At 41.6% G+C, this 60,948-nt stretch overlaps 5 protein-coding genes across 5 annotated transcripts; 2 read left to right on the top strand and 3 right to left on the bottom strand.

Moving 5' to 3' along the window:
* Positions 1-14,766: 14,766 nt before the first annotated feature.
* Positions 14,767-15,693, bottom strand: LOC146371123 (olfactory receptor 6N2-like). Its single transcript, XM_084908019.1, has one exon. It carries the CDS (start codon positions 15,664-15,666, stop codon positions 14,767-14,769), a length of 900 nt encoding a protein of 299 aa, XP_084764145.1. The 5' UTR covers positions 15,667-15,693.
* A 3,661-nt stretch (positions 15,694-19,354) lies between these two features.
* Positions 19,355-20,278, top strand: LOC146371122 (olfactory receptor 6N2-like). Its single transcript, XM_084908031.1, has one exon. It carries the CDS (start codon positions 19,358-19,360, stop codon positions 20,276-20,278), a length of 921 nt encoding a protein of 306 aa, XP_084764157.1. The 5' UTR covers positions 19,355-19,357.
* Positions 20,279-29,433: 9,155 nt separating this feature from the next.
* LOC146371121 (olfactory receptor 6N2-like) lies at positions 29,434-30,429 on the top strand. Its single transcript, XM_084955047.1, has one exon. The coding sequence runs from the start codon at positions 29,443-29,445 to the stop codon at positions 30,427-30,429; it is 987 nt and encodes a 328-aa protein (XP_084811173.1). The 5' UTR covers positions 29,434-29,442.
* An 8,253-nt stretch (positions 30,430-38,682) lies between these two features.
* On the bottom strand, positions 38,683-39,642 carry LOC146371120 (olfactory receptor 13C2-like). Its single transcript, XM_084955046.1, has one exon. It carries the CDS (start codon positions 39,631-39,633, stop codon positions 38,683-38,685), a length of 951 nt encoding a protein of 316 aa, XP_084811172.1. The 5' UTR covers positions 39,634-39,642.
* An 18,154-nt stretch (positions 39,643-57,796) lies between these two features.
* Positions 57,797-59,012, bottom strand: LOC146371119 (olfactory receptor 6N2-like). The gene is made up of 2 exons (XM_084908253.1): positions 58,945-59,012; positions 57,797-58,637 (listed from the first exon to the last, which is right to left on the bottom strand). Exons 1-2 carry the CDS (start codon positions 58,995-58,997, stop codon positions 57,797-57,799), a joined length of 894 nt encoding a protein of 297 aa, XP_084764379.1. The 5' UTR covers positions 58,998-59,012.
* Positions 59,013-60,948: the final 1,936 nt, after the last annotated feature.

Genomic DNA, 60,948 nt, shown 5'->3' with positions numbered 1-60,948 from the left:
ACATTTAGACCATATACACTTACAATACATAGCTTTTTATCACGTATAGATAGTTTAATGATTAAGAATCTGCCCTCTGGATCTATAACTGTATCGAGTACTGTGAAATTTATATTTTTATGTATTAAAATTGCTACTCCCCTTTGTCTAGAATTATAAGCTGAGAACACATTAGGAAACTCAGGTGTTTTACAGTTTTTCTCAAATGCTAAAACACATGTCACAAACGTTACCACCAGGTCCCCCAATGTCCAAACACAACACCCTTCTCTAAAGCTACATAAACACAACCACACCTTCCCACTGCAAAACTCAAACTCCCACACCAAGAGAGCAGCTCGAAGCTGTCAAAACTGTAAACACTATACACAGCATTACACACTACAGCAAAACAATTGAAAACACAATGCTCAATTTGTGAGAAGGTTCTTTGGTTCATAACTGCCAATGCATATTTTTATAAACTGTACAGTAACGGATCGTCATAGAACCCTGCAGAGGATTAGGCATTTAGATTTGTGAGTTTCACATGAAGACTATAAATCTATAAAAACATCCTGCATGTACGTACACTACTGTAACACAACTCAATGCAAAAACAGAATCTATCGCACACAACAGTACTCTCGGAAACATGATCAGGGTGTGAAGTCTTTTTTATTGTCTACACGGTCTTTTTACAGTATTACACACAGTCACTGTGCGGCATCATGTCGCCGAGCTGCATTGGGCCACATCACCTCATCCACATCACAGGCTATATTGTCCCTTGCTAGGCACCGCGGGAAAAACGCCCTGGAATGGCGAATCCATCCCTGGAAGGCCTCCACTGGGATGTCAGCACAGGCCAGCTCCATTGCCCGTACGAGGTTCTCTCTTGTGTATGGCTGTCTGTCATACACCTTCCATCTCCATGATGAGAAGAACTCCTCTATAGGGTTCAGGAAAGGGGAGTAGGGTGGCAGACAGACGTTTAAAAAGTGGTCACTGTTGGTGGTGAACCACTCTCTGATTTGGTGTGTTTTGTGGAAGCGGACGTTGTCCCAAATGATCACATACATGTGATGTGCTAGCCTAGGATGGTGTTGTTGACGGTCCAGGAGGATGTCTTTTAGCTCCTCTAGGAAGGTGAGGAGACGTTGGGTGTTGTAAGACCCAAGGACAGCATGCCGGTGGACAAGCCCCTCCGTACCCATAGCTGCACAAAGAGTAATATTACCCCCCCGTTGGCCAGGAACCTCAGTGATGGCTCTTTGGCCAATGATGTTACGGCCTCTTCGCCTTCGTTTCTGGAGGTTGAAGCCAGCCTCATCCAGGAAGAGGTACTCATGGGGTCTGGCCATCGCGTCCAACTGCATTATCCTCTGTGAACATGGAAAAGCGTACAGGTGTTCAGAACGGTCAATCAGGTAGCACAGTATTGTCCAGAAGTAATGTAGGCCACTAAGCAACACAGTATGTCCACTAACTGTACTGTGGACATGGATGTATACGTACTTGCACATACTCGTAACGTTGTTCTATGTGTCGCGCAGAGTTGCGCTCAAAGGGAACCCTGTAGACCTGTTTCATCCTCATCTGTTGGCGCCGGAGAACTCGGTCTATTGTGGACACGCTGACAGCATCAATGTTCTCAAAGTTTACATTATCTGCAATGACTTTGTCTCTGATCTCTCGGAGTCTAATGCAGTTGTTCTCACGGACCATATCTGCAATGAGGGTTTCTTGTGCCGCTGTGAATATGGCAACCCTCCCACCTCTATGTGGCATCCTTTCAGCTCTAAAGAAAGAAACATGTGTTGTCAATTGACTGATTTATATGTAAAACTACATGTAAAGTAACAGACCACTTTCACAGGCCTGTAAAACTAGTATGACAAAGAAAGCAATAGCGTACTATACCTGTTGTGTTGTCTAAATGCCTTGATAATGGTGGCCACGGTGAACCTACTCAGGTTTGGATGTACTCTTCGTCCCGCTTCAGCCATTGTCATGCCATGGCCAATGACATGATCAATTACTGTTGCTCGCATATCATCTGTTATGATGGTGCGAGGTTGTCTTCTTCTCCCACCTGGACCTTCTCCTCTCTCTTGTTGGCCTCCTTCTCTTCCTCCTCTACTCCGAACTCCTCTTCTTCTTAGGCCTTCACCTCTTCCTCCTCTGATCTCAACCCCTCCTCCTCTGATCTCAACCCCTCCTCCTCTGATCTCAACCCCTCTTCGGCCTGCAGCTCTTCTCCTTCCGCACGCTCGAATGCCTTCATCCATTGTGATTGTTTGGCATCTTCACCAAACTATGCTTTTATAGGTGGGGTCACATCATTAGCAACAGGTGTCTTCAATTTTGAGTCGTTGTGTGTAGTGACTGACGCCAGGTGTGTTCCCTGTGTTCAAAGATTGGTGACTGTGGCAAGCATTTTGCATCACATGGGCTTTCATTTGAGAATATGAGCAGAGTTGTTTTGCAACATGTGTTTTAGCAAGGAAAAATGTGTTTAGATTTATGAGTACAGAGGGTTGTGTTTTGTGAATTGTGTCTTCATGTGACATGTGTTTATGGTACTGGAATATGGTGGCTACATTTAGTAAATGTGTTTAGACTACTGGTCATTTGGGTTACAGGATTGGCTTTTGTGTTTTAACATTTGAGAAAAACTGTAAGTTCATTCGAACCTCTAAGAGGTCTGTGGGTCTCTTGTAAAATGACAACATCTGCCTGTAGTTTTTTGAGTTGGTTAAATATTTTTAACCCCTTTTCTCTGGAGCCAGCTCCATTTATATTCCATGTAACAAACCTTAGTGCACCCATAGATGTCTGTGTATAACTAGGGGTGTACGCTGTGTGTGTCGCTTAGACAGGTGGAGAGAATACATCACTTGTTCGTAAATAAAGAGAGGGAGAGAGAGAAAAAATGTGTGGCGAGATGCTCCCTGAGTCTGACTATGTGTGTGCATATTTACTAATATGAGTACGCTTGGCTTAAGTGTGTGTATCCTATAGGTCTGTGTGCGCTGTCTGACTGATGTAAATGTGCTGCCGTTGAGCGCATGATTGTGCATGATCGTGCTGTGCATATGTGTCGAAATAAAGGATGTTGTTTGTGGATGAGTGTGGAAGCAGGTGATCAAAGCAGTGAAAGAAAATTAAAAAAAAGAAAGAAACCAACGACAAGGGTGAGCAGCATAAAAACAAGAGGTGGAAAAAGAGAGAAAAAAAACAGGAAGAAAAAAAACCCGGAAACATTCCAATCAAACCGTTGACGGAGAGTGACGGTGTAAATTTTGCTATGATATTACACTTAAGATGCGATATGATACTGGTAAGTTAAACAGATGTTAATGCAAGTTAGTGTGAGTGGATATGAAAAGGGTGTAGCGGATTCTTATCTGATGTGAAGTTAATACAGCCAGGGAGTGATGTCGGGGTCGCGGTAAAGCTGTCCGTCCACGTACAGCCGGTCCACAGCAATGACAGCGTGTGAGCCCTTCTGGATGAAGCCGCATCGGTTTGGGAAGAGAACCCTACGTTGTTCCAGGATCTCTTTGGGGAACTGGTCGTTCACGCTGAAGTCCGTTCCTTTTAATTCCCTGCCGCGACTTTTCACCTGTTCCTTTTGTTTGAAGTGGCCGAATTTGGCCACGATAGGACGTGTCGCAGCCCGCATGGGACCGATGCGATGTACCCTATCAAAGGCGATGTTCTTCACCGTGTCCTCCGGCAGCTTCAGGTGGGTTTTGATGAAGCTTTTTACCGTAGTCTCCGCGTCATCTCCAGCGGCTTCTGGAATACCAGAAAATACGAGATTATCAGGCATGCCACGAGCTTGTAGATCAATAACTGTTTCTTTTATTTTTTTATTTTCTCTATTTAGCTTGGTAACATTGTCTGTGAGACATTTCACCAACTCCCTTAGCGTGGCATTTTCAGCAGCGAGCGTTCCCACCTGCTGCTGGCTGAACTCCAGGGATTCTCGCAAGGATTTAAATTCCCGGTGAAGAATCTCCACCAAGGACAGCCTTGCATCGAAACTGGACAATCGTTGGTCGATTGACTCCAGTATGTCGACAATATCTTTGCCAGCTGGCGATGTTGTGCCGAGGGAATCTGCTGGGCGAAGTCTTTTCGACGACGGCGTGTCAGGTTTGGCCGGGGAAGCTGCACTCTGGGCCTTCTTCATCACGGGATCCTGGAAGCACTGATCAATGTAATCTTGGAGAGCCTCTAAACTCTCCCCGTTGTTCTCCAGGGTGTTGGAGATGATTTAGACAAATGTTGTTAGTTATAAGACAATTGATAAGTGTATTTGGTAATACTGAAGCTTAAAGGAATTTGTTCAAATGTAAACTGTAAACTACCATTCGCTTTAATTTTCCGCCAAAATCTCCGGCGTCTGACGTCAGTTACAACATTAGTCGCTTACCTTGTCCGTCACTTCCGTCACTTACCTCTTCCGTCACTTACCTCTTCCGTCACTTACCTCCTACCCTGCCTACACACATTTTTAATCTGTAGCTCTGCTCTAAAATAACGTACGTACCTGGGCCCGCCTACTACGCTGGCAAAGGTAAAATGATTGGCTAGAATCCAAAGTGTATGACATTTCAGGAAAAAAAAGCACCGAAATAAAGCAATGTGCGCTGCTTTTCGGTCTGGTTACTACCGTTTATGTCAGAACCGGTACCTATCCCTAGTTCTAGGGTGGTCTTACTAGTGCTTTGATGAGTGTCTGTCCCACTATGGTTCAAATAAGCCTGTTATATATGTGTTATTGTCAGAACAGGTGATCAATACACTAAGGAAAAATATATTTTCATTATCTCTCTCTACACATTAAAATATCAAATGAATCTCTAAGATAATTATGGTAAGGTAATCAGTCTGATAAAATAACAGCCATGATGACCAGTTTTGGGACTAACGCGTTATTAAGTAACGCGTTACAGTAAATACGTTATTATTGTGGTAACGAGCACGGTAACTAGTTATTATGCCAAAATCAGGAACGCGTTAGTCGTTACTGGGATTTACATATGGTCGTTATTCGTTACTTCTTGTGGTGGCATCGCAGAGCTTCCACAGATTCAGTAACATTAGCAAGTGGTGGAGGCCAGCAGGTGGATGAGGGAAAGGGGAGGCAGGAGGAGGAGAGACCCGAAGCGGCCGCTGGTCCGAGTGTCAGGTGAACTGAACTTCAGGTAAGAAGTTATGACCTGCAGTCTATCTGGGTCAAATATAAACCAAGTTTAGGTGGAGTTTATTTTCGTTATGCTGACTTTTTCGTACTGGGTACTAGCTAGCATGATTTTCTATACAGCTGGGTGGGTGCTATGATCTTACTGATGTTAAACTTTATTTTGTTCATAAGGTTAATTATTAGAGTTGCCAACCAACCCGTAAAAAAACGGAATCGTTCCGTATTCAGAGAAAATATTTCGCGTTTCGTATTGAGCTGAAAAAAAAAAACACAGTTTGTCCTATACTTCAGCTACAATGAAAAAGAATTATTCTGCGTCTTTACGCTGTCAGCTGCCTCTTCTTCTCTCTTCTGCCCCTCCCTCTCCTGTTTCTACTTTAATCATGAAACTGATCAATGATCAGCTGATCAATGATCAGCTGATCGGCTTTTCTCTCTTGTTTGTTTATCGCCCACTTTGCGCCAAAAAGGAGAAATCAGCGGATGTGGCGCTAAACAACAGCAGCACGTTTAAGCTTGATGAGCTGTTGTTAGAATTTATTTAATATTACTTTCTAGTATCAACTGATGTTTGCTGGAGCCACAGCTGTAAAAGCTGCTGGTCATGATATCAGTTTGGATATGTGGTGAGAGGGAAACATGAAGATGAAACCAGGAGATGTCCTTACTGAATCATCAGAGTTGAACAAGTGATGGAGAAACAGGTTTACCTTTTAGGTGACATGAATGAGTTAAAGGTAAGTTATGAACTGTTTCTGAGAGACAAATAACACCAGGATCCTTTTCTATGTAGCTGACAGCTGGTAACTGTGCAGGGACAGGTCTAGCAAAGTGTTGCCAGGGGGCCAGGTAGGGCATTAACAGGGAGAGGGGGGCACAAAGAAATACTTTTCTTTCTTATTCTCATTTAAAATATCTAGCTTTTAAAAAATAATTATCTGAATCTTACAACAAACGATAGATAGATTGATACATATATACCATCAATACAGTGTACATCACTGTCACAACAGCGTTTGTTTTCATTCAAAGGCTTTATGATTTTTCCTATAATGGCGGCCGGTCTCTAGTCAAAACGCCCGGGCCGATTTTTGTCCCAGTCCAGCCCTGTATGCAGCTCATCTGCCTATTCAGAAGAAAGAATTTCCGAGTTCTGAGTACAATCGAAAGCACCATGACTGCAGTTTTCGTGTTGGATGTAAAAAGCACACATGATGCTGTGACGTAGGCTAGAATCATGGCGGCGGTCAACGACAGTCCAGGCGTGGGATTTCTCTTATAAATCTTATAAAGTTCGTATCTGTTGTGTGAAACTTGTATGAAAAGCATACAAGAGTGAAAACAGATATAAGATCCCTTGAAAAATTATATAAATGAAACTTGTATGTTTTGGATACTTACTAAAACAATATATGAAAGTAATGAGAAAGTGGCCACTTTCATGAGTAAATCATATAAGATTTTACTATTTCTTTTCCATATGGGTGGTGTGATAGACCCCAGCCTCTATCAATCTTGTGCTCAGAGCTTGTTCCTGTGCTGCCATGATTAGTGCCTCTGTGCTGTCTTTTAGTCCAGCTTTGTCCAGCCACTGGTAGGATTTCTGGATGTCAGCCACTTCCTCTATCCTCATGTCCTTCTATGATGGTGCCTCCTCTTTTTCGGGTTTCTGCTGCCTGAGGTATTCACTGAGCATGTGGTTGGTTGGGGCCATCTTCCTGATGTATTCATGGATGTTTGCTGCCTCATCCTGAACTGTTGTGCTGACACACCAGTCCACAGCCTCCTTCCTTTCGCTTAGCATACAGCCTCAGGGTGCTCGATTTGGGGTAAAACCCTCCATGCATGGTCAGAGTGTCCTGGTCATGATGTCACTGGCTTCTATCTCCACCATTGGCCAACTTATTATGCCAGGTACCTGATCAAGGGCAGGGCGTAGGTGTTGATAGCCCAGATCTTGTTCTTACCATTCAACTGACTCCTCAGGACTTGCCTGACCCTCTGCAGGTACTTGGTGGTTGCAGCTTTTCTAGCAGCGTCTTCGTGGTTCCCATTTGCCTGTGGGATCTCCAGGTACTTGTAGCTGTCTTCAGTGTTTGCAATGTTCTCTTCAGAGATTAAAGAAGGTCACATGAATGCATGTTGTGGTGGAGGGTTTGCTGAAATCCGTGGAGGGTGAAGTAGTGTGATTAAAAACACACTGCATGGTCAGAGCAGGCCGCATTAGAACTGTGGATAGGATCTCGTAAATACAATTCCCAGCCAGGTAACTCAATGGACAATAAACTAAATTTAACTTACATAACACTTAATGGGTATGTAGAGGTGGAAAAGTACAGATATGTCTATTTTCTGATTATTTTTACAATATATGCTGCAGTAATTTTCTCTAATTCCACCATTATTTGTCTTATTTTGTTTCATCAAAGCCTTCATGAGCCCATGTATATTTTTATTGCAGCTTTATTATTGCAAAGGTGTAGAGAAGTCAGGAAAAAAAGCTGCACAGACCTGCTTACCTCACCTGCTGGTTTTATTCAACTATTCATTCTTCTGTACATGTGAAGTTATTATACTTCGACTGGAATCTGATATTTCACAGACTGTACGTTTAATAATGACTTTGCAAGTGGTTTTATATCATCCACTATTTAATAAGATAAGATAAGATAAGATAACCTTTATTAGTCCCACACGTGGGAAATTTGTTTTGTCACAGCAGGAAGTGGACAGTGCAAAAGTTATGAGGCAAAAATTAGGATACAATAAGAATAAATACAGTACACAACTGTACAGAATAGAATAAAATAAAATACTATATACAGTAGAATAAAATAAAATAAATATACAATAAGATAAAAATAGAATACAAATGCTATATACAACTGAGTAAAAATACAACGATGACAGAAAAGATTATTGCACTTAGTGTTATTGCACATGTGTGGATGTGTGTGTTTGATCAGTTAAAGTCTTTATTGTGGAGTCTGACAGCAGTGGGGAGGAAAGACCTGCGAAATCTCTCCGTCCCACACCGTGGGTGCCGCAGTCTCCCACTGAAGGAGCTGCTCAGTGCTGTCACAGTCTGCTGCATGGGGTGGGAGATGTTGTCCAACAGTGATGACAGCTTAGCCGCCATTCTCCTGTCACTCACCACCTCCACTGGGTCCAGAGGGCATCCTAGAACAGAGCTGGCCCTTCGGATCAGCCTGTTCAGTCTCTTCCTGTCCCCGGCAGAGATGCTGCCGCCCCAGCAGACCACACCATAAAAGATAGCAGAAGCCACCACAGAGTCATAGAAGGTCTTCAGGAGTGGGCCCTCCACTCCAAACGACCTGAGTCTCCGCAGCAGGTACAGCCTGCTCTGCCCTTTCCTGTAGAGGGCATCTGAGTTATGAGTCCAGTCCAGTCTGTTGTTCAGATGAACACCAAGGTACCTGTAGCTGTCCACAGCCTCAATGTCCATACCTTGGATGTTCAATGGTTGCAGTGGAGAATGCTTGTGCCTGCGGAAGTCTACCACCAGCTCCTTGGTTTTACTGGCGTTGATCTGGAGGTAGTTCAGCTGGCACCAGTCCACAAAGTCTTGGGTCAGTCCTCTGTACTCCTTGTCGTCCCCATCAGTGATGAGGCCGACTATTGCAGAGTCATCAGAGAACTTCTGCAGGAAGCACTGGGTGGAATTGTGGGAGAAGTCTGCAGTGTAGATGGTGAAGAGGACGGAGCCAGAACCGTTCCCTGTGGGGCCCCCGTACTGCAGACGACCCTGTCCGACACACAGCCCTGAGTCCTCACATACTGTGGTCGGTCGGTGAGGTAGTCCAAAATCCAGGTAGTGAGGTGATGGTCCACTCCAGAGTTCACCAGCTTGTCCTTTAGAACCGAGGGAAGAATAGTGTTGAAGGCACTGGAGAAATCAAAGAACATGATTCTCACAGTGCTTCCAGCGGTCTCCAGGTGAGCGAGGGAACGATGTAGGAGGTGAATGACGGCATCATCCGCTCCAATGCCAGGCTGGTAGGCAAACTGAAGTGGGTCCAGTGATGAGCTCACCAGGCGCCGAAGCTGAGCCAGGACCAGCCGCTCCAGGGTCTTCATCAGGTGGGATGTCAGAGCCACCGGCCTGTAGCTGTTAAGGTCCTTGGGGCGTGAAGTCTTTGGCACTGGTACAACACAGGAGGTTTTCCAGAGCTGTGGGACTCTTCCCAGCCTCAGGCTCAGGTTGAAGAGGTGCTCCATCACCCCACACAGTTGGTTCGCGCAGGACCTGACGACCCTCGAGCTGATGCCATCTGGGCCCGCTGCCTTCTTGCCATTAATCCTCCTCAGTTCCCTCCTAACCTGGGTGGTTGAGAGAGACAGGCTGGAGCCTTGTGTTGAGTGTGTATTGGATGCTGTTGTCGGGGGTGGGGAGGAGTGAGCAGGGTGAATAGAGGAGGTGTGAAGTGTCTGAGGTGTCAGAGGTGGAACAGCAGCAGTGGGGGTGGGTGAGTCTGCAGCCGATGTTGCAGACTGCCTCATGGCTGAATCAAATCGGTTGAAGAAATGATTCAGTTCATTTGCCCATCTCACATCCCTCCCAGGCAGAGAGTTCTGCTGTTTGTGGCCCGAGATGGTTCTGAGGCCTCTCCAGACTTCACCAACGTTGTTTTGTTGAAGCTGGTTCTCCATCTTCTGCCTGTAGCTGTCCTTCCCATTCCTTATCAGTCCCCTCAGCTCTCTCTGCACCCTTTTCAACTCCTCTTTGTCTCTGGATTTGAAGGCCCTCCTCTTCTGCTTGAGGACGGTTTTAATTTCTGGGGTAATCCAAGGTTTGTTGTTGGAGAAACACCGTACAGTCCTGGTAGGTACGGTGTTATCCACACAGAAATTTATATAGTCAGTAATGCATGTAGTAAGGCTGTCGATGTCCTCTCCGTGGTCATCACAAATCACCTCCCACACAGTCGACTCAAAACAATCCTTAAGAGCCTCCTCGCTCTCCTCCGACCATCTCTGTACTGTGCGGGTGGCTGGTGGCTCCCTGCGCACTAAGGGCTCATACACAGGGACAAGGTGCACCAGGTTGTGATCAGATCTGCCCAGGGGAGGGAGAGGTGATGAACTGTATGCCTCTTCTGCATTGGCATACAGTAAGTCCAGTGTTTTATTGTCTCTGGTTGGGCAGGTCACATACTGGGTGAAGGTGGGCAGTGTGGAGTCCAGTGAGGCATGATTGAAGTCCCCTGATATTATGAGAAGGGCTCTCGGTGATTGTGTTTGCAGTCTGCTGACCACAGAGTGGAGAGAGTCACAGGCTGCATCCGCGTTGGCCGAGGGGGGGACATACGCTGTTATCGCGATAACATGCGAGAACTCCCGGGGCAGGTAGTACGGACGCATGCTAACGGCTAACAGCTCAATGTCTCTGCTGCAGAGTTGCTCTTTTACAGTGATGTGCCCAGGGTTACACCATCTGTCGTTCACAAAAACTGCCAGTCCCCCTCCTTTCCCTTTACCGCTGTCTCTGGTCCTGTCCGCTCGCAGCAGCTGGAATCCCGGTAGTGTCACGCTCGTGTCCGGAGTTAGCGATGTTAGCCACGACGCCGTTAGCATCATGATGCTACATTGCCGGTACTCCCTCTGTGACCAGGTTAGCGACGTGAGCTCATCCATCTTATTGGACAAAGATCTTACGTTTCCAATAATTACAGAAGGAAGAGATGGTCGATAACGTCTCCTTCTCGGGCGACGGCGCTCCTTCCCAGCACGACACCCCCGTCTTTTCCTCCTCAGCTCGCTGGGAATGTCGGGTCTGTCCGCCGGCAGTACCGCTGCAGGACGCAGCGCTAACAGCTGATCCTTACTGTAAACAAAGGATTGCTGCTCTGGGTCCCCAGACACGGGTGAAAAAAGTAGAAATAAACTGAGAAAAACGACCAGGACTAGCACAAAACGGTAGAACATGGTTGCAGAGTCTAATTACTAATACGTTAGTTATAAAAAAAATTACGAGAAAAAAGATAAGAAAGAAAGAAACTCAGAATGAGCAGAGCTGCTGTAACAGGCTGCCGCACACGGGGGGCGCCGGAAGTGAATCCAATCATATATGGACTAAAACTGAAAGAAATTTCTAAACACCTAAAGAGATTGTTCTGCTAAGAAAAGTGATGTACAACAAAGTATAGTGAGATGTTTGATGTTGATCCCTGAAACAAATTTATTGTTTATTTCATCAGATATTCTTTATATTGATATATCTCCTATATAAATATTGATTAATATCTCTTTGTACTTAACAATTTTACTTTTACTTATTTATTTAACAATCTCTCACTTTGTGTGAGAATCAACATTTTATTGATGTGATGAAGTCTTCTTTTATAAATTGGTGAGGACTTCTATACTAACAGTCACATTTATAGCTACATATTGACAGACTTCTTGAAATCATATGCAATAGAAAAAAGTAAAGACAAAAAGAAAATTAATTATGAAAGCAGCTCTTCACGTGGGCACTGATAGGAAAAGAAACATAGCTGTTGATAATAATGCAGATTTGGGTCCTGCTGTTAAATGAAACCTTCCCCTTGTATATGTAAGTATTCTTTTGCCATGTTATCAGACTGAAGAGTGACAAATTACTCAAACATAATAAGAAATATAAGAGTAGCACATGGGTGTAGAATTGCTAGGTAACAACAAGCTTGTAATACAGTGTGTTTTCACCATTGTTTTTTCCTGAAATTGGCTTTATTTTGGTATTAAAACAGTTTTTTCTAGAAGTAATTTAGTGTTACCTTAAAACTTCACACATAATCTACAGCAGATTGCAAAAGCAACCCAAGAGTTTCTTGTGGCAAAGGAATGATGTTTATGTTAAGATGTGCTGCTGGTGAGATTGTTGAACCTTTGTATCCTTAAAAGAAATATATTCAGAGCACTGGAAAATGACGACAAACGAAGTTTGTTGTGGTTTTTTCTTTTCTTTTGTGTGTGTGTGTGTGTGTTTTTTCCCCGTCATCTGGTCCTCTTCATGGCTGCCAGTATATCATCCTATCTGAGGGTTTGTAAACAACAGACCACTATACCTACATTATTAGTAGTTAAGTTAACCGAAGTCAAAGTTCTCTGGTGTCCAATATATTTACTAATATAATCTTGAGAAGCTTAAGGGTCCTGTGCAGCATCTTTGCTGTTATTTGGACTGCACTTTTCTGGACAGAGATCTGGGATGTCCTTCACTACCCCAAGTCCTAAAATTACTATGTGAAACACTGTTTCTTTCACCCTCCTCTTCTCAAGTTCCTCTCTCAGCCCTTGGTACTTCTAAAGCTTCTCATGTTCCTTCTTCCTGGAGTTGCTATCACTTGGTAACAGCACAGTACATCTATCACTACAGCTAGTAGACCCCATTCCAATAAGACTGCTCAAAGAGGTCCTACCTTAAATTATACCTCAGTCTTAAATATGGGCTACATACCACAGGCCTTTAAAGTGGACATAAAACACTTCATTTATAGAGGCTAATTTACATGATGGAGCCCAGCTCTCACAAACTGACACAGTGTGTGTTGCTGGATTTAGGAAAATAGTGCTTAAAACGCTAAAGAAGCTGACTAGAGTCCATGAGCGTCTGGCAGCACAAATGAACAGGTCACCACCATGAGGGAGAGGTCACCACACCACATGACCCTGCTAAGATGAACAGACATATGGCTCAATACACAGAAGGGAATAAGCAGGAATTCCAGAGAAACAACACACCAGCTACTGGTACAAGGTACCCAATACTGCAAGACCAGGCTCAGCAACTTATGCATCACCTGGATTGACAAGAAAGCCTATGACTCGATGCCCCACACCCAGATCTTGGAACGCATAGATTTGTACAAGATAAAAAGGACACTAAGAGCCTGAATCATAAAATTTGATGGGGATGTGGCGAACTTCAAGCCTATAGCACAAGTCGCCATCAAGTGCGGGATTTACCAAGGAGATGCGCTGTCCCCACTCGTGTTCTACATATGCCTGAAACCCCTGAGTCATTGACTAACAACATCGGAATGTAATTTGTACTGGAAAAATGTAGTTGGATGTACCTGGGAATCCCACAAACAAATAACCATGAAGAAACTGCTAGGAAAGCCAGACTCCAGCAGTGTTGACTGCCTGTTGCCTCTGGTCCTCTGGGACTCACCCTTTGGCAATGGGCAACCCATCTGGGCCTTCCTGATAAAAATATCTAATATAGTAGAATAGAATAGAATAGAATAAACCTTTATTATCCCATGGATAACAGATTTTTACATAGATTGTTACATAACTGTACACACAGTAGCTTTTTCACATTTTAGTTCAAAAACCAGAACCTCAGAGATACAGACTTCATCAATCTTAAAAAATGAACATTTGATAAATGCTACAGCCGAAACTTCACCCTGGCCACTTCACCCTCTCTGGGCCAATTAAAACAATCATAAAGGGAGGGCATAGTTCACCAACTAGGCAGTCCTCTCCAGAGTTTATTCACATTTCTGTTAAAAATATAAAACTGTAAAATCATTTAAAAATAAGTCTTATTATCAAGGGCTCTAACATTAAAAAGACTAAACTTAGCAAGGTGAATGGAGGTAGCAAAGAAACTGTAGGTTGTAGATGAACAACAGTTAAAAAACTGGATGAGACAAGAGATTCCCTACGCCTTGCAAAAACTGTCCTATTAGTTATTAAGGCCAGAATACCAAAAACGTCACTTGAGGGTTCAAGTCCAGCTGTATTGTATATCAGTCTATTATAATCAACAGGTATGGTTGTTCACGTCTGAGGTTTTTGTTTGTTTGTTTGTTTTTGTTTTGTGTTTTGATACCACATTCTGTGTCAGTGAAGGGCCTGTACTATTTCTTCAATTGGTTAATACTCTGCGTGGAAGCCTGGCTGGTCCTGAAGGCCTCTATAGATTGAAATCATCTCAACAGAGACTTCAGTTTACACCCATGCCTTCCAGAACAAAAATAGTAAAGCTGACCAAATAAAGGATCCTTTCCAGAAAAAGAAAGTCATAAATACTAGTTAAACTACATTTTCTTGCACTCCAAAAGAAAACAAACTGGAAAAAAAATCAAGATATATAGTTTTCAAATGTAAAATAAAATGTATTTTGAGGTGTCTGAACTGTATGTAACACAAGATTGTAATGTAATTTCATTTACACAGAGCCACAAGATAAAACGTGACTGGCATGATAACTGTCTCATTTTTTTAAGTACTCGACCTTATGTTACTCTACTTCATCCCTTTTTCATTTCTCTTGATGATGTGTTAGTATCCATTAAGAAGGATATTCACGTTTGATTTCATTGTGAAAATCAATAGGGGCAATAACATTAGATGAAGCTATTAACAAATGTATTATTAATGAGGAGAGTGATATCAAACATTCATTTTAATATTTGTTTACGTTTCATTTTGGTTTTTATATATTGATCAATTCTCAGTTGTAGGAGGAAAACATTAAGCCAGTTTTCATAAAATTCATAAAAAATGAGTAATAAAAAAGACTATAAATTAATAAATTGGTTTTCTTGCAATTAACTGAACAGTATTTTAAGGTGTTTAGAAATTTCTTTCATCTTTAGTCCATATATAATTGGATTGCAGAGAGGGTTATATGTTACAAACTGTAATGTCATTATAAAACGTGCAGTTTTAGGAAACTCTGATTCCAGTCTAACTATAACCATATCATACGTAAGCAAACAAGAATAGTTAATTAGAACTAGCACATGAGGCAAACAGGTTTGTGCAGCTTTTTTTCTGACATTTCCACAACTCTGATAGGCAACTATAATTATCTTTATGTATGTAAAAAGTATAAAAAACATAGGAGAAAGTGCAACATTAAATAGAACAATCATACCATATATAGATAATTCTCTTGAATTGACACAACAAAGATGGTTGACCGAATTGTTACAAAAAATACCTTTCAGAGTAAAGTTACAGAGTGGTGTATTTGCATTTCCTGCTATTGGCACTGCAACCTGAATAGCAGGTAAAAACCAGCACAAAAGCAGGAAAATATTGACTCTTGTTCTTCTCATTATAGAAGGATATTGCAAAGGTTTACATATAGACACATATCTGTCATAAGCCATAGCTGACAGCAGTAAGAATTCTGAGCAACTTAAGGCATAAAACATGAATACTTGAAAGAGACAGGCTTGATACAAAATAATCTGTTTTTCAGATAAGAAGTCAATCAAAAGCTTCGGGTAGATGACAGTGCTCAAAATAACAGAGTTCACTAACAAAGCAGCAATGAAAATGTACATAGGCTCATGAAGGCTTTTTTGAACTACGATAAGCCACACAATAGTGGAATTGCTGCAAATTATTAGAACATACACCATAAACATGATCACAAAATAAAGATAACGGTATTTCTCCACTTCCACGTGACCACCGAAGGTTATATATGTTAGATTCATTTCAGCATTCGTAAATATCAGAAACTGAACTAAAATTTATAACAGGTAGAACGAGTAACAAGCAGTGTATATAAAATATTTGTTTTATGTAGATTGTCTTAATCACAGATACTTGGTGTGTGTTCGTATTTTGAAAGTGAACAGTCACTCAAGTCACATCAACTATATAATGAAACTTCAGTCTCTATGGATCTCATTAAGCCGTCCACATGGACTTGCTACTATGTTGACCACTTTAAGAGAGTGTTAGCTGTTAGACCTTACCTACATGGGTGCACATTCTCTTTTTTATCTTCCTAACCACACTTTGCACTTTGAAAAAAAAAAATTCAGCGTTAGGTGCACTAAACTACGGAGCCCCGCAGGGGACATGGGAGAAAAAAAATTAAGACGGACTTTTGCGAGATCTCGCAAAAGTTTTGCGAGATCTCGCAAAACAAACTCGGGATCTCGCAAAAGTTTTGCGAGATCTCGCAAAAGTTGAATTCCAAAAATGGCGGCAGCTGCTTAGTTGTAATATTACTCTTTCTGGGTCACAAAATACACTTTTAAGATATTTTGAGGCGTGAATGTAGTTGTGTAAACGTCAGATACCTGCTCGGTTTACAAGACATCACATATTTGCAAAAGTGCTCCGACGTTTTCGGAGATCTGACACCCACTAGCTCGAAGCTAATGGGAGGTCGAGACCTACTACAGCTGGGAGGAACACCGCTTTCCCAGCACATCGTGCCTCGACCTCCCGGTCGGCTTCGAGCTGGCGGCCTCCGAAGTATGCGGCTTAAACTTTTGCGAGATCTCGCAAAACTTTTGTCATGAAAATATGAATATTTTGATTTCCTAAATGTCACAGTTGTACAGTAATAACTCCGATAGTGTTAACAGTTCATCAGTGGCAAACGGGGAAAGGAGAAGAAAGTTGCGAAACAAATACATCAAAAGAGTATTGATTATTAATCGCGAAGCTCTGAGAGCTTGGTAATATTCTACTTTGCTATGCATGTGTTTGAGGAGATTTTACAGGCAGAGATCCTTAACATCACTGTATCTGTCGTGGTCCTGGGTCGGTGACCCAGCGCTTTAAGTTTATTATTATCATTTTCTAGTTTATTATTATGATGATTATTTTGTTTGAGTTCTCTTCGGTCTGCCTCTGAGTCTGCGTCTGTATCTCTGTCTGTCTATGGTGTCACCCCGTCTGTTTGTGAATCTGTCTGTTCAGTTCAGCGTCTTGTCTGGTTCCCTGTGTCTGAGTTTCCTGTTTTATTGTGAAGGTCTGTGTCTTATGTGAGTGTACTCAGTTTACGTTTCCCCTATCTCGTCAGCTGTGATTTCTCCCAGGTGTGGTCCCCTCCTGTCTCTCATCCCTTGATTACTATCGTCTGTGTATTTAAGCCCTGTGTTTCTCTGTGTCACTGTCGCGTCGTACCCTCAACTAGCTGTGGCTTTTGCTTCTATGTTCCTAGTGTGTAGTCTCCTGCTCCAGTTTAGTATTTCTTTTCCAGTGTTTCAGTCCTTGGTTCCTCTGTTCAGACTTTTGTTTTTCTTTTGGTGAGTTTAGTTTGTACGAGGTTTTTCCCAGCAATAAAGCTGCGCTTTAAGTTTCACTTCTGTGTCTGAGTTCTGCATTTTGGGTCCACCACTCCTGCTTGCCTGCCACACAGCGATTCATGACAGTATCCACAGAATGGCCTACAGGTAAGACTTAATCACACAAGGAGAAAAATGAAAGCCGTTGACTCAATGACCCACTCGTGGATCGTGGAATGCATAGAATGCTAAGAGCCTTCAATTCAGTGGGGATGTGGCGAACATGTCATGGTCCTGAGTCTGAGGACTCAGTGTTTTGTGTCACACTGCCGCCACCGGATCCGTGGCCGCCCGCCGGAGCTGCAGCGCCGCCGCCATTGCACCCGTGGCAGGCCGCCTGGAGTATTCTGTTGCTGACACGACCCGAGGTAGGCCACCTGAACTCTTGTATTATAGTTACTGGCCGCCTGAACTGTTTTATGGGGACTGGTTCCTCGCCGTTACTGGGTGTGAGGTCGAACTTTTTGGACTGTGGCCCTGGTGTGGGTTTTGGGGTTTTGTTTATTTAGGGATTGGGTCTGACCCACCGTCCTGTACCGCCCGCCACCCGCCCTGGGTTGGTTTTCCTGTGTTTTGTTTTGGGGTCGTCGGGAGTCGACCCTTAGAGGGGGGGTACTGTCAAGGACCCGGCTCTGGAGGACTCAGGGGTCCGTGAGCAGTGGTTATTGTTGTTTTGTTGTTATTACGACTATTATTTGGGGTCTGTGTCGTCTACTGTTCTGTCCACGTTTGTATGTAGAGTGCGTGTGTCTGCTTCTCTCTCTCTCCCCCCCCGTCCTCGGGGCTGTTGACGGAAGCGCGCGTCGTGGGAGAGGCGTGTCCGGGCGACTGTCGTCATCGCGAGTCCCTCTTTGCTGTTGCAGCTGATTACCTGACCAGCTGGTGGTAATCATCCCTCCCGGCTAAGAAGAGGTATTTAACATGGACTCGCGGCGACAGTCGACGTGTGATTATTACTCTTGACCGGTATAGTCTGTGCTAGGCGTGTGGTCTTGGTAGTCGGCTAGCGTGTGTGGCTAATTGTGGTTTTTCCTTCTACCTCCAGGAAAGTCGAGCGAAGAAGCGAGTTGGGGAGCACACAAACTAAGGGAGCTACAGCACGGGACGCACTGGGAGCAAGGGATGAGCACCATTGGCAAATTACATCTCTGAGTTAATTGTTGGACTTACCTGTCGATTCACTGTAAATAAAGTGCACTGTGGCATCGCAGAGTCCTGCGTTTTGGGTCCTACTTTCCTCATCCCCACGGTCTGCCAGCCAGACCATGACACTGTCAGTCATGGACTGATGTCCACAGCACCAGGACCTCAACGTTACTGGTTTAGGATGCCCTTCAAGAAGCCTGGAGAACTATTTCTGAAGACTATTTAAAGAAATTCAGTAAAATTTGCTCAAAAGAGTTCAAGCTGTGTTGAACACATATTGACTTTAGAGCTTGTTAGAATTGCATTAAGTATTTTTTTGCCTTCAATTCATCATTCAACATAATCAAGGATTTAAAGTGCACCTTTATAATCCAAAAAATACAGTAATGTAATGGTCTTCTAACAGGTATCATTCAGAAAGCATTAAATTAACTGTAGATCGTGCAAAATACAGCAACTAGACATCTTCTAAAGACTAAGAAAAATTAACATATTGCATTAGAATTGTTTTTAAGATTTTACTAATTACCTGTCCTTCATAGCCTGGACTCAGAATATATACTAGAAGTGCTTCTCCTGTACCAGCAAGCACTTTGGTTATGGAAAGTTATATACTACTACTAATAATAATAATGATATTTTATTATTATTTTACCTACACTACTAAGTCTACCCACCTCTGTATGAGGTATGATGTATGATGATAGATCATACAGACAAAAATATCAACTGATAAAGTTTGGTGAAGTTGTTTACATGTTCTTGAAGAACTTAATGAGTCCCATTGAGAATGGGAAGTTTTCTGATAAAACAAAGCCACAGAGCCAATTACTTCTTAGTTCGGTGCTGGAAAAGTATTACCACAATACATTAAGACTTGTCTTTTCATTTGTTTTTTTAATGAATACCATTTATGTCATCTAGTTGTATAGTAAATAACATTTTTGTTCATTGAATGGATGTTGAATTAAATGTAACATTGTTAACTCTAGGTGGGTTTGCAGAATTGCACAAATACAGATATCTTTATTTTGTGGTCATATTTACACTTTATATTCTGATACTCTGCTGTAATTCCACTATAGTTTTCCTTATCTGGACTCACAAAAACCTTCACGAGCCAATGTACATATTTATTGCAGCTTTGTTAATCAACTCTGTTCTTTACAGCATGATTATCTATCCAAAGCTCTTATCTGATGTTTTGTCTGAAAAACAGATGATATCATATCCACTCTGTCTTTTCCAAGGTTTATCATATTACACCTCGGTTGGTTCAGAATTTTTACTGTTGGCAGCAATGGCATATGACAGGTATGTGTCTATATGTAAACCCCTGCAATATCCAGTTATTATGAATAGAATAACTATATATGTATGTCTGATTTTAGCTTGGCTTATACCTGCTTTTGAAGCCTTGATGTTAGGTGTGTTGTATTCTAATGTCAAACTCTGTAGCTTTACTCTGACAGGAATTTTTTGTAATAATTCAATTCACAAGCTTCAGTGTGTGCCATCAGTAGCAATATCTATATATGGTGTGGTCATGTTGATAAACATTGCCCTTCTACCTCTGCTTTTCATACTTTTTTCATACATCAAGATTCTTAAAATATCTTACCAAAGGTGTAGAGAAGTGAGAAAAAAAGCTGTAAAGACATGTTTACCCCACTTGCTGGTTTTACTTAACTTTTCATGTTTTATTTCCTTTGATATAATTATAGTGAGACTGGAAACAGACTTATCAAAAACTCTCCGTTTGATATTGACCTTTGAGTTGATTTTATTTCATCCTCTTTTAAATCCAATTATATATGGACTCAAAATGAATGAAATTTCTAAACATCTCAAGATATTGTTGTGTCTAGTTAAATAACACTGAAATGACTGCATTATTATTTATGGCATTTATGTAAGTGTTCAAGTCTATTCTCTTAGTGCTGACATATGTAATGGTCATAAAGCAAAGATATTTAACTTTTTAGACTGATGCTGGTAATATTTAAAGTCTAAACATGCTTGGATTTCAGGTTTTTCCTCCTTTTCCCTTTATCACAGATTATTAATCGCTGTTATGAAAATGATGTAGTAAAAAGAGTCAAATTCTGCTGGCCTTTTGTTTGTGTGTGTGTGTGTGTGTGTGTGTGTGTGTGTGTGTGTGTGTGTGTGTGTGTGTGTACACTGGTTTTTACTTTGTGGGGACCAAAATCTGTAATTTACTACAGCAAATCAATATGTCTATCACATGCCAATTACATCTATCCATATATATGTATACACACACACACACAAAATCTGGACTTCCCGGGTACCACTAGAGGGAGCCCAAGTACCACCACTGGTACACTTACCACAGTTTGCGAATCACTGGGTTAGGGTAAGTTGCGAAAGAAAGCAATATGTCAATGAGATGTCTCCACGAGGACAGCAAACCGGACTGTTGGGTGTGAGTGTATAAAGGAAATGACTTCCTTGATAAAGAACAGGTTCATTCTCTGATTTAATGTAAATGTGAGTGATAGTAAAAAGTCGAAATTGGATAAAATGACAAGTTATTGTACAATGTATAGTAATCTTTTGTTCATTTATATGTGTGTAAAACATGGTGAACAAGAACTGGATAACTAGGGTGAAAGAACAGAAACTGGGATACATTTTAACAGTTCATATTGGTTTCAATTCAATGTTATTTATACAAATCCCAACGACAGTTGCCTCAGTGTGAAGACAGAAACCCAACAATCATATGAGCCACTATAAGCGAGCACTTTGGCAACAGTGGGAAGGAAAAACTCCCTTTTAACATGAAGAAACCTCCAGCAAAACTAGGCTCAGAGAGGTGCGGCCACCTGTTGCAACCAGTTGGGGTGAGAGGAGGAAGACAGGTCAAAAGCCATGCTGTGGAAGAGAGCCAGAGATTAATAACACGTAATGATTCAATGCAGAGAGGTCTATCTATCTACACACAGTGAGTGAAAAAAAATGACCGAACAAGAAATACTCAATGCATCATCCTCCAGCAGCCTACACCTATTCCAGCATAACCAAGGAACAATTCAGGGTCACCTGATCCATCCCCAACTATATGCTTTAGCAAAAAGAAAAGTTTTAAGACTAATCTTAAAAGTTGGGATAATGTCTGTCCCCAAAATCCAAACTGGAAGCTGGTTCCATAGAAGAGGAGCCTGAAAACAGAAGGCTCTGCCTCCCATTCTACTTTATAATACTCTAGGAAAAACAAGCCTGCAGTGCAAGAGCAAAGTGCTCTAATGGGGTGATATGGTACTATAAAGTCATTAAAATATGATGGAACTGATTATTCAAGACCTTGTATATGAGGAGTAGGATTTTGAATTCAATTCTGGAATTAACGGGAAGCCAGTGAAGGGAAGGCAGTATAAGGGTGCGTTCACACCGAACGCGATAGACACGACTAAAAAGCGCCAGAAGTCCCAAGCTGGTCGCGTTCACATTCGCACCTCGAAGCGCGTCCAACGCAAACTGGTTGCTCTTCAAAATATGCAATTTTCACACGCGTGAAGTGGAAATGTGGGAGGAAGTAGTGCCAGACGGTATGTTTGCAAGATGGCAGCTGTTGATCTAGCGTTTGAAGAGAGAGTCTCCCTTCTCTATTAACTGTAGAGAGCAGAGCAGCGGCGTAAAGGACGTCCTCGCCGTACCTGGTAGAGTCATAGTTTCCCAGTCTATGTTCAGGTTTTCCCTCAGTTACTTTGTTGTTGTTTTTTCCGTGAGTTTTCGGCCCTAAATAAAGGCTCGCTTTTTGTTAAGTCCAGTTTTGTGTCCTCGCCTCTGTCTGCTCTTGGGTCCTCTACTCACTCCACACGGTCTGCCCCGGCAGTCCGTGACAGTTTTACCCATATTCTATCGCGATATTTCATTTTCTTATTGTTGCCTAACATTGTACCGGTATTACCGTGAACGGTATAATATGGCCCAGCCCTAAGTACAAGCTAAGTACAGGCTATGAACAGGATATAAATATGAAAAAACTATACAGAAATATGAAATTTAAAAAAAACTATACAGAAATATGAGATATACAGCTATACAGAAATGTGAACTATGCAAGTTATAAGCAGTTGTAGAATTAAAAATTATCGTATTATACAGAATGATTATTTATACAGAATTATACAGTAGTGCAGTTAAGATAAGTGATATATGTGGATAAATTCTGCAGAGGCTATATAAAGTGCTAGTGGTTGAGAGTGGTGGTTCAGTCCATGTTATTATTGTGTGTTTGAGGGTACAGTTGTCCATTGTGTGTGTGTAGGTGGTTGTGGGTGTGTGTATGTCCAGTCCATGTGTTTAATGTCGGTCTGATGTCAGGAGGCAGAGTTCAGGAGTCTGACAGCTGTGGGGAAGAAGCTGTTTCGGTACCTGGTGGTCTTAGTCCGGAGGCTCCTGTAGCGCCTCCCAGAGGGCAGGAGGGTGAAGAGTCCATGTGATGGGTGACTGGGGTCTTTGATGATTTACCCAGCCCTTTTCAGACACCACTTCCTGTAGATGTTCTTTATGGCAGGAAGTGGTGCTCTGGAGATGCGCTGGGCAGTTTTCACAACCCTCTGCAACGCCTTCCGGTCCGAGGCAGAGCAGTTCCCGTACCAAACTGTTATACAGTTGGTCAGGATGCTTTCGATGGTGCAGCGATAGAAGTTCACCAGGATGTCTGAGGACAGGTGGTTCTTCCTCAGAGTCCTCAAGAAGAAGAGGCGCTGGTGAGCCTTCTTGACCAGCTTGGAGCAGTTAGTCGTCCAGATGAGATCCTCGGAGATGTGGACTCCCAAGAACTTGAAGTTGCTCACATGCTCCACAGCCGTCCCCTTAATGTAGATGGGTGGATGTGGGTCAGCATTCCTCCTGTAGTCCACGATGAGCTCCTTGGTCTTCTCAGTGTTAAGCAGCAGGTTGTTTGTGTCGCACCACTCAGCCAGATGATCCACCTCCTCCCTGTAGGCATGCCTCATCGTTGTCACTGATGAGGCCAATCACCGTGGTGTCATCTGCAAACTTAATGATGGTGTTAGAACCATCGGCAGGTCTGCAGTCATGGGTGAAGAGGGAGTAGAGGAAAGGGCTCATCACACAGCCTTGTGGTACACTGGTGTTCATTGTGATTGTAGATGAGCAGTGGTTATCCAGCCGGACATGTTGGGGGCGGTTGGTCAGGAAGTCCAGTAACCATTTGCACATGAGGAAACTGATGCCCAGGTCTGTCAGTTTCCTGATGAGTTGTGAGGGGTGGATTGTATTAAATGCTGAACTGAAGTCTATAAACAGCATTCTGGCGTAGGTGTTGTTGTTATCCAGGTGTGAGAGGACAGAGGGCAGTACGATGGAGACTGCATCCTCTGTGCTCCTGTTCTGGCGGTATGAGAATTGGTGGGGGTCCAGGGTGGGGGGGGAGACAGGATTTGAAGTGTGCTAGGACCAGCTGCTCTAAGCACTTTGTGATGATGGGGGTGAGTGCTACTGGGCGGTACTCATTGAGGCTAGATGGGTTGGAGTTTATGGGTATCGGGACGATGGAGGTGGATTTGAAGCAGGCCGGTACCACAGCGTGGGCCAAGGACAGGTTGAATATGTCTGTCAGCACTCCTGCAAGCTCCCCAGAACACGCTCTGAGAACACGCCAGGGGATGCCATCAGGACCTGCAGCCTTGTGGACATTGATCCTGCTCAGCACCGCTCCTACATCGGTGGGGCAGAGAGTCAGAAGTTGGTAGTCTGGCGTCATGTCTGCTTTGGTTGTGGTTGTGGGGTTCCCTTGCTCAAAACGAGCATAAAAGTTGTTGAGCTCGTTGAGGAAGGAGACATCAGAGGATGCGGGGGAGGGGTTGGTGGTCCTGTAGTCTGTAATGGTCTGGAGTCTTTGCCACATGCGTCAGGGGTTGGAGTTGGAGAAGTGTTCTTCTACCTTCTTTTTGTAATGGTGTTTGGCTATTTTGATACCCTTCTTTAGATTAGCCCTGGCTGTACTGTAGGCGTGTGCATCTCCTGACCTAAAGGCGGTGTTGCGGGTCTTCAGTAGGAGACGAACATCCCGGTTCATCCAAGGCTTCTGGTTGGGGTACATGGTGATCCGTTTCTGGGTGCTGACACTGTCTGTGGTTTTGGAGATGTACTCCAGTACAGATGAGGCGTACTGGTCCAGGTCTGTGTGGGTGAACGTATTCCAGTCTGTGTTTTTAAATCTGTCCTGGAGCACTGCATCTGTCCCCTCTAGACACACTTTAATTGTCCTCACAGCAGGTTTCACACTTTGGATGAGTGGTGAATACCGAGGTGTGAGGAACAGGGAGAGGTGGTCCGATTGTCCAATGTGGGGGAGGGGTGTTGCTTTGTAGGCTCCAGCCAGGTTGGAATAAACATGGTCTAAAGTCTTGTCTCCTCTGGTGTGGCAGGAGACATGTTGGTGGAATCTGGGGAGGACTGTTTTTAAGTTGGTGTGGTTGAAGTCACCAGCAACAATAAAAGCAGCCTCGGGGTGTTTATTCTGGTGTTTGTTAATGGCTGCAGAAAGTTCTTTCATGGCCAACCTAGCATTAGCGTATGGGGGGATATATACTGCAGTGAGTATGATAGAAGTGAGTTCTCTGGGGAGATAATAAGGTCTGCATTTGACCATTAAAAACTCTGCATTTGTCACGGTTGTTAAAGAGTGGACTCAGGCGCGGAGCTCAGAAATAATGACAGTGCATTTATTTACAGTGCAGCAAGGTGACAACAGTTCAAATGTGCAACAATGGTGATAGTGCGTCCCTCCTTCCGTGTAAGCCCGTGCGTGGTAGTGAGTGCCCGTCTCTCCTCCAAGTGCTTCCTTAGTGTCCGTAAAACCTCCGTCAATCCCTGGGTGAACACACACGACAGCAAAATGAGTACGAAGATCAGACAGTACGTCAATAACGTTAGCGACTCGAAAACACTACCAGGCTTAGTGCAATACTCCAGCGCTGTCTGTCGCTCAGCCACACCATTAAGTAGCCCTGCTGAAGATGGTAGTTGATTGGCAGCAGCTGGTGGATTGACTGCAGGTGCGGCAGCTCCGGGCGACAGCACTTCCGGGTCGGAGGTAGCCTGTTGCTAGGTTACCTCCTAACACATCACAGCGGAGCCGGAGGGGAAGACAGGGCGATAGGAGAGACACACATACACACGCACACAAATATACACACACTGGCAGGTCGACCGGTCAGGGCGCCATCAGATCCTGACAGCATTAGGTGAGCAGTGACTCTCAGTAGTAGTGGAGTTCATGCACCAAGCATTGTTAATATAAATGCACAAACCTCCACCTCTGGTCTTGCCGGAGTCATCTGCTAGCCTGTCGGCTTGGTGTGTGTAGCGTCCTGCCAACTCAATTGCATTGTCCGAGTAGCTGTTGTTCAACCATGTTTCGGTGAAAAACATGACATTTGAGTCCATGATCTGTCTGTTGTTAGTGATGGAGAGCCGTATCTCATCCATTTTGTTTGCCAGAGAATGGGCATTGGCGAGGAAAATACTGGGTAAAGGCAGCCGGTGTGGTGTTAGCTTTTGCTTAGCCCGTAGCCCGTAGCCTTCTGCGCCTACCTCGCCTTTGTTCACGTTCTCGGCGCCGTCTGCGTGCACTTCCGCCCGGCCGGGGAGAGTGGGCAGCCTCCAGTCTTCTGGAGATCTCTGGGATGAGTCGGAGATCGGCGATAAAACTGTTGGAGTTATGAGTCCTGATGTCCAGAAGCTCTTGTCTGCTGTAGGTCAGCAACGCACAGCAATTCTGGATGAGTAATCCGGTTAAAAGTAGATAAAAAAACCACTAAATAGCAGATTCTGGAGAGACACTGAGCCTCACGTTGTTCACGCGCCGCCATCTTGGTTCATTAAAATTCTCAAACAGAAAAACATTAAATATAAATATATAAAATATAACTATTTACAGAGAGACAGGAATAAAAAGGACCCAGCTTGAAGTGGAAGAGCCTCAGGGAGAAGGATGAGAAAAATAAGAACATTGTTTCTACCCTGGACCTGGAGAGCCTGCTGCCTCATCAGAAAACTACTGATTGCTAGGGTCCAATGTTTCCAAATTTAACACAGCTGTGCTGTTTTCAAAAACTAATTTATGAATTTGAAATTTCACTAATTCTCTCGTCTGAGGCGGCATGCTCTCCAGAGCAGGAACAAGGCTGAGGAGGAAATTCTCCGTTGGAGACTGACATGGCCTCTTCAGGGACTCCAGGATGGCCAGCTCCACCGCCGATGGACTGTCCTGGGACCCGTCTCTCGTCCGCCTCGGAGCTGTCCTCCTCTGTGGACCTGTAAAACAAAGCACAAAACAATACAGAAATGAGAAGGCTGCTACTAGATTTTCATTTTCAACATTGAAAAAAACAGGATATAAACAGATTGGTTGTAGATATTTAGTAAAGGTAATAACAAGGGAATTCAAGTGAGTAAAAAGCTATCAGTGCTTGCTGTACATACCTGTGGGTGCAGCAGCAGGAGTGCAGGAATCAGGGACTGGGGAGCCAGGAGAAGCAAAAGGGAATGGCTCTGCTGCTGAATCAGTTGGCTCTGTCAAGACAATATTAAATGTTAACAGGTTGGAAACAATAGTCATAGAGAAAGTATGTACAGTGGTCCCTCATTTATTGCAGCAGGGGTTCTCAGGATAACTAGCCCCTCGCCACGCACTTTATACACTTTTTTTTCACACACACATGAACATTAATCACAGTTCTCACAAGTTCTCTCAAAGTGCAAACCTTTGTAGATTTCAAAACGTAATTGTATTATTATGCCGCGTTTTTTCTTCGTCTGCGCACCACTTTTGTGCGTCTTTTCCCCTCCCGGTGCAGGTGTCTATTTCCAAATGAGGGTCATAGTTATGGGTGTTTTTGTGCTGTTTTTCTATTGGACGTGATGGTTATCAAAAACCAAACATGATAAATTTGGCAAGCGCAGGAGACACGACACGGAGGAGATTTGTCAATCAGGCTGCAGGATGCAATGCGCATTGTTGAAAGTTGTACTGTGCAATAAAAAAATCTGCGAAAAAGCGAGGCAGTAAAGAATGAACAGCAAGACCACTGTATACTGTTTATTAATTAACAATAACATATATTCCTATATGACAACATGCATAAATTAACTGCCTACATTAATTCATTGTAAACATACCTTCTGACTGGGACTCCCCTGCTGCCAGAAACCCCATGACCGCAAAGAACTTCCATCTCATCCCGATCCTGCTGCAGACCCACTCCTCTTCTCCTTCTCCATCCTCTTCTACTTGGAGTATGTGTCCCTGAGGCTCTTCCACTTTCTCCTGCAGATGTCCTCTGAATAAGTACATTATCTCGTTAGCAGAAAGGTATTTGTACATCAGTAGGAAAATAGCGGGACAGTAGGCGGCTTGCTAGCTTTTGTGCAGCTTCCCCAGGTCAGTCAAAAATTTCAAAAGAGAAATGAATGAACTTACCAGGTTGCCCGATCTCTTCACACATCTTCCTCCAAGCTAGGCCTTTTTTATTCCTGTCTCGGTAGAGAAAACAGCTGGTGTCGTACAGCTCCGGGTGGTTTGCTACGGCGTTAATGAGCCTTTCCTCCATATTGAATGAAGAATAAATGGCTTTGGCTGGACCTGCCCCTTTGAACTACGGTCAGAGCATCACGTCACCAGGCTCCTGATTGGTTGTCGTGGCGCGGCTTGAAGCTGGATACGTGCGAATGCACAAAATGCAGCACACAAACTGCCGCATGTATTTTTATTCGTGCTTCAAACGCGTCAGTCATGCTACTTGGTCGTGCGACTGATGCGTTTTCATGATGCAAATCGGCTTCTGAATTTTCGCGGGACCCCCAGTCGCGCTTCATCGCATTCCTCCATTGACTTTACATGCTCTGATTGCGTCTATCGCGTTCGGTGTGAACACACCGTAAGAGAAATATGCACTCTCTTTCTAGTCCCTGTCAGTACTCAGATTGGATAAGTGTAGTCGGATTATAACGACAAGAGGGAAGGTAGTCAGAACTGAGGGGATCGAACTACCAGAAGTCAACATTGCAAGCATCGAGGACAGCTGCAAGTACCTGGGGATCACGCAGGCAAATGGGAACCACAAAGAGGTCACTCGGAAAGCTGCAACCACTAAGTACCTGCAGAGGTTCAGGCAAATCCTGAGAAGTCAGCTGAATGGTAAGAACACGATCTGGGCTATAAACACCTACGCCCTGCCTGTGATCAGGTACCCTGCTGGCATAAAAGGCTGGCAAAAGGAGGAGATAGAAGCCAGTGACATCAAGACAAGAAGGCTCCTGACCATGCATTATCATAGTCCAGGATGAGACAACAAACATCCACGAATACATCAGGAAAATGGCCCCGACAGACCGTGTGCTTAGTGAATACCTCAGGCAGCAGAAACCCAAGTGTTAGAATGAAGTTACCTGAAGTGCCTCAATTCTATGCTTTATATTAACTAAAGTGTTATATAGTCATATAACTTGAGAAAATGTAGAGGGACACGGCAACAGTGGTTTCTATGTTAATTGGGGCACTCGGGGAAATGATTTGATACTGATACAACATCCGAGATCTCTGTCCGGAAACCCAGAGAGATATGTCCATTCACATATGGAAAACAGAAAAAGAAAATGTTTCCTTTTCAAGAGGTTTCTTTAGCCTTTTTTCATACACTCTAATTTTTTGCGTATATATAATAAGCCTATACTAGTTCAATGATTTAAAAACAATGCATGGGCAAATTCAATGAATTGCACAGTGATATAAACATCAGATCAGATGTTTATAGGTCAGATTTCCTGAAGTTGTTTACATGTTAGTGGAGAACCTAATGAGTCCCATAGAAGATGGAAGATTTCTAATAAAACAAAGCCATATAGTCAGTCACTTACCTTCTTAGTTTAGAGCTGAAAATATATTATTCCAATACAGTAACAGTTGCATTTTCATTTGTTATACTTGAATACCATTTATGTAATATAGTTCCATAGTCAGTAACGTTTTTGTTTTTGTCAATGGATGTTGAATTAAATGTAACATTGGTAACTTTTGGTGGGTTTGCAGAATTGCACAAATACAGGTATCTCTATTTTGTAGTTATATCCACGTTATATATTCTGATTCTCTGCTTTAATTCCACTATAGTGTGCCTTATTTGGACTCACAAAAACCTTCACGAGCCAATGTACATTTTTATTGCAGCTTTGTTAATCAACTCTGTTATTTACAGCATGATTATCTATCCAAAGCTCTTATCTGATGTTTTGTCTGAAAAACAGACTATATCATATCCACTCTGTCTTTTCCAAGGATTTTTATGTTACACCTCAACTGGGTCAGAGTTTTTACTGTTGGCAGCAATGGCATATGACAGGTATGTGTCTATATGTAAACCCCTGCAATATCCAGTTATTATGAATAGAATAACTATTTATGTATGTCTGATTTTAGCTTGGCTTATACCTGCTTTTGAAACCTCAGTGCTGGGTGTGTTGTATTCGAATGTCAAACTCTGTAGCTTTACTCTGACAGGAATTTTTTGTAACAATTCACTTTACAAGCTTCAGTGTGTGCCCTCGGTCGCAATATCTATATATGGTATGGTCATGTTGATAAACATTGCCCTTCTACCTTTGCTTTTCATACTTTTTACATACATCAGGATTATTAGAATATCTTACCATTGTTGTAGAGAAGTGAGGAAAAAAGCTGTAAAGACATGTTTACCCCACCTGCTGGTGTTAATCAACTTTTCCTGTTTTATTTTCTTTGATGTAATTATAGTTCGACTGGATTCTGATCTATCAAAAACTCTTCGTTTGACATTGACGTTTCAGTCAATTTTATTCCATCCTCTTTTAAATCCAATCATATATGGACTCAAAATGAATGAAATTTTTAAACATATCAAAATATTGTTGTCAAGTTTAATAACACTGGTATTACTGCCCTATTATCAAATGTATGGCATATCATTTGCAATTGTAATGCAAACTAGATAATGGGGTACCTTTTCTCCGATTTTACATACTAGACAGAGGAAAAGAGATCAAATTTATAGAAATGTCATGACATTTATGTAAATGTTGATTTCTGTTCTTCTATTGATGACAACATAATGGTCATAAAACAAAGACAAACAATTTCTTAAACTGTTTCTGGTAATGTTTAAATTCTAAACAGGTTATATGCCTGCATTTCACATTTTCCCTTCTTTATTGTCATAGATTATTATTTACTATTGTATATTCACATAAAAATAATTTAGTAGAATGAATCAATTAGTAGAAGTCTCTCTTTGATGCTGACAAGCATATGAATATTCATCACAGTGTCTTCTGTTTTCTCAGTTATATATATTTATGCAGCTAAATAAGCTAATTAAAATTCGCATGACCAATTGTAAAATCACCTCCATCAGCTACATGAAGTTTACAATACTTAAAAAAATTGTTTTTTTTAAATGAAAAAATCTTTTGAACTTTCCATAACTCATTATTTATAAGCGTAATATAGTTAAAAACCTTAACAAATCATAAATGGACTGGTACTTTTATAGCACCCTTCTATGCACTCAACAGCACTTTCCACAAGAAGTCTTATTCACAAAATAACATCCATTCATACAGCACTTTTACCATGACTAAGTGCTTTTTAAAATGTTTTTTATGGTTAAAATCTATGTGACCCTTTGGCAGCGATGCCAGCATAGTTTCTAGCTCTGCTCACAGTCACAGTTTTTCACGTATCCTGTCATACAAGTTAGTTATTTTGAGGCCTATCCTACTATGGACACCTCATTAACCAGAGACTCATGGAAAAGGGAGATTGTTCAATCTCCCTTAAAGAAGTTTAAAGAATCCTCCGTTACTAAGGATGACCTCAACAAGGTTATTGCTAATGGCTTAAAGCTAGCACTTCAAGAACAACAAAAGTCCCTCAATACAATAGTTGCCTCGGCAGTCAGAGAAGCTATGGACTCTATCTTGGTCCCTGCTTTACACGACTTATGCACAGAGCTTCAAAAGACCAATGAAGTGGTAAATGATGTCAGCGGCGAACTCGAGAGAGTGGCTACAATGGCTAAGTGTACTCAAGACCGAGTGGATTCAGTGCAAGCAGCTGCATGAGAGGACAGACGATTGACTATCAATCTAAAGAAACAACTTGACCAACTCGCTACAAAGCTCACAGATCTGGAGCACAGGGGTCGCAGGAATAACATCGGACTTGTTGGCTTACCAGAAATGACAGAGGGCTGTTGGCTACATCAAGGCTAATCTCCCTAATGCTGGGCATACACTGAGCGATTTTTGGCTCATTTTGAGACGATTTTTCAGTCGTGCAACCATTTTGGTGATCGGCCCGAGTTTCACCTTCATCGTGTGTCGTGCATCGTGTAGTATACGTGTGGTAACGAGAAGCGATTAACACCTCACGACCAGCTCCCGATCATCAGTCGTTTGGTCGTAAGAAAATCAAACCTGTTTGAAATCCTGTTGGCCGTTGTGAGGGTGTCAACGCAGCCTCTCACACTGCGCACGCGCAAACACAGAAATGAAAGTGAAAAGATGGGGCAGCACAGCAGTGCAGCGTGTGATCTGGACACAAGCGATGGAGGCACAACTTGTAGAACTTTGGCAAGCTCATCCGAGCCTTTTCAATGTGGCCTCACAATATTATCATGACCACAACAACCGTGAATATAGTTGGATGGACATTGCTACTCAATCACAGCTGCCTGATCAACGTTTTTCATTAGCAATTTAGCAAAGTTGATGGTGGTGGTGTGCGTGTCTATGTGAGTGAAAGACAGAGAGGGAGGGACAGCACAAGAGCCAAAACAGTTCAGGGGGCCGGCCGTGCGGACAGCAACGGCGGCGACGGGCAAACAGTTCTTGGGGCCGACCGTGCACACGGCAATGGCAGCGGTGCAGATAAAACAAATCAGGAGGCCGGCCACATGGAAGGCAGTAGCGGCAACAGAGCAGGTCCGGAGGTTGGCCGCGATGCCAGCAGCGGCGACGAACTGTCTCAGGAGGCCGGCCTCGACGGCCATGATGCCCAACTAGAGGCCAGGAAAGCGGCCGGCAGAGGCGAAGCGGAACAGGACGAGCTGGAACTGATGACGGTGTGGCAACCGCAGGACCAGACGAAGCAGGTCCAGATGAGGCAGGACCAGACGAGGCAGGAACAGACGCTGAAGCTGGATCAGGCGAAGGCAAGGCTGAAGCTGGACCTGGCGAAGGCGAGGCTGAAGCTGGACCAGGCGAAGGCGAGGCTGTAGCTGGACCAGGCGAAGGCGAGGCTGTAGCTGGACCAGGCGAAGGCGAGGCTGAAGCTGGACCAGGAAACGCGAGGCTGGATGAAGACACAGAGGCTGGACCAGGCGTGGATGAAGACACAGAGGCTGGACCTGACGGCAGCGGGACGGCTGCGGAATCTGACGATGGTGATGCTACAGACAGTGATGCTGCAGACGGTGATGCTGCTGCAGACGGTGATGCTGCAGTTGACGGTGATGCTGCAGTTGACGGTGATGCTGCAGTTGACGGTGATGCTGCAGGTGGAGATGCGGATGCTGCAGGCGGTGATGCTGCAGGCGGTGATGCTGCAGGTGGTGATGTGGATGCTGCCGGTGACGGTGTAGAAGTCGCAGGGGATGATTCAGCAGGTGACGGCTGAACAGACTTCCCCGTACCATCAGCAGATGCGAGGATGTGCTTGCTGGGTCCTCCAGGACCCCCAGCAGACGAGGCATGAGGCTGGACGGGCTCCTCAGGCCCCCCAGAAGACAAGGCATGAAGCTGGACGGGCTCCTCGGGCCCTCCAGCAGACGTGGCATGAGGCTGGATGGGCGACTCGGGCCCTCCAGCTGACGACACTTGAGGCTGGACGGGTGACTCGGGCCCTTCAGCTGACGACACTTGAGGCTGGCTGGGTTCTCCCGAACCCCCAGCTGATGAAACTTGAGGCTGGCTGGGTTCTCCTGAACCCCCAGCTGACGAGACTGGAAGAGCTCCTCGGGCCCTCCAGTGGAGACAGACACTGAAGCAGCAGGTACGGAAACCTCTGGCAGTGCGGACACTGGCTGGGACTGAGCAGCACAGTGGCTAGACTCAGGCAGCAACAGTGGGTTGCAGTCCTCGAAGAGCTGAAAGTGTTCCCCAACACACTCAGCAGAGGACGGAGGCGGATGGGTGAACTCACTTGAATTCTCAGGGGGTGCTGAGAGCCGAGACTATTTAGGTGAGTTCTCCGGTGGAGCTGCTGGCGCTGGCGTCTTGACCTCTAGGGGTCCAGAGTTGGCTGGTGACTGACACCCAGCCTCTGGTGAGGCCCTAGAGGGAGTAACTGTCTCTGAGGTGGCCAGCTTAAGAGAACTAGCAGATGTAATGATGAAGTGTGTTCCCTGCTCGTAATGAGACGGTGAGAATGGTGACTGGATGAACGAGTGGGTGGGCTGCTGAACTAGTGGCAACTGAACTACAGGTAGCGAAGCTGGGTTGCTGACTGAACTGATAACTGTACTGCTAACTGTGTTACAGACCCCACATTGAATTGTGGTGAAGGTGTGGATGGGGGGATATGGTCAGAAAAAACTGTTTCAGGGAAGTTTATTGCTTTACCTGAAGGAACCGATGCAGACAAAAAGGCTCCCCTAACAAAGTCATTCCCTAAACTCGTAGTGCTAGACTCAGTAACTCCAGGTTATCCAGGTTCTCACCAGATATCCAAACCGACATCATGACAAGCAGGTTTTACGGCTGTGGCTCCAGTAAACATCAGCTGATACTAGAAAGTAATATTAAATGAATTCTAACAACAACTGCTTAAATGTGCTGCTGTTGTTTAGCGCGACATCCGCTGGTTTCCTCTTTCTGGTGCAAAGTAAGCGATAAACAAACAAAAGAAAAAAGCTGATCAGCTGATCATTGACTAGTTTCATGATTGAAGTAGCAGCAGGAGTAGGAGGGGAGGGGGGGGGGGGGGGATGAGAGAAGAAGAGGCAGCTGTGCAGCGTAAAGACACAGAATAACTCCAGCTTTTCTTTTTTTCATTCTAGCAGAAGTACAGGACTAATCGTGTTCCTTTTCATCTCAATACGGATGTATTGTAATTGGTCCAGCCCAGAGTCCATCATGACCAATTGGCAAATCCACCACCTTTAATTGTTTATACCATTACAAAAACAAACAAACACATATAAAAACAAAAAATTACCATCGGCCCCAACGGGCAAATTCCCGGTATGCCCGATACCAGTCCAGCTTTGGGGTCAGCTGGTGGGTAACAGGCATCTCCGAAAAAGTTAGAGCACTTTTGCAAATATGTGATGTCTTGATAAACTGAGCAGATATTTGAAGTTTATACGGCAACATCAGTTTATTTCGTGATCCAGAAAGACTAATATTTTAAACTCCGCCATTCTGCGTTCCTCTGCCACTGCCTCATTTGAGTTTTGGACAAAATGCTGTTATTGTGTGTAATGATAATCGCAATCACTGAAATATATTTCTTGCACACAGAAATGAATTTTGTTTGGCAAAATAATTTTCTCCTCAACATGCAACATTTGCGCTTGGAATTTTTTTTTTAGGTGCGCTCAGAATAGAGGCACTAAAATAACGCCATAGAAATATAGAGATAAAATCAAAAGTAGTGAAAAGCGGCCAATTATACCCTGGACCCCAGAGGGTTAATGTCATGGTCCTGGGTCTTTTGATCCAATTTCTTTTAGTTTTCATACATTTTTGATCATTCTGTATTATTTGGTTCCTAGGTTATTCTGTTCACTATGGTTTTGTCATGGTCCTGTGTCCTTTTGACCCAGCGTTCTTAGTTTTCTTGTGTTTTTGTATTCTGTTCTTTATTTATTCTATGATTCCAAGGTTGTTCAGTTTTGTTTATGAGATTTCCCCTCGTGACCTTACCCCATGTGTCTCCACGCATCTGTGAGTCCCCATGCCTTGTTTCTACTCCTTATGTTTTATCCCATGTTTTCCCCAGCCCGTTATGTCTGTGCTCTCCCCGTGTTCTCTCCTGCCCTCCTGTCTGCGCCCCTGTGTACTTCCTGTTTTACTTTGACAGTCTCCCGTCAGCATGAGTCAGTGTTGTGTTACTCCTGCCGTGTCTTGTTATGATTATCAGTGTCAGCTGTGTTCCCCATGTGCTCCTACTTTCCTCGTTGACCCTCTGTGTATTTATGTCCGCGTCTCCCTCAGTTCTCCCTCCCTGTGTCTCCTGGTGCACATTATAATTAGTTTTTCGCAGTTTAGTTTTGTTTTGTATTGTTGGTATGATCTGTTTTCCCAGCAATAAAGCTGTGCTTTTGAGTTTAAGTTCTGTCCCCGTGAGTTTGCGTTTGGGTCCATTCCTGCCTGCCACACAGCTGAATCATGACAGGTTTATTAGATTTCCCCTTGTGTCTTTGCCCTCTGTCTCCCCCTGTGCATCTGTGTTTATTTAGTTGTGTGAGTCCTTGTGCCTTGTTTCCCATCCTTGTGTTTTATTCCATCATGTTTCCCCAGCCCGTCAGGTCTGTGCTCTCCCTCGTGTTCCCGTGCTCCCTCTAGCCTGCTTCTCCTCCACTCACAAATCATGTTTCCTGTTTTATTGTAAAGGTCCCATGTTTTCATGTTCATTCCGTCTAGTCTAGCTTCCCCTGTCTCGTTATGGTTATTCCTATCGGCTGTGCGTGTCCTCACGTCCCTGTCATCCCTCTGTGTATTTAGGTCAGCGTCTCTCTCAGTTTGGTCCTCCCTCATGGCTGCGTGTCTCTCCCCGTGTTTCCCTGAGTAATTAGATTAGATTAGCATTAGAATTTCCCAGTTTAGTTTAGCATTGTCTTGTATCGCCTTTTTCCCCATTCAGTAATAAAGCTGTATTTTGAGTTAAGTCCCGTTTTCCAAGAGTTTGTGTTTGGGTCCTCTCCTGCCAGCACACAGACGTTTCACGACAGTCAAATGAGAAGCTTGGCTCCTAGTGGTCTGCAACACTGCAAAGTAAACAAGGTTCAGTAATGCTAAACAGGTTCAGCATTACTGATACTGAGTACAGATTTTGATACTTTTAACTTATAAAGGCAGCTTATATGGCAGAGAGCCGTGTGTCTTGATTTATCAAATAAATCATCATCAATTTGAAAATTCTGAGCACATTTTAATGACAATTAAATCACCTTCCACAAGAAATAGTTAACACAATAAAACAGACCTGTCAGCTTGCCATATATTTAGGAACTGGGTTTCTTTAAGACTTGGAATGTAAATGTAAGTGTCCTTTTTTCTTTTGGTCAACTTCTGTTAAGTATTGTGCTATATAAATAAAGTAAACTTGACAACACAAAAACGTTATTATATTCAGATATTTTTCATAATTCAAAATTGAGTAAACATGGAAATGACGGAATAGATTGACTGAGTACAATTCAATGGCCCATCTTGGTGGAACGGAACCAAAGCTATGAGAGGGATTACCGCAGGACCCCCCGGAGCCAAGATGCTGGTGGTGGAGAGTGCTTGAATGGAAAAGTGGGAGTGATAAAACTTAGATTTAGCTGGCAGCACCTGGGAATGCACAGATATGAATATTCACCTATATCTTGTCGTGGAATTGTTAAAAAATAAAATACAAACACTTGATGAGTGTCTTTGAAGTGAGTTTTATTCACGTTGCAGCAAGAGAGAGAGTCCAGTCAGTCAAAGTCAAGCCAGCGTCTCTAAAGCGGAAGCAGAGCTGGGCTTCCCTTATACAGTCAGGCACACAGACACACAACTCTCATAACTTGTAGCACAACTTATCATTTCCATATAAGGTGTTGATGGTTTATACCTCGGTTCTTCCTTGGAACACACACAGCATCTACTCCTTGAAAGCAGTAAAGCAGTAACAGTCATACCCAAAGAGGGATATGTTTTGCAGATTATCATGTTCTCGGGTGGTCTTGCTGTGATGAGTGTCTGTCCCACTATGGTTCAAATAAGCCTGTTATATATGTGTTATTGTCAGAACAGGTGATCAATACACTAAGGAAAAATAAATTTTTATTATCTCTCTCTACACATTAAAATATCTTATGAATCTCTAAGATAATTACGGTAAGGTAATCAGTCTGATAAAATAACAGCTATGATGATTAATTGGGTTGTTATAATACTGCAATTTCAAACTCAATACATATTAACCAGGAAAATTCTTGATACCATATTAGATATCATGGGGAAGATTCTGAACCCACCCTGTAACGACAAAAGTAATGGCAAAGATGTCATATCATGAAAAAAAAAAAGTTTAAATTTTCATCTACTTTTCCCAATTATATATTTATTGTAGTTCGATCTGACAAAAGAAAAACTTAAGATTGAGTTTAGAAGTTTCATTTGTTTTACAAATTATTTATATAAGTTAATTGCAGACTGTGAAGGTAGATTTTATAACATATCTGGCTGTAAAGGTGTTAATAATTTTAATGAAATGGTAAAATATTGTAGTTTCATTTCAAAACATTTGACATGTTTTTTAATGTTCTGTTGTTTCTACATCTGTTTGGTTAATAACTCACACTCACCAATAAAATGTGACAAGTGGTGAAGATGCAGGTCCTTGGGCAACAGTTATAAAGTGTTACCACTTATTCCTTTAATGGAGAATCTATGTTTCACTATGTTCCACTAGCATATCATAAATAAGAATTAGCAATAATGTAAAAATGAAGAAATATAAAAGTTTAAAGACATTAATCTGAAAATTGATTTAATTACCTATCATTTTACCTATGGCAGAATGAATATGTTTATGTTAAAACAACCGCATACATTTTTCATTAATTGCTTCTCCAAAGCTCCTAGGTTGAAACCAAAACTCTGTAGCTCTGAAACTGTCGATATTACATCCTGTTTAGATGAGCATTATACGGAGCACTGCAACATACAACTTTAAAAAAATAAATGGGTGAAATGAATTAAAACTATGTCATTTATTTTGCTTAAATATGTTTTCTTTAAAAAGATTGATTAGTCTGTTAGACTTGTAATTATTAGAAACTAAAGAAAAACTTGTTGAGGAATAGTATATTTAAAAAATAAACTTAGAACATGTTTGTCCTATTATCAATATGAACTATACCTGCGAAAAATAATAGCAATAATTTATGAATAATTAAATGAGTAAAAATTACATTTTTATGTTTTACTTTTTGATTATGTTAAATGAAGAACATTTTCAGTAACTTCAGCAAACTGATTACATAACAATTACGGCACATTAGCATTAATACACGTAATGATTCTGGAATGACAAAAGAATCTTTTTAGCTGTTTAGAAATTTCCTTCATTTTGAGCCCATAAATGAATGGATTAAACAATGGATGATAGAGTAATAATTGTAATGTCATTAGTAATCGAGCAACTTTTGGAAAATCTGATTCCACTCGAGCTATGCCTACATCATAGATACTTAAACAGGAAATACTGATTAAAACTAACAGATGGGGTAAACAGGTCTCTGCAGCTTTCTTCCTAATTTCTTTACAACTTTGATAAGAAACAATAAATATTATTGTGTATGTGAAAACTATGAAGATCATAGGAAGTATTACAAGATCTAGTAATGCAACCACACCAAAGACGGTAATTAATCTTGATCTTTGACACTGAAGAGTGTAAACTGCGTTGTTACAAAATATTCCCTTTAAATTAAAGTTACACAATGTTGCTTCAGCACTCCCTACTGCTTGGACTGCAATATGAAAAGCAGGTATAAGCCAAGATACGACCAGGAAAATGATCACAGTGGTTTTGTTCATGATAGTTGGATATTCAAGAGGTTTACAAATAGCCACATATCTGTCATAGGCCATGGCTGCCAAGAGAAAGAACTCTGAACTGCCTAAAGTGTAAAACATAAAAAACTGAAAGAGACAGGCTGAATATGTTATGACTTGTTTTTCAGATAAAAAGTCAATCAGAAGTTTTGGATAAATATTTGTGCTGTAAAGGAGACAGTTCAGTAGCAAAGCTGCAATGAAAATGTACATAGGCTCATGAAGGTTTTTATGAATCCAGATCACATACACGATTGTAGAATTACTGCATATTATTATAATGTATAATGTAAAGATAATACAAAAATAAACATATCTGTACTTGTTAACTTCAATGTATCCATCTAGAGTTACATATGTGGTATTTAACTCCTCATCCATGAATTAAAAAAAATAAAAATACTACAAAACAAATATAGCAGCATAACCAGTTTATATGACGACATAAAATCAAAATTGCACTAAAATGCAACCTGTGTTATGTATTATTCTTTTAAAGATATCAGAACTTCAAATACAAGTACACTCATCAATCAAATGCATATAGTGAATCATATGTATGTGGACTGAAGAAGAGTTTTATTGGTTTGCTTCAACCTTGAGGGAGCTGAACTGTGAAAGTCGGTTACATCATTGTTCAGCCTCTTTTACTTGAGGATTTAGTAGTTACAACTAATGGATAATAAGTTGCAGCTAACAATGACAATGATCAGCCAACTTCTATTAATCTAGTATAGAATTTTAATAATGTAGCAAGATTTTATTGTTGTTTGGTTTCCATTTTAGGTGGTGTGGTCTTATGCCTTGTGTACATTTTCAGTGTAAAAAAAACTTGGATAACTAGCATACTAAATAATAATAATCATCATAAAATAATAATAATTAAAAAAACAAGGACAAGCTTATGCATTACAAATGCATTACAAATGTCCAACTTTTCATACATTGTTTTATTTATAGCCTATAAATAAAGCATATATATATATATATATATATATATATATATATATATATATATATATATATATATACACACACTGTTACCTTCACCCTCCACATCTTCTCCAGCTCTACTCTGAGCCCTTAGTAATTCTCAAGTTCCTTGTGTTCCTTCTTCCTGATGTTGCCGTCATTTGGAACTGCTACATCGATCACTACGGCCGTTTTCTTCTACTTGTCTACCACTGATAGGTTTGTAGCATAAACCTATTTGCTGGAACGTTCAGACAATTCTACTACATGGCAAAGCAAGACACAAGCAGGCAAAGTCCTTTATGTTTCTCGTATACGAGGAAGACCAACTGGACAAACGCCGTTCCTTCGCTTGACCCCAGTTGCTTTTGTCTGCTCCCTCGTAACACTGCTCTTTTATTGAGGTTACATGAATGAGATGAGATGTTAGTGTGTTTTGCATATTAAGTTTGCTTAACACCTGGCTCCACTAGGAGCCTGCATACACACCATGATGGCCTGGAAAACAAAATCTATAAGTTAAATCAAACTTCACACTTGCAAACAATTGTATCATAAGAGTAATAAAGTATTCAGCATCAAAGACAAGTATCATGTTCAGGTTTTCTCAAACCATAATTATTGCCATAATTCACCCCATGGATCATCCCATGTGGTCAGTCAACATTACTGTAATCGGTGACTTCCCTTAGGCAAAGTCACTCCACTCATTTATCACTATGAGCTCAATAGTGGCCAGCTAATGACTCCCATATTAAATGATTCCATAAACAGTGCATCTCTCATTTGTTTTCTCATGTCACTTGTCTGTCTCTGCTGAATCCTCTACACGCACTCTTAGAAAAACAAACACTAGCCACACACACGGACCCTCCTGGTGGTCAGGCGCAGGTCAACAGGATCCAGAGGTGCTACAAAAAGACCATAAAGTTAACCATCCATAGCTGCATAGTTTCCTTCACACATAAACCCAGGAATCCTGTGGTAGGAAAACATTAACACATGATTAACCCTCTGCTGTAGAAAAGAGAATGGAAATGTTAGCGCTGCGCAGTTGTACACACTTTCTCACAGTGATCATTCATTCTTTCATTTGTTCTTTGCTGATAGTGGAACCTATCGTCGCATTTCGTTTCCACCCTCAGCAAAATGACGTCATTTCAAAAAGAAAAAGAATTTAGATTGGATTTTCTCGCTGAATCCTTTTGGACAGGAACTCGCTTTCTGATTGTCCCAAATAAGTGACTTTCTCCAGAGCCGTGTAGCGCTTTTGTTCTAGTCGTGCAGATCTGCTCAAATGACAGAGATTATCAAACAAAACTTTCAGTGCACTGTGAAAGTATCAAAATAAAAAGCCTTGTTAAGTCATGACACATGTTCCTCATCTCAGGAGGGTAAATCATACCAAACCTAATTGACAGGCTCAACTTTGCAACAAAAGAAAAATCATTAGCTAGATTAATTCCAAAACATCCATCCATTAGCCGTACAACACACAACATAAGCCTAATGTCTTATTAGATGTGAGTTTCTTCCCCAGGTCTGTGCTTTTCACTCATTTGAGTCACAGACCCATTTTACTCAGTTTCCCTTTTCCCTGTCATCATAAAACATGTGACATGTTGTCATGTACTTCACAAAACAAGTTTGTTCTGACGTATTCAGAGGTGTGTATCTGGGTGCAGGATTCACCCGTACATCAAAACCAGGAAACAGAGTTTTTTCTTTAGATTCTCCACTCTAACAAACTCCAATACATCCCATTCACTTGTGCCAGAATTCAATCACCTTTCATTAATTTAAGAACAATCAACTAATTTGCATATCAGCTGTTAACCCACCAAGTTGACAGGACAACAGAAATGCATTTTCAAAATATTATCACAAAAGAGAATTCCCTCATACAGTAAATTACTTGTGCTGCATCAATCAAGCTGAAAGCATCTCCCAATTTACTATATTAACAACTAAATTTATTGTCTGATCACTTGTTAGTCATACCAGAATCTTTTTTCCCCCCCATAAAAGTTAAACTGTTGTCCTGTAACCTGGAGAGTTAATTGTCAGCATTGGATAAATTTAGCATTTGATAACAAGTGTCTGTTAAATTCACACTATTTTAACACTGATGAGAGATAACAAGCTGATTTTCATTGCATGTGTGTGTGTTATTAGGCAGGTTTAATCGATGTCTGTGGAGCTGCATATCCAGCAGGGCATTTTCCTTAAAGCTGCCTTTCCTTCACATTTCTCTGCTATAATATGATCATTTCTTAACTAATTTGCTATGAGTCCACTGATCTTTGCATCACTTTCCATCACACTAAGTGACTTGGACAAGATGATAAACAGACTCACATGCTCAAGATGCTGTCTAATCTTCATGAGCTCTCTTGTATTTGTAAGTGTTAGTAGAATTAATACATTTTCTGTTTGTGTGTGTGATTTCGTATGTGTTTCTCTTTACAGTGTTTCAGACTCCTTCACAATTTTCCCACTTAAGCAGTCAGTTTTCTTTTTCCCAGGTTTGCTAACCCAAATTTTGATTTCCCACATTAAACAACAGCATTCCTCTGTGTTCTCACCTACTCCTCTCACTCTGTTGTTCTCTCCCACTTCAACAGTCCAATAGCAGGCAGTTCTCTTTCAGCTTTGTCCTGTATTCTCCACTGTCTCTTCTTGCCATTTTAGTCCAAAGGTGGCAAATGTCAAACTCCGACAGTCTCCTCAAAAGTTTTCTTCACAAGCACAGTGAAGTTGCAGCTTGTTGGAAACACAATGCCATTCATCCAATCAGTCAGGATGATGGATTTTCTTTTCTTCTCTGATGTTGTTTGTTGGGTCTCTCTGCTCAGGACTTTTGCTGCTGTCTCTTTAACTGCCATGTTATTGCTCTTTGGAACTGCATTCCTTGTCTTCAGAGAGGAGTGAGAGCTTGCTTGTTAGGTTGAGGGACACATGGCGCTGTAAATAATTCAGCCAGAAACTTGGCCTGAACGTTTCCAATGATGTTAACTTATAACTTTCTTCCGACCGCTGCATGTGGAAAATTCATCCAGGTCTGCTTTTCACCTGAAAGTGACAAACTAAGACATTTTCATTATTCGCATTACTGCTTAAAACAACACACATCTCTCTCTCTCTGTTTTTTTGAACTCTCCTTTCTTAAAAGCAGAAAATGAGATTGTAGTTGTTCTTGGCTGAGAAACACAAAACCTTTTTCCTATTATTATTTGTCATCTAAAATGTAAACTTTGTCTCTGTTTTTTTTGTTCTTTTTTCCACCACGATAGCTGGTGACCTGCAGAATCACCGCTCTCACAGTTGGAGACAATTACGTTTACACAGCGCACACACACTCTGCGACGTCAGGCACATTCACACTCACTTTTCTCATCTGCACAAATAAATCATATGGCTGATGATATGTGCCATGGTGATCCATAAGTATGATCACAAGTTTATTTAATTATTTTTCAATCCAACAAAACAAATAAGCAAAAACATGATGCTGATGCTATGAACACTCTACACACGAGTCAAGATGCAGGAAAACTGCTGTGCATCTGAAAGAAGAAGCTGAACTCACGGATACGCTGCATACTCGAGATATCATAGTTCTGTTTCCCTCTTCTCTGATGAGTTCTCAGCCAGCTCCTGATCTGACAATGTGTAGCTTGTTCATTAGCTCAGAAGAGACCGCAACGAAACCTCACACAGTGGTTGCATGCTTTGCCCCACAGTGGCAAAGACTTGCACTTTCATATTCAATTCAGCTTCTCCATCATGTAGTTTTCAGCTGCTTCATACAGGGTTCAGCGTATTTAATTATTTTTAAAGGTGTGCTCTATATGTCAGCAATGGCTCATATTAAGATGACAGTCTGTCAAACAGGTCAAGTGCCTCTATGCACATAATTAGTTAAAATATTTACCTATTTTACTTAATCTCATATGACATTGTACTGAATTTGAGCAACCCTAAGCTTAATGCAGATTACTGTTTTCAATTGGTCAAATCTATGGTCTGGAGCACAAGCTGTTGTCGATCAGGGCCATCTAAAGAATAATCTAAGCAGGTTGTTTCCTAATGAAAGCAGTAATGGGCAGGTGAAAGCCATTCACCAGAGCATGTCTTAACTGCTGCTGGTGTGGGCTGGCCTTCTCTGCACGCTCTCCAAGGCTGCTGTGTTTTCTGAAAACTCAAAATCACATTTTTTATGAGAATATAAATACCTCGCGCTGCCGGGAGCTTATTCTTGAATGAATGTGTCGTCTCCCTGTGAGGCAGCCTTACTTGCTCGGGAACCCATGATAACAACAACAGCTGACGTCACAGACCACGTGTTCTGCTCCGCACCCACTCATACAAACACAACAACAACAACAAAAAATAAAAGTCCTATTGTCCACCATAACTGGACTCCGCGGAACTTCTCAACACCCCAATGAGCGGCGGAGAATTTACTACAGTACCCCACAAAGCGGTCTGTATTTCACCCCACTAAGACGGCGAACCAAAAAAGTTTAAACTGCGCAACTCTGCGACTTAATGCTTCTGTACTAAAACCACACTGAGCGGCTTTGTACATCGCCCCACTAAGTGGCCACGGACAACGCCCCACTGAGCGGCGAAGACGTACAGTTATAGAGTTGGACTCTTTAAACTTACTCGGTGTTGCTTAGCGTGTAGTATAGTCTCGAATCCCGTCATTCATCGAGGAGGAGAAAAAAACAAAACAGACGGCTAATCCATCGGCCCGATGACGAATTCTCACGTCTCGGGACTTTACTGCAGGAACTTCTATAAGTCCTGACTGATGCCTGTCGTTCGGCGTGTTTCTTTTTTCCCCTCGATGAACGTCGATCCAGAGCTCCAGCTCGAAGGACCAATTAATGACAGGTTTGTAGCATAAACCTATTCGCTGGAACGTTCAGACGATTCTACTACACGACAAAGCAAGACACATGCAGGCAAAGTTCTTTATGTTTCTTGTATACGAGGAAGACCAACTGGACAAACGCCGTTCCTTCGCTTGACCCCAGTTGCTCTTGTCTGCTCCCTCGTAACACTGCTCTTTTATTGAGGTTACATGAATATGCATAGGCTCATTAACATAGGTACACATGTGAACAAAGAGTACCGTCTGTGTGTGTGTGTAGGTATGTGTGTGTGCGTGGGGTGGGGTGGGGGGTCAGAATGTGACCCCATAAACGACTTCCCTAAACTTGCTGGTCTATAAGTCCAGCAGTCCATCTAAACAAAAGGCACTTATACTAAAACAGATATAAATGAGTTTGCTATACCATATATCAGCAAGAGAAGAGACAACCTCTTCCCATGACCCTAAGATGTGAGTGTGCATGCCAGAACACTCTGGAATGCACACAAAGTCTTTGCAGACTACTAAGGATCACACATCCTATCACTACACAGTCCATTATACACCTCTAAGCATATATGGTTTAATATTTCTAAGCATAAATGACAATCAACAATATAAACCTGACAACCACCACTATGTCCGGCTGGTTAGCCACCACCATTTTGTCCGTCTGTATGTTGAAGTCCCACAGGAACTTAGCTCGGTCATTCTCCACCACCCTAGGGGGCATCTCCCATTTTGACCTTGGGACTTTAAGGCCATATTCGGCACAGATGTTTCTGTATACCATGCCAACCACTTGGTTATGGTGTTCCACGTATGCCCTGCCTGCTAGCATCGTACACATTGCTGTTATGTGCTGGATTCCTTAGGGGCATCTTTACTGTAAAGAGATATATTCTAAAACACTTCTTCAGCAGAGAATCAGAGAGGAGAAACACACAGATTTTCTTGCTAGCAAGGGCAGCTCTGAGCTCACACACAAGAGTGAGCCTCAAAGACTAGCACTGAGAGTCTGCCCTGGTCTTTATTTCATACTTCAGTGAGCGTTTGTTCCTTACATTGGAATGTAGAGGTGTATATGTATGTGTGTGTGTGTGTGTGTGTGTGTGTGTGTGTCAGAGTGTGACCCCATAAACAACTTCCCTTAACCTGCTTAAAAATCCAACAGTTCATCTATATGTAAAAAGGCACTTAGACTAAAACTGACATAGCTACGTTAATCCTACCGTAAAACAATAAGACAAGGTACGACCTTTCCCATGCTCCTAGGATGTGGGGGTGCATGCCAGAACACCCTGGAAAGTACACACCGTTGTTACAGACTTCCTAGGATGAGACATTCTTTCAATATGCCACCAACTATATACTTCTAAACACAAATGATTACATGCAGTATTCTACCATATTCAAACTTATATCATTAAAAGATTATACTGACTACTAAGTACAATTTTCCATTGACATTTACACAGCCTGCACATGGGGTCTTTCCCGGAGTGATAGACCCCAGCCTCTATCAATCTTGTGCTCAGAGCTTGTTCCTGTGCTGCTATGAGTAGTGCCTCTGTACTGTCTTTTAGTCCAGCTTTGTCCAGCCACTGGTAGGATTTCTGGATGTCAGCCACTTCCTCTATCCTCATGTCGTTCTAGGATGGTGCCTCCTCTTTCTCGGGTTTCTGCTGCCTGAGGTATTCACTGAGCATGTGGTTGGTTGGGGCCATCTTCCTGATGTATTCATGGATGTTTGCTGCCTCATCCTGGACTGTTGTGATGACACACCAGTCCCCAGCCTCTTTCCTTTCGCTTAGCATACAGCCTCAGGGTGCTGGATTTGGGGTGAAACCCTCCATGCATGGTCAGAGTCTCCTGGTCATGATGTCACTGGCTTCTATCTCCACCTTTGGCCAACTTATTATGCCAGCAGGGTACCTGATCAAGGGCAGGGCGTAGGTGTTGATAGCCCAGATCTTGTTCTTCCATTCAACTGACTCCTTAGGACTTGCCTGACCCTCTGCAGGTACTTGGTGGTTGCAGCTTTTCTAGCAGCCTCTTCGTGGTTCCCATTTGCCTGTGGGATCTCCAGGTACTTGTAGCTGTCTTCAGTGTTTGCAATGTTGCCTTCTGGTAGTTCCATCCCCTCAGTTCTGACTACGTTCCCTCGCTTCGTTATCATCCAACTACACTTATCCAGTCCGAACAAAATTCCGATGTCATTGCTGTATATCCTTGTGGTGACTACTGAAGGCTGGAAGAATGTATTTTGGACCGAGTAATCAAAATTTTAAATCTTCTGTTCATCATGCAAGGTCTTTGTATGCCATTGGGTCAGCGAAAAGATGGTTCCAGAGTGTGTACCATCAACTGCCAAACATAGAGGAGGAAGTGTGATGATTTGGAGCTGTTTTGTTCGTGGTTGGTGACTTATAGAGAGTGAAAGGCACCCTGAACCAAAACGGCTACCACAGCATTCGGCAGCGCAATGCAATCCCCTCTGGTATGCACCAAGTTGGTCAGGGATTCATCCTATAGCAAGATAATGACCCGGAACAATCCAAGTCCAAGCTATGCCAGAACTACCTCAGAAAAAAAAGAACAAGAGGGTAAGCTTGAAAACATGGACTGTGTTACGACCGAAAAGGCCAGGCTTTTTGTGTGAACTCAAGTGCAGACACAGACGGAGGAAAGATTGACGTGGATACATTTATTTACAGTGACTAATTTGATAACAATGAATAGTAATTTTGCAAGAAATTCTGAAGGCTATGAACTATGAACTGTGAGGTTGAGAACTATGAACTATGAGACAAAACTATGAAACGTGAAACCTAAACTATGAACTTTGGCTAGATTCAAAAAGTCCATGAACGGATCCTGGGTGGAAATCCAGTGAATCACGGCCAGTTGGTTAAACGATGTTGTAATGGCTTACGAGTTGCAGGTGAAGACGTTATGGGAGGAGGGAGTCCAAGGGGTCCGGGTGAGCAATGATCCAGAGAGAGTCCAGAATGTACGTGATCCAACAGGCTGGCAGGGAGGCAGGCAGGTGGAGCGCCACAATGAAGGGAGTCTGGCCTGATAGCAGAAAACCAGCGTCCAAACAGAGGTGAGTATTGTTCAGTATTGTTGTGAGTATAGCTGTGAAGCATGATGACCAAGTGGGTAACTACGGCAGAGAGAAAATACTATGAAATCAAAAATCAAATTCAAATTTTATTTGTCACATAAAAAGTACAACATGTAGTAAAATATTTGTGTCTGAGCCAGTGGCGGAGTGGGGGGGTGGCTTACTGGGCTTAAGCCCGGGTTGTTTTTTCAGAAGCCCGGGGTCTTTTGGAGTGTAATATTTTCATAGTTAGATGCCTGGCTGACAACTGTATAAAACAAAAAACTACACACAATATTCGAAGCACATAGTGCACACTGTGGGAATTTACGACTGTGCGTAAATCCCCCCTAATATTGGTATGATCCGAGCTCAGGCACTAAGCGGGGCGGGGCAGCTGCAGCCTGCGAGTGCGTTGTTGGAGAAACGGAGCCAGGCAGACAGAGGAGAACTGAAGTTCGACCAGGTACCAAAGCAATCATTCGTACTATACAAATAATGTAAATATGACGGTGTATCACGAAAGATTGATATCAAACTGATCACTTGACCCATATTACGTTACTTGCTCTTCAAATGAATTAACAAATGGCGAAATGAAAAGCCGAACAACAACAATGCTGTTTCTTTAGAGAGTCTTAGCTTATACGTGTGTGTATTTCATATTTTCAGTTGTTACCCTCCACGGCTAAATAAATCGGTTTCAGTAATGCACTGATATACAAGAATGGACATAAGGGGCTTCTTTCAAAGAAAAAACTCTGGTAGTATTTTATATATTATGCTTTGTATGTTGTTCAGTATATTTCTATGCAAAACAAGAGGAATTTCAATACACAGCAGTATATTCACAGTTGAAACCAGATATTTACATACACTTTATGGAAAACACAAGAACATTCTTTTACTGTACAACATCAATTTAGAGTAAACTTGTTTTGTTTTGGATAAATAAATATTGAAATATCTTTTTAATTAGTTAAATGTCAGAATAAAGAGAGACAGAGCTGTCTATTTTTATCACTTTCATCAAATTTAGGAGTACATATACATTAAGTTTATTGTTAATTAATAAGAAACTCCAGACGATTCCATTTTGAGCTGAAGAAGCTTCTGATAGGTTAGTAGAGTCCATGTGAGTAAATTGGTGGCACACCCGTGGATGCATATAAGGCAAAACACAGAGCCTGTTTCTTTGAAATGGGAAAATCAAGAGATGTCAACCAAAACACCAGGAAAAGAATTGTGGAGCTCCATAAGTGTGGCTCAGTTTTGAATACAATTTGGTGCCATTTACAATTAAGAAATACAGATAGTTTCTCTCTTTACTCTTAAAGTTAACAAATATGTTTTTTATATTTATCAATCTAAAAAAATAAACATTTAGTCTGATTTGATGTTACAATTAAAAAAGTGTTTGTGTTTTGATCTGAAGAGTACCTAAATATCTGGTTTCAACTGTATATTTGATGATTGTGAGCACAAAGAGTGAGAGAGAGGAACAGAGAGGGAGATGGAGAATGAGGACAGAACAGAGATGGAACAAGAGCAGGTGAGACACACGTTAGTGAAATGGTTGTTTACCAAAAGTATCACCGTATCATAGGTACTCATGTATCTCGTACCTAGTGTTTCTTTTTAGGTTTGTTATTTTTCAAGTTATATAAGTTATACATTAAGTTATGCAGGCTTGTTTGCACAACAAGGCTAAATAATTATATAAACTTTTCTGAATCTAAATAGTGTACTTTGGTAGAATTAAAAAATAAGTGTAGTGCAGGTCTATGATGATTTTTAGTGCTACTATCATCTAGTTCTGATTCTTGTTCTGTTGTAGTCCTGTTTTAATTCTGGATCAGTTCTGGGTCTGGTTGAATTGGGGTTTAGTCCCCATGTCTTGATACAGCCCCGACTTTGTTCTGCCTTGCTGCTTAACCCTTTAAGACCTACCATAGAACCAAGTCCGCCAGAGCTTACTTTATATTTTTACATGCTGTAGTGCCATTTTTGGGAGCATTTCAAGTTGCTATACATCAATACAACTGTTATAGCCCATATTTTAATAATATGTATTCATTAAGTCCATAGTAACTACATTAATTGCAAAAAAGTGCAATAAACTACAAAAAAATTGAAAATCGTTTTTGGTTTTTTTACATATATTTCTAGTTAGAGAAATTTAAGAGGCTTATCCCTCAAAAGTTTAAATACAAAAAAGTTGCAAAAAATAGTTTACAACAACAGGAAATTTATTTTGAGCGTCTTCATAGTTTTATTTTTGAGATACACCAATTTTTATATACTGCAGGAAAAACGAAAAACAATCCTATGATGCAAATTTGCAAACTATTTCCAGCAGTGCAATTCGAGTTCTAAGCATCCCAGCAACTATTCAGAAAAGCATAAAGTCAAACATGACTTACAAAAACACCAGTATAGGCTCTTAAGGCCTACAAGTAAAAAACTACATTTTCCGCGAAAATGACGTCACTTCCGGTTTCGGGCAGGAAATGGTGGACATGCGATCGTTTGCGCTGACGTCTGCTTCAATGTGGGAAGTGTTACGAACAGCTGATCAGATCGGCAAAGCGTGTTTCTGGAATATTATGTTTTTGTTCCTGCAAGGGCTTTTTATGCAATTCTTGCAAAGCTTTATGTGGAAGGAAACCGTGACTTAGGATAAGCTGATGGCATAAGATGTAAGTACAACTCCTCCGGTTTCATATGCAAAAAACATTATTGCGCTAGCTTATGCGGTTGAAGTGCTACCGGGATTTAAAAATAGTTACGCAAAAAAGAGCGTGCCCGCTCCGACCGGCTTCAAAGGGTTAATTAAAAAACTAGTTTAAGGTGTCCTGCATATGTGATATATATTTTTCCCTATATGAAGTCATTCTTTTTTGAACAAAACTCAAAACAGAGCCAATTAATCTTTCAGTCATTTCTACACCCCCCCCCCCCAAAAAAAATAAAATAAAAAAAATAAAAAAAAAATCCCATATGCATACTACCCTTTAGGGCTAAGCCCCAGGTGTTTCAAATGTCTGGCTCCGCCTCTGGTCTGAGCTGCAAACAAGCTGAGGACGTAGCCGTGCATTCATGGCCGTGCATGGGAGGTCTAGCCAGGACCCTTATACTGGGTGGAAATCGAACTTGCGATTCCTTTTCCGAAGGTGTGTAGTCTTACCACTACACTATCCAACTGCATGAGCAAAACCACAAAACATTAAAGGATTTAACGAGAGCTTGACGGCCTAGCACTAAAATGAGTTAGGTATAGATCTGGCAGAGGTCTGTTGTGAATGCTGGACTTAAATACCGGTGACTTGATTGCAGTCAGGTGTGAAGGCTGATTGGAGTCTCTGCCGAAGGGGGATCCCAGCATTGTGTAAAAACCCAGCACTCACCTGGACCATGATAATTTGTTTTTTAATAGACCAGTAACTAAATTAATCTAGAATGCATGATGAAAATGTTCACAAATGGGTAAAAATATCCTCTTTCGCAGTGAAAACATCTATCCTAGCTGCATCCTGAGTTGGACCTTTCAGACAATGCAGGATGGTTCCTCAATTGAACCTAGAGGTGAAACCAAACTGAAGTTAGCTGCTTCAGCAAACAGTATGGCCCTGACAAGATGCTAACTTGTTGAAATTCTGCTCGGCAGCACAGTGTTTTAGACACTTGATTATCTATGCATTCCTGGCTTGGCCACCCAGCCAATGTCCACTTTGTTCAAGACAGTCCAATGAAATCTAAAAACCATTGCATTCTTCAGTTATAAATATTGATTTATATCTCTTTGTACTTAACAATTTTACTTTTACTTATTTATTTAACAATCTCTCACTTTGTGTGAGAATCAACATTTTATTGATGTGATGAACTCTTCTTCGAGCTCACGGGCACGTCACTGCAACCCCCCCCGGATACTGAGTGACCCCTCATCCGGGGCTCTCCTCAGCTCTTTCTGGGATGGTGGCGCGGCTGAACCTCTGTTGGTCTTCTTTGGTCTCTTGTGTTCTGGGGGCCTCTGGATGTCTGGAGTTTTGATCTCCTCCATACCTGCTTCATGCCCTGGAGGACGGGGCTGTGGCTCCCCACACCCTCTAGCAGATCATTACATGAAGGAACCTTTTAAATACAAGCGCGCTCATGCTCACAGGTGTACACACGGGGACTCACACACGCAAACTACACCCTTTTTGGCTCCTACCTCAAAGCACACTGTGCGCTGTCGATCTTACGTGCTGCACAATAATGTTTAATATTTAGTATTTACTGTTACATTCCCATAGATCATCGTGATGTTGTTTATTATGTTGCTCCTTTTCTTTCTTTCTTCTGCTTGTTTTCTCTTTTTTCTTTCTCAACAGGTGATCCAGGTGATTGATCTATGTATTTTTTGTCTGCTTATTTTGTTGTTTTTTGTTTTTTGCCCTTTTTCCCCATCCCTCTTCCCCGCTGTTTTTCTTTCCCTCTTTCATTCTCCCCTTTCTTTTCCCCAGTCAAGTCTGTTCCATATTTAACAAGTAAAAATAAAATAAAATAAACAATAAAAGGTGAATCAAATAGACCATTACGGCAAGGCTGGGATGGTCCATTTGGTAAAGTAAATCCGTTGGGCATCTTTCTTCGCCTTTAGACAATAATTCTGATGGCAAAAGAGCCAAACGGGACAGGCAAAAAAAAGAAAAAGAAAAAAAAAGAAAAAGAAAAAAAAGAAACATAGCTGTTGATAATAATGCAGATTTGGGTCCTGCTGTTAAATGGAACCTTCCCCTTGTATATGTAAGTATTCTTTTGCCATGTTATCAGACTGTAGAGTGACAAATTACTCAAACATAATAAGAAATATAAGAGTAGCACATGGGTGTAGAATTGCTAGGTAACAACATGCTTGTAATACAGTGTGTTTTCATCATTGTTTTTTTCCTGAAATTGGCTTTATTTTGGTATTAATACAGTTTTTTCTAGAAGTACTTTAGTGTTACCTTAAAACTTCACACATCACCTACAGCAGAGTGCAAAAGCAACCCAAGAGTTTCTTGTGGCAAAGGAATGATGTTTATGTTAAGATGTGCTGCTGGTGAGATTGTTGAACCTTTGTATCCTTAAAAGAAATATATTCAGAGCACTGGAAAATGACGACAAACGAAGTTTGTTGTGGTTTTTTCTTTTCTTTTTTGTGTGTGTGTTTTTCTCCCCGTCATCTGGTCCTCTTCATGGCTGCCAGTATATCATCCTATCTGAGGGTTTGTAAACAACAGACCACTATACCTACATTATTAGTAGTTAAGTTAACCGAAGTCAAAGTTCTCTGGTGTCCAATATATTTACTAATATAAGCTTGAGAAGCCTAAGGGTCCTGTGCAGCATCTTTGCTGTTATTTGGACTGCACTTTTCTGGACAGAGATCTGGGATGTCCTTCACTACTCCAAGTCCTAAAATTACTATGTGAAACACTGTTTCTTTCACCCTCCACATCTTCTCAAGTTCCTCTCTCAGCCCTTGGTACTTCTAAAGCTTCTCATGTTCCTTCTTCCTGGTGTTGCTATCACTTGGTAACACCACAGTACATCTATCACTACAGCTAGTAGACCCCATTCCAACAGTACTGCTCATAGAGGTCCTACCTTAAATTATACCTCAGTCTTAAATATGGGCTACATACCACAGGCCTTTAAAGTGGACATAAAACACTTCATTTATAGAGGCTAATTTACATGATGGAGCCCAGCTCTCACAAACTGACACAGTGTGTGTTGCTGGATTTAGGAAAATAGTGCTTAAAACGCTAAAGAAGCTGACTAGAGTCCATGAGCGTCTGGTAGCACAAATGAACAGGTCACCACCATGAGGGAGAGGTCACCACACCACATGACCCTGCTAAGATGAACAGACATATGGCTCAATACACAGAAGGGAATAAGAAGGAATTCCAGAGAAACAACACACCAGCTACTGGTACAAGGTACCCAATACTGCAAGACCAGGCTCAGCAACTTATGTATCACCTGGATTGACAAGAAAGCCTATGACTCGATGCCCCACACACAGATCTTGGAACGCATAGATTTGTACAAGATAAAAAGGACACTAAGAGCCTGCATCGGAAATTTGATGGGGATGTGGCGAATTTCAAGCCTATAGCACAAGTCGCCATCAAGTGCGGGATTTCTCAAGGAGATGCGCTGTCCCCACTCATGTTCTGCATATGCCTGAAACCCCTGAGTCATTGACAGTAACAACATCGGAATGTAATTTGTACTGGAAAAATGTAGTTGGATGTACCTGGGAATCCCACAAACAAATAACCATGAAGAAACTGCTAGGAAAGCCAGTCTCCAGCAGTATTGACTGCCTGTTGCCTCTGGTCCTCTGGGACTCACCCTTTGGCAGTGGGCAACCCATCTGGGCCTTCCTGATAAAAATATCTAATATAGTAGAATAGAATAGAATAGTATAAACCTTTATTATCCCATGGATAACAGATTTTTACATAGATTGTTACATAACTGTACATACAGTAGCTTTTTCACATTTTAGTTCAAAAACCAGAACCTCAGAGATACAGACTTCACCAATCTTAAAAAGTGAACATTTGATAAATGCTACAGCCGAAACTTCACCCTGGCCACTTTCTCTTGGCTAATTAAAACAATCATAAAGGGAGGGCATAGTTCACCAACTAGGCAGTCCTCCCCAGAGTTTATTCATTTAAATCATTTAAAAATAAGTCTTATTATCAAGTGCTCTAACATTAAAAAGACTAAACTTAGCAAGGTGAATGGAGGTGGCAAAGAAACTGTAGGTTGTAGATCAGGGGTGTCTAAACTTGGCCCGCGGTCCATTTTTAATTGGCCCGCAAGTAATTTTATAAATAGAATAGAATATGGCCCGCACTTCAACTTTTGCTTGAGTGTATTGCACTTCTTAGTTTTAACACCAGGGAGCTGCTGTTGATCAAGGCAGTTGCTCCACCAAAAAGCACAATCACAGAAGAAATTTACCCCCAAGTTACTAAACATGGCAGAACCAAAGAAGCGAAAGGTAGAAAGTGAGAAAATTTCAGACACGGTGGGAGAGTGAATATTTCTTCAAAGAATTCAAGGGAACGTGTCTGTTTGATCTGCACTGAAACTGTGGCAATTATGAAAGAGTATAATGTACAACGTCATTATGAAACCAAACATCAGGCCTATGCATCCTACACTGGAGAGAGCAGAAATTAAAGTAAAGGGTAGCTCTCCTGTAGGGTCAGCAACAGTATTTTTTTTCGTGCTCAAATTGTCCAGGAAAAGGCTACAATAGCCAGCTATGCGGTCGCCCAACTCATCGTAAGACATGGCAAGCCTTTTTCAGGTGGAGACCTCATAAAACACGGCCTCGTTAAAGTCACCGAAATAATGTGCCCGGAAAAAGTGCAGGACTTCAACAACGTCAGCATGTCCAGAAATCCAGTTGTGCGACGCATTGAAGACTCGTTAGCCAACATATAACTGCAACTGTCTGATAAAGCTGTGCTTTTGATTTTTACTCCATCGCATGCGATGAGAGCACCGATGCCACAGACACCGCACAGCTGCTAATTTTTTTTGCGGGGAGTGGACGAGAGCACGAGCGCTTTAGGTGAGTAAAAAATATATTCCACAGTACCCGTGTGTTAATGTGCAGGTACACATGCTTATCAATATCAATAATGCGCATCAATTCTGTCACTACCCTGCTTTTGCGCACCACTTTCTCATATGCACAGCGCAGGCACACGTAGTCAGCTGATCTCATCTGATGCAGATTTGCTCCTGGATCAAGTGACATTTGTCCGGATTTTTGGCATGAGTGACGTACGATCAGCACCGCAGCTGGATGGCCCGATTTACATACCCAGCGCAGCTGACACTCACCAGAATAATTTACTAATATTATATGGACTCCTGTTATTAAGTCCAGTTCAGTCTGTTAATGTTGATAATCATTTCAAACGAACGTTAATAGGTGTGTTGCTAAGCCTAATAACTTAAATAACAAACTTGAAATTTACCCGTCCTATTTTCCCCTTTATTGTTTTTTCTCTGTGCTGTAAATCTTCTGTCTAAGAAGAAATCTGAGGCTGCTGTTCTGAGAATGAGCTACCAAAGCTTTTTCTGAATAAATCAATAAAGATCCATTTATGGAAAGCTGTGATGAAGGTAGTTTTGTCTTTAATTATATTCAACAATATAACACATTTGACCACTTTTAAGTGATTTTTCTAACTTTAATATAGTAAATTTAAGGTTATATACCTTCCTTACCCCTCCTATATTTTTATGTATGTGGCCCTCAGTGAAAAAAGTTTGGACAACCCTGTTGTAGATGAACAACAGTTAAAAAACTGGATGAGACAAGAGATTCCCTACGCCTTGCAAAAACTGTCCTATTAGTTATTAAGGCCAGAATACCAAAAACGTCACTTGAGGGTTTTAGGTCCAGCTGTATTATATATCAGTCTATTATAATCAACAGGTATGGTTGTTCATGTCTGAGGTTTTTGTTTGTTTGTTTGTTTTTGTTTTGTGTTTTGATACCGCATTCTGTGTCAGTGAAGGGCCTGTACTATTTCTTCAATTGGTTAATACTCTGCGTGGAAGCCTGGCTGGTCCTGAAGGCCTCTATAGATTGAAATCATCTCAACAGAGACTTCAGTTTACAGACCAAAAACAGTAAAAACTGACCAAATAAAGGATCCTTTCCAGACAAGAAAGTAATAACTAGTAGCTAAACTACATTTTCTTGCACTCCAAAGAAAACAAACTGGAAAAAAAAAGACTGTAAAATAAAATGTATTTTGAGGTGTCCAAACCTTATGCGACACAAGATTTTAATGCTATTTCATTTATGCAGAACCACAGCTCAAGATAAAAACTGACTGGCATGGGGGTGGGGTAATGTTCTTAAGAAACCAAATATATTGTATGTTTGTGGTGTGCTGTATAAGACAGTTTCCTTTTGTTCTAAAAGCAAATAAATATTGCATTATAAAAAAAACCCTGACTGGCATGATAGCTGTACTCGATCTCATGTTACTCTACTTCATCCCTTTTTCATTTCTCCTGAGGTTGTGTTAGTATCCATTAAGAAGGATATTCACATTTGATTTCATTGTGAAAATCAATAGGGGCAATCACATTAGATGAAACTATTAACAAATGTATTATTAAGAAATATACATGAGGAGAGTGATATCAGAGATTGATTTTAATATCTGTTTACTTTTCATTTTGGTTTTTAAATAATGATCAATTCTCAGTTATAGGAGGAAAACATTAAGCCAGTTTTTGAACATCGAACTGTGCTGTAGTGCAGTTCAAATGATCCTGTGCTCTATATTTAAAAAGAATAATTATAATACAACTACAGAAAGTAATATTTTTAATAATTAATCTAAAAATTTGAATGACAACAGAGTAAAACATTTTTAATAGTTGCAGAAGCTTATCAGTTACTGCTGAAAAAGGTGATTGTCTTTAGTGTTCTTCAATTCATAAAAAATGAGTAAAAAAAAAGACTATAAATTAATAAATTGGTTTGTTTGCAATTAAGTGAACAGTATTTTGAGGTGAATTTCTTTCATCTTTAGTCCATATATAATTGGATTGCAGAGAGGGTTATATGTTACAAACTGTAATGTCATTATAAAACGTGCAGTTTTAGGAAACTCTGATTCCAGTCTAACTATAACCATATCATACGTAAGCAAACAAGAATAGTTAATTAGAACTAGCACATGAGGCAAACAGGTTTGTGCAGCTTTTTTTCTGACATTTCCACAACTCTGATAGGCAACTATAATTATCTTTATGTATGTAAAAAGTATAAAAAACATAGGAGAAAATGCAACATTAAATTGAACAACCATACCATATATAGATAATTCTCTTGAATTGACACAATAAAGATGGTTGACTGAATTGTTACAAAAAATACCTTTCAGAGTAAAGTTACATTGTGGTGTATTTGCATTTCCTGCTATTGGCACTGCAACCTGAATGACAGGTAAAAACCAGCACAAAAGCAGGAAAATATTGACTCTTGTTCTTCTCATGATAGTTGGATATTGCAGAGGTTTACATATAGACACATATCTGTCATACGCCATGGCTGATAGCAGTAAGAATTCTGAACCGCTTAAAACATAAAACAGGAATACTTGAAAGAGACAGGCTTGATACAAAATAATCTGCTTTTCAGATAAGAAGTCAATCAAAAGCTTCGGGTAGATGACAGTGCTCAAAACAACAGAATTCACTAACAAAGCAGCAATGAAAATGTACATAGGCTCATGAAGGCTTTTTTGAACTACGATAAGCCACACAATATTGGAATTGCTGCAAATTATTAGAACATACACCATAAACATGATCACAAAATAAAGATAATAATGGATTGGAGTTATATAGCGCTTTTCAAGGCACCCAAAGCGCTTTACAATGCCACTATTCATTCACTCTCGCATTCACACACTGGTGGAGGAGAGGTACGGTTGTAGCCACAGCTGCCCTGGGGCAGACTGACAGAAGCGAGGCTGCCATATCGCGCCATCGGCCCCTCTGGCCAACACCAGTAGGCGGTAGGGTAAAGTGTCTTGCCCAAGGACACAACGTACGGGGATCGAACCGGCGACCTTCCGGTTGCAGATGCGCTTCCCAACCCCCTGAGCCACCGTCGCCCAGATATCACAGATAACGGTATTTCTCCACTTCCACGTGACCACCGAAGGTTATATATGTTAGATTCATTTCAGCATTTGTGAAGATCAGATACTGAAATAAAATGTAAAACAGGTAGAACGAGTAACAAGCAGTGTATATAAAATATTTGTTTTATGTAGATTGTCTTATTGATAGCTACCTAAACTTGGTGTGTGTTCATTTTTTAAAAGTGAACAACTCAAGTTACATCAACTATATAATGAAACTTCAGTCTCTATGGATCTCATTAAACCGTCCACATGGACTTGCTACTATGTTGATCACTTTAAGAGAGTGTTAGCTGTTGGACCTTACCTACATGGGTGCACATTCTTTTTTTATCTTCCTAACCACACTTTGCACTTTGAAAAAAATAATTCAGCGTTAGGTGCACTAAACACAACAAACCATGCAATTCTCATAAGTAAATGTATTTTAAGAAAATTCTATTGCTTATAGGAATTTATTATAGAGAGCAAAACACTTGGAAAAGTTAGTAAAAAAGTGTGGGCTCTAAATAATGGAACACTTTGGTTTTGTCAGTCTATTCTGCCACAAAGAAACTACAGCCTTTATAGAGTTTGCAATAATAGGCCCAAATTTGTTGTCGTTGCTGAGCTTTTTGGTGTGTATATTGTGGTACTGCCTTAGCGGATTCAACCATTTTCCATGCAGTAGTAGCCTCATGAACAACCCCCTAAGCACCCTGATTTTGAATGACCAGTAGTAAAACTCGAAGTACTGCCAAACCACCAAGTAATTTGGCCCGCTGCAATGTTGACAAACGTATCCTAGGCCTTTTCCCATTCCAAATAAATTTAGACACCACAGAGTGTATATCCTTAAAGTAAGTCAGAGGAGGGAGGAGTGGCAACATGAATAAAAGGAAATTAAGACATAACAGTATGTTCATTTTGACTGTGCTGAGGCCCTAGTCTTAGTGTTAGGCAGGTCAACGCTGCATAATATAGCTGAGTGAGCAGATGTCAAAATTGGCTGAATAGAAATAGATGCATTACCTGAAATTAGGGAAGGGCTAACAAAAATGTAGTCTTTCCTAGAGAATGTCTTATGTCTGTTGGAGAAGAATGTATAATCCCTGGTGTCAAAGTTCTGCATCCGCCAGAGATAGTTAAGGTTGAGATCTTTTATGAATGCATTCAACAGAGATGATGAGAGATTAGATGCTGCATCTGGATTAGATTTATCAATAACAGGGTTGATGACGGCATTGCAGTCACCTCCCAACAGTAAGAATAATGATTGTGTTCTAATAGCAGGGCTGTACTGGGACAAAAAATCGGCCTGGGTATTTTGACTAGAGACCGGCCCACCAGGTATTATAGGAAAAACTATAAAGTCTTTGGATGAAAAGAAACGCTGTTGTGACAGTGATGTACACTGTCTTGTTGGTATATGTATGATTTCTATACATTTTACGTCATACTAAAAACTTTGGTTGTAAGATTCAGATAATTATTTATGGTGTTATTTGTTCATAACTTCCCTTCAACTCATCCATGTCACCTAAAAGGTAAACCTGTTTCTCCATCACATGTTCAGCTGTGATGATTCAGTAAAGACATCTCCTGGTTTTATCTTCATGTTTCCCTCTCACCACATATCATGACCAGCAGCTTTTACAACTGTGGCAGTAGCAAATATCAACTGTTACTAGAAATTAATATTAAATAATTTCTAACAACAGCTTATCACGCTTAAATGTGCTGCTGTTGTTTAGCGCAACATCCGCTGGTTTCCTCTTTCTGGAGCAAAGTGGGCGATAAACAAACGAGAGAAGAAGAGGCAGCTGACAGCGTAAAGACGCAGAATAACTCCAACTTTGTGTCTTTTTTCCATTCTAGCTGAAGTACGGGACAAACTGTGTTCCTTTTCAGCTCCATACGAAACGCGTAATATTTTCTCTGAATTCGGGACAATTCCGTTTTTTACGGGACGGTTGGCAGCTCTACTAACAAACCTTATGAATAAAATAAAG

The sequence above is a fragment of the Perissodus microlepis genome, chromosome 16 (assembly GCF_051167445.1).
Source record: "Perissodus microlepis isolate ML-2025 ecotype Zambia chromosome 16, ASM5116744v1, whole genome shotgun sequence".
Lineage (NCBI taxonomy): Eukaryota > Metazoa > Chordata > Actinopteri > Cichliformes > Cichlidae > Perissodus > Perissodus microlepis.
This window is presented reverse-complemented; position numbering and strand designations above follow the sequence as displayed.

Coding starts and splice junctions, on each gene's coding strand:
- LOC146371123 (XM_084908019.1), bottom strand. CDS start 15,666: ATGAATCTAACATATATAACCTTCGGTGGTCACGTGGAAGTGGAGAAA.
- LOC146371122 (XM_084908031.1), top strand. CDS start 19,358: ATGGATGTTGAATTAAATGTAACATTGTTAACTCTAGGTGGGTTTGCA.
- LOC146371121 (XM_084955047.1), top strand. CDS start 29,443: ATGGATGTTGAATTAAATGTAACATTGGTAACTTTTGGTGGGTTTGCA.
- LOC146371120 (XM_084955046.1), bottom strand. CDS start 39,633: ATGGATGAGGAGTTAAATACCACATATGTAACTCTAGATGGATACATT.
- LOC146371119 (XM_084908253.1), bottom strand. CDS start 58,997: ATGAATCTAACATATATAACCTTCGGTGGTCACGTGGAAGTGGAGAAA. Junction 58,638..58,944: donor GTGGAAGTGGAGAAATACCG/TTATCTGTGATA, acceptor TCCAATCCATTA/TTATCTTTATTTTGTGATCA.